Genomic DNA, 72,089 nt, shown 5'->3' on the forward strand with positions numbered 1-72,089 from the left:
TACTGTATCCCTTGGACCTTTACATGGACCATGAAACACAGCAATTGCATCGGGATTGATACAAAAGGCACAGTGCCAACTTAAGTACAAGAAGAGTGAATCTTCTAAGAGTTTGTGATTTGAGCGGCTCCTGGGAGACCAGTATTAGATTCCGAAGCGCCAGCGCAGGTTTGCTGTATCCCTTGGACCTTCACATTGACCATGAAACACAGCAATTGCACCGGGATTGATACTAAAGGCACAGTGCCAACTTAAGTACAAGAAGAGTGAATCTTCTAAGAGTTTGTGATTTGAGCGGCTCCTGGGAGACCAGTAATAGATTCCGATGCACCAGTGGAGAATTACTGTATCCCTTGGACCTTAACGTTGACCACGAAGCACAGAAATCGCACCGGGATTGAATACAAAATGCCCGGTGCTGGCTGAAGTACAAGAAGTGTGAATCTTATATGTGTTTGGGGTTTGAGCGGCTCCTGTTTAACCAGTATTTGATGCCGATGCACCAGTTCAGTTTTACTGTATCCCTTGGACCTCGACATTGACCATAAAACACAGCAATTGCATCGGGAGTGAATACAAAAGGCACAATGCCAACGTAAGTACTAGAAAACTGAATCTTCTAAGAATATGTGCTTTGAGCTGCTCCCGGGAGACCAGTATAAGATTCCGATGCACCAGTGAAGGTTTACTGTATCCCTTGGACCTTCACATTGACCATGAAACACAGAAATTAGATCGGGATTGAATACAAAATGGACAATGCCGACTTAAGTACAAGAAGGATGAATCATCTAAGAGTTTATGGTTTGGGTTGCTACTGGGAGACCAGTATTAGTTTCTGATGCACCAGTGCTCGTTAACTGTATCACTTGGACCTTCGCATTGACCATGAAACAGAGAAATTGCATCGGGATAGGATACAAAAGGCACAATGCCAGCTGAAGTACAGGAATAGTGAATCTTCTTAGAGTTTGTGGTTTCAGCGAACCTGGGAAACCAGTATTAGATTCCGAAGCACCAGTGCAGGATTAATGTATCCCTTGGAACTTCACATTGACCATGAAACTCAGCAATTGCATCTGGATTGAATACAAAATGCACAATGCCAACTTAAGAACAAGAAGAGGGAATCTTCTAAGAGGTTGAGCTTTGAGCGGCTCCTGGGGAACAGTATTAGATTCCGATGCACCTGTGCAGGTTTACTGTATCCCTTGGACCTTCACATTGACCATGAAAAACAGAAATCGCATCGGATTAAATAGAAAAGCACAATGCCGACTTAAGTATAAGAAGAGGGAATCTTCTAAGAGTTTGTGGTTTGATCGGCTCCTGGGAGTCCAGTTTCAGATTCCGATGCATCAGTGCAGGTTTACTGTATCCCTTGGACTCTCACATTATCCATTACGCACAGATATGGCATCGGGATTGAATACAAAAGGCACAATGCCGACTTAAGTAATCGAAGAGTGAATCTTCTAAGAGTTTGTGATTTGAGCGGCTCCTGGGAGACCACTATTAAATTCCGATGTACCAATTCCGGTTTACTGTATCCCTTGGACCTCGCATTGACTACGAAACACAGAAATCGCATCGGGATTGAATACAAAATGCCTAATACTGGCTGACGTACAAGAAGTGTGAATCTTATAAAAAGTTTGGGGTTTGAGCGGCTCCTGATTAATAAGTATTTTATTCCGATGCACCAAATCAGTTTTACTGTATCCCTTGGACTTCGACATTGCCCATGAACCACAGCTATGGCATCGGGAGTGAATACAAAAGGCACAATGCCAACTTAAGTACTAGAAGACTGAACCTTCTAAGAATTTGTGCTTTGAGCGGCTCCTGGGAGACCAGTATAAGATTCCGTTGCACCAGTGAAGGTTTACTGTATCCCTTGGACCTTCACATTGATCATGAAACACAGAAATTGCATCAGGATTGAATACAAAGGGGACAATGCCGACTTAAGAACATGAAGAGTGAATCGTCTAAGTGCTTGTGGTTTGAGCGGCTCCTGGGAGTCAAGTATTATATTCCGATGCACCGGTGCCCATTTATTGTTTCCCTTGGACCTTCTCATTGTCCATGAAAGACAGATATCGCATCGGGATAAAATACAAAAGGCACAAAGCCGACTTAAGTACAAGAAGAGTGAATCTTCTAAGTGTTTGTATTTTGAGCGGCTCCTGGGAGACCAGTATTAGATTCCGCTGCACCAGTGCAGGTTTTACTGAATCCCTTGTACCTTCACATTGACCATGAAACACAGAAATTAGATCGGGATTGAATACAAAATGAACAATGCAGACTTAAGTACAAGAAGGATGAATCATCCTAGAGTTTGTGGTTTGAGCGGCTACTGGGAGACCAGTATTAGTTTCCGATGCACCAGTGCTGGTTAACTGTATCACTTGGACCTTCGCATTGACCTTGAAACAGAGAAATTGCATCGGGATAGGATACAAAAGGCACAATGCCAGCTGAAGTACAGGAAGAGTGAATCTTCTTAGAGTTTGTGGTTTGATCGAACCTGGGAAACCAGTATTAGATTCCGAAGCAACAGTGCAGGATTACTGTATCCCTTGGAACTTCACATTGACCATGAAACACAGCAATTGCATCGGGATTGAATACAAAAGGCACAATGCCAACTTAAGAACAAGAAGAGTGAATCTTCTAAGATTTTGTGCTTTGAGCGGCTCCTGGGGAACATTATTAGATTCCGATGTACCAGTGCAGGTTTACTGTATCCCTTGGACCTTCAAATTGACCATGAAACCCAGAAATTGCATCGGATTGAATAGAAAAGGACAATGCCGACTTAAGTACGAGAAGAGTGAATCTTCCATGTGTTTGTGGTTTGAGCGGCTCCTGATAGACCAGTATTAGATTCCGATGCACCAGTCCATGTTTACTATATCCCTTGGACCTTCCCATTGACCATGAAACACAGCAATTGCATCGGGATTGCATACAAAACGCACATTGGCAACTTAAGGAAAGATAGAGCGAATCCTCCAAGAGTTTGTGCTTTGAGCAGCCGCTGGGAAACCAGTATTAGATTCCGATGCCCAGGTGCAGGTTTACTGCATCCGTTGGACCGTGACATTGACCATGAAACACAGAGTTTGCATCGAGATTGAATACAAAGGGGACAATGCCGACTTAATTACAAGAAGAGTGAATCTTCTAAGAGTTTTTGGTTTGATCTGCTCCTGGAAAACCTGTATTAGTGGAAGGTGTACTGTATCCCTTGGACTTTCACTTTGACCATGAAACACAGAAATCGCACTCGGATTGAATACAAAAGGCACAATGCCGGTTGAAGTACAAGAAGAGTGAATCTTCAAAGAGTTTCTGGTTTTAGCGGCTCCTAGGAAACCAGTATTAGATTCCGATGCACCAGTGCAGGTTTACTGTACCCTTGCACCTTCACATTGACCATGAAACACAGCAATTGCAAAGGGATTGAATACAAAAGGCACAATGCCGACTTAAGTACAAGAAGAGTAGATCTTCTAAGAGTTTGTGGTTTGAGCGGCTGCTGGGAAACCACTATTAGTTTCCGATGAACCAGTGCTGGTATAATGCATCCCCTGGAACTTCACATTGACCATGAGAAACAGAAATTGCATCGGATTGAATACAAAAGGGACAATGCCGACTTAAGTACAAGAAGAGTGAATCCTCTAAGAATTTTTGCTTTAAGCGGCTTCTGGGAGACCAGTATTAGATTCCGATGCAAAAGTGCAGGTTTACTGTATCACTTGGACCTTCACATTGACCATGAAACACAGAAATTAGATCGGGATTGAATACAAAATGGACAATGCCGACTTAAGTACAAGAAGGGTGAATCATCTAAGACTTTGTGGTTTGATCGTCGCCTGGGGGCCAAGTATTAGATTCCGAAGCACCAATGTAGGTTTACTGCATTCCTTGGAACTTCACATTGTCCATGATACACAGATATCGCATCGGGATTGAATACAAAAGGCACAATACCGACTTAAGCACAAGAAGAGTGCATCTTCAGAGTGTTTTTGCATTGAGCGGCTCCTTTTACACCAGTATTCGGATCCGTTGCACCAGTACATGTTTACTGTATCCCTTGGACTTTCCCATTGACCATGAAACACAGCAATTGCATCGGGATTGAGTACAAAACGCACATTGGACTTAAGGACAAATAGAGCGAATCCTCCAAGAGTTTGTGCTTTGAGCAGCCCCTGGGAAACCAGTATTAGATTCCGATGCACCAGTGCAGGTTTTCTGTATCCCCTGGACCTTCACATTGAACATGAAACACAGAAATTGCATCGGGATTGAATACAAAGGGGACAATGCCGACCTAAGTACAAGAAGAGTGAATCTTCTAAAAGTTTGGGGTTTGGTCGGCTCCTGGGGGTCCAGTTTTAGATTCCGATGCACCAGTGCAGGTTTACTGTATCCCTTGGACTCTCACATTGTCCATGACGCACAGATATCGCATCGGGATTGAATACAAAAGGCACAATGCCGACTTAAGTACAAGAAGAGTGAATCTTCTAAGAATTTTTGCTTTGAGCGGCTCCTGGGAGACCAGTATTAGTTTCCGATGCACCAACGCCGGTTTACTGTATCTCTTGGACCTCGCATTGACCACGAAACACAGAAATCGCATCGGCATTGATTAGAATAGGCACAATGCCGGCAGAAGTAAATGAAGAGTGAATCTTCTAAGAGCTTGTGGTTTGGGCGGCTCCTGGGAAACCAGTATTAGATTCCGATGCACCAGTGCAGGTTTACTATATCCCTTGGACCTTCACATTGACCATGAAACACAGCAATTGCATCGGGATTGATACAAAAGGCACAGTGCATAGTTAAGTACAAGAAGAGTGAATCTTCTAAGAGTTTGTGCTTAGAGCGGCTCCTGGGAGGTCAGTATTAGATTCCGATGCACCAGTGCAGGTTTACTGTATCCCTTGGACCTTAACGTTGACCACGAAACACAGAAATCGCTTCGGGATTGAATACAAAATGCACAATGCTAGCTGAAGTACAAGAAGTGTCAATCTTATAAGAATTTGGGGTTTGAGCGGCGCCTGATTAAATAGTATTTGACTCCGATGCACTAGTTCAGTTTTACTCTATCCCATGGACCTTGAAATTGACCATGAAACACAGATATCGCATCGGGATTGAATACAAACGCACAATGCCGACTTACGTACAAGAAGATTGAATCTTGTAAGGGTTTGTGCTTTGAGCGGCTCCTGGGAGACCAGTATAAGATTCAGATGCACCAGTGAAAGTTTACTGTATCCCTTGGACCTTCACATACTCCATGAAACACAGATATCGCATCGGGATTGAATACAAATGGCACAATGCCAACTTAAGTACAAGAAGAGTGAATCTTCTTAGAGTTTGCGCTTAGAGCGGCTCCTGGGAGACCAGTATTTCATTCCGATGCATCAGTGCAGGTTAACTGTATCCCTTGGACCCTAGCATTGACCATGAAACTACAGCAATAGCATCAGGATTGAATACAAGAGGCACAATGCCAATATAAGTACATTAAGAGTGAATCTTCTAAAAGTATGTGTTTGAGCGGCTCCTGGGAGACCAGCATTAGATTCCGATCCACCAGTGGAGGTTTACTGTATCCCACGGACCTTCACATTGACCATGAAACACAGAAATTGCATCGGGACTGAATACAAAAGGGACAATGCAGACTTAAGTACAAGAAGAGTGAATCTCCTAAGAGTTTGTGGTTTGAGCGGCTCCTGGGAGACGAGTATCAGATTCCGATGAACCAGTGAAGGTTTACTGTATCCCATGGAACCTCACATTGACCATCAAAAACAGAAAATACTTCGGATTGAACACAAATGGGGCAATGCCTGCTTTAGTACAAGAAGAGTGAATTTTCTAAGTGTTTGTGATTTGAGTGGCTCCTGGGAGACCATTTTTAGATTCCGATGCACCGGTGAGGGCTTAACTGTATCCCTTTGACCTTCACAATGACCATGAAACACAGATATTTCTTCAGAATTGAATACAAAGGGACAAAGCCGAGTTAAGTACAAGAAGAATGACTCTTCTAAGAGTTTGTGGTTTGATCATCTCCTGGGGGACATGTATTAGATACCGATGCAACAGTGCAGGTTTACTGCATCCATTGGACATTCACATTGTCCATGAAACACAGATATCGCATCGGGATTGAATACAAAAGGCACAATGCTGACTTAAGTACAAGAAGATTGAATCTCCTATGTGTTTGTGATTTGAGGGGCTCCTGGGTGGTCAGTATTAGATTCCGATGCACCAGTGCACGTTTACTGCATCCCTTGGACCTTCACATTTACCATGAAACACAGAAATTGCATCGGGATTGAATACAAAGGGGACAATGCCGACTTAAGTACACGAAGAGTGAATCTTCTAAGAGTTTGTGGTTTGAGCGACTCCTGGGAGTCAAGTATTATATTCCGATGCACCAGTGCCGATTTATTGTATCCCTTGGACCTTCTCATTGTCCATGACACAGAGATATCGCTTCGTGATTGAATACAAAAGGCACAATGCCGACTTAAGTACAAGAAGAGTGAATCTTCTAAGGGTTTGTGTTTTGACCGGCTCCTGGGAGACCAGTATTCGATTCCGATGCACCAGTGCAGGTTTACTGAATCCCTTGTACATTCACATTGACCATGAAACACAGCAATTGCATCAGGATTGAATACAAAAGGCACAATGAAACTTAAGTCAAGAAGAGTGAACCTTCTAAGAGTTTGTCGTTTGAGCGGCTCCTGGGAGACCAGTATTAGATTCCGATGCAAAAGTGCAGGTTTACTGTATCCCTTGGACCTTCACATTGACCATAAAACAAAAAAATTGCATCGGGAGTGAATACAAAATGGACAATGCCGACTTAAGTACAAGAAGGATAAATCATCTAAGAGTTTGTGGTTTGAGCGGCTGCTGGGAGACCAGTACTAGTTTCCGATGCACCACTGCTGGTTAACTGTATCACTTGGACCTTCGAATTGACCATGAAACAGAGTAATTGCATCGGGATAGGATACGAAACACAATGCCAGCTGAAGTACAGAAAGAGTGAATCTTCTTAGAGTTTGTGGTTTGAGTGAACCTGGGAAACCAGTATTAGATTCCGAAGCACCAGTGCAGGATTACTGTGTCCATTGAAACTTCACATTGACCATGAAACCAAGAAATTGCATCGAGATTGAATACAAATGGGACAATGCCGACTTAAGTACAAGAGGAATGAATCTTCTAAGAGTTTGTGGTCTGAGAGGCTCCTGAGATACCAGTATTAGATTCCGATGGACCAGTGCAGGTTTACTGTATCATTTGGTCCTTCACATTGACCATGAAAAAGAGAAATCGCATCGGGGTGAATAAAATGGACAATGCCGACTTAAGTACAAGAAGAGTGAATCTTCCATGTGTTTGTGGTTTGAGCGGCTCCTGGTATACCAGTATTAGGTTCCGATGCACCAGTGCAGGTTTACTGTATCCCTTGGACCATCACATTGACCATGAAACACAGAAATTTCATTGGGACTGAACACAAAGGGGCAGTGCCGACTTACGTACAACAAGAGTGAATCTTCTATGTGTTTGTGGTTTGATCGGCTTCTGGGAGACCACTACTAAATTCCGATGCACCAGTGGAACTATACTGTATCCCTTGGGCTTTCACATTGTCCATGAAGCACAGATATCGAATCGGTATTGAAAACAAAAGGCACAATGCCAACTAAAGAACAAGAAGAGAGAATCTGCTAAGAGTTTCTACTTTGAGCGGCTCCTGGAAGACTAGTATTCAATTTCGATGCACCAGTGCAAGTTTACTGTATCCCTTAGACCTTCACATTGACCATGAAACACAGAAATTAGATCGGGATTGAATACAAATGGGACACTGCCGACCTAAGTACACGAAGAGCGAATCTTCTAAGAGTTTGTTGTTTGAGCGGCTCTTGGGAGACCAATATTAGATTCCGATGCACCAGTGCAGGTTTACTGTGTCACTTGGACCTTTACATTGACCTTGAAACAGAGAAATTGCATCGGGATAGAATACAAAAGACACAACGAAGACTTCAGTACAAGAGGAGTGAATCTTCTGAGAGATTGTGGTTTGAGCGGCTCCTGCGAAACCAGTATTAGATTCCGATGCACCAGTGCAGGTTTACTGTATCCCATGGACCTTCACATTGTCCATGAAACACAGATATCGAATCGGGATGGAATACAAAAGGCACAATGCCATCTAAAGTACAAGAAGAGAGAATCTGCTAAGAGGTTGTGGTTTGATCGGCTCCGGGGAGAATAGTATTAGATTCCGATGAACCAGTGCAGGTTAACTGCATCCCTTGGACCTTCACATTGACCATGAAAAACAGAAACTCCATCGGATTGAATACAAAAGGGACAATGCCGACTAAAGTACAAGAAGAGTGAATCTTCTAAGAGGTTGTGGTTTGATCGGCTCCGGGGAGAATAGTATTAGATTCCGATGAACCAGTGCAGGTTATCTGTATCCCTGGACATCCATATTGTCCATGAGGCTCAGATATCGCATCGGGATTGAATACAAAAGGCACAATGCCAACTTAAGTACAGGAAGAGTGGATCTTCTAAGAGTTTGTGCGTTGAGCGGCTCCTGGGAGACCAGTATTAGTTTCCGATGCACCAGTGCAGGTTAACTGTATCCCTTGGACCTTCACATTGACCACAAAACAAAAAAATTGCATCGGGATTGAATACAAAATGGACAATGCCGACTTAAGTACAAGAAGGATGAATCATCTAAGAGTTTGTGGTTTGAGCGGCTGCTGGGAGACCAGTACTAATTTCCGATGCACCAGTGCTGGTTAACTGTATCACTTGGACCTTCGCATTGACCATGAAACAGAGTAATTGCATCGGGATAGGATATGAATCACAATGCCAGCTGAAGTACAGAAAGAGTGAATCTTCTTAGAGTTTGTGGTTTGAGTGAACCTGGAAAACCAGTATTAGATTCCGAAGCACCAGTGCAGGATTACAGTGTCACTTGAAACTTCACATTGACCATGAAGCACTGCAATGGCATCGGGATTGAATACAAAATGCACAATGCCAACTTAAGAACAAGAAGAGTGAATCTTCTAAGAGTTTGTGCTTTGAGCGGCTCCTGGGGAACAGTATTAGATTCCGATGCACCAGTGCAAATTTACTGTATCCCTTTGACCTTCACATTGACCATAAAACCAAGAAATTGCATTGAGATTGAATACAAATGGGACAATGCCGACTTAAGTACAAGAGGAATGAATCTTCTAAGAGTTTGTGGTCTGAGAGGCTCCTGAGAGACCAGTATTAGATTCTGATGGACCAGTGCAGGTTTACTGTATCCCTTGGACCTTTACATTGACCATGAAAAACAGAAATCGCATCGGATTGAATAGGAAAGGACAATGCCGACTTCAGTACAAGAAGAGTGAATCTTCCATGTGTTCGTGGTTTGAGCGGCTCCTGGTAGACCAGTATTAGATTCCGATGCACCAGTGCAAGTTTACTGTATCCGTTGGACTTTCACATTGTCCATGAAGCACAGATATCGAATCGGGATTGAATACAAAAGGCACAATGCCAACTGAAGTACAAGAAGTAAGAATCTGCTAAGAGTTTCTACTTTGAGCGGCTCCTGGAAGACCAGTATTCAATTCCGATGCACCAGTGCAAGTTTACTGATTCCCTTAGACCTTCACATTGACCATGAATCACAGAATTTTGATCGGGATTGAATACAAAATGGACAATGCCGACTTAAGTACAAGAAGGGTGAATCATCTAAGACTTTGTGGTTTGATCGTCTCCTGGGGGCCAAGTATTAGATTCCGAAGCACCAATGTAGGTTTACTGCATTCCTTGGAACTTCACATTGTCCATGATACACAGATATCGCATCGGGATTGAATACAAAAGGCACAATACCGACTTAAGCACAAGAAGAGTGCATCTTCAGAGTGTTTTTGCATTGAGCGGCTCCTTTTACACCAGTATTAGGATCCGTTGCACCAGTACATGTTTACTGTATCCCTTGTACTTTCCCATTGACCATGAAACACAGCAATTGCATCGGGATTGAGTACAAAACGCACATTGGACTTAAGGACAAATAGAGCGAATCCTCCAAGAGTTTGTGCTTTGAGCAGCCCCTGGGAAACCAGTATTAGATTCCGATGCACCAGTGCAGGTTTTCTGTATCCCCTGGACCTTCACATTGAACATGAAACACAGAAATTGCATCGGGATTGAATACAAAGGGCACAATGCCGACCTAAGTACAAGAAGAGTGAATCTTCTAAAAGTTTGGGGTTTGGTCGGCTCCTGGGGGTCCAGTTTTAGATTCCGATGCATCAGTGCAGGTTTACTGTATCCCTTGGACTCTCACATTGTCCATGACGCACAGATATCGCATCGGGATTGAATACAAAAGGCACAATGCCGACTTAAGTACAAGAAGAGTGAATCTTCTAAGAATTTTTGCTTTGAGCGGCTCCTGGGAGACCAGTATTAGTTTCCGATGCACCAACGCCGGTTTACTGTATCTCTTGGACCTCGCATTGACCACGAAACACAGAAATCGCATCGGCATTGAATAGAATAGGCACAATGCCGGCAGAAGTAAATGAAGAGTGAATCTTCTAAGAGCTTGTGGTTTGGGCGGCTCCTGGGAAACCAGTATTAGATTCCGATGCACCAGTGCAGGTTTACTATATCCCTTGGACCTTCACATTGACCATGAAACACAGCAATTGCATCGGGATTGATTCAAAAGGCACAGTGCATAGTTAAGTACAAGAAGAGTGAATCTTCTAAGAGTTTGTGCTTAGAGCGGCTCCTGGGAGGTCAGTATTAGGTTCCGATGCACCAGTGCAGGTTTACTGTATCCCTTGGACCTTAACGTTGACCACGAAACACAGAAATCGCTTCGGGATTGAATACAAAATGCACAATGCTAGCTGAAGTACAAGAAGTGTCAATCTTATAAGAATTTGGGGTTTGAGCGGCGCCTGATTAAATAGTATTTGACTCCGATGCACTAGTTCAGTTTTACTCTATCCCATGGACCTTGAAATTGACCATGAAACACAGATATCGCATCGGGATTGAATACAAACGCACAATGCCGACTTACGTACAAGAAGATTGAATCTTCTAAGGGTTTGTGCTTTGAGCGGCTCCTGGGAGACCAGTATAAGATTCAGATGCACCAGTGAAAGTTTACTGTATCCCTTGGACCTTCACATACTCCATGAAACACAGATATCGCATCGGGATTGAATACAAATGGCACAATGCCAACTTAAGTACAAGAAGAGTGAATCTTCTTAGAGTTTGTGCTTAGAGCGGCTCCTGGGAGACCAGTATTTCATTCCGATGCATCAGTGCAGGTTAACTGTATCCCTTGGACCCTAGCATTGACCATGAAACTACAGCAATAGCATCAGGATTGAATACAAGAGGCACAATGCCAATATAAGTACATTAAGAGTGAATCTTCTAAAGTATGTGTTTGAGCGGCTCCTGGGAGACCAGCATTAGATTCCGATCCACCAGTGGAGGTTTACTGTATCCCACGGACCTTCACATTGACCATGAAACACAGAAATTGCATCGGGACTGAATACAAAAGGGACAATGCAGACTTAAGTACAAGAAGAGTGAATCTCCTAAGAGTTTCTGGTTTGAGCGGCTACTGGGAGACGAGTATCAGATTCCGATGAACCAGTGAAGGTTTACTGTATCCCATGGAACCTCACATTGACCATCAAAAACAGAAAATACTTCGGATTGAACACAAATGGGGCAATGCCTGCTTTAGTACAAGAAGAGTGAATTTTCTAAGTGTTTGTGATTTGAGTGGCTCCTGGGAGACCATTTTTAGATTCCAATGCACCGGTGAGGGCTTAACTGTATCCCTTTGACCTTCACAATGACCATGAAACACCGATATTTCTTCAGAATTGAATACAAAGGGACAAAGCCGAGTTAAGTACAAGAAGAATGACTCTTCTAAGAGTTTGTGGTTTGATCATCTCCTGGGGGACTTGTATTAGATACCGATGCAACAGTGCAGGTTTACTGCATCCATTGGACATTCACATTGTCCATGAAACACAGATATCGCATCGGGATTGAATACAAAAGGCACAATGCTGACTTAAGTACAAGAAGATTGAATCTCCTATGTGTTTGTGATTTTAGGGTCTCCTGGGTGGTCAGTATTAGATTCCGATGCACCAGTGCACGTTTACTGCATCCCTTGGACCTTCACATTTACCATGAAACACAGAAATTGCATCGGGATTGAATACAAAGGGGACAATGCCGACTTAAGTACACGAAGAGTGAATCTTCTAAGAGTTTGTGGTTTGAGCGACTCCTGGGAGTCAAGTATTATATTCCGATGCACCAGTGCCGATTTATTGTATCCCTTGGACCTTCTCATTGTCCATGACACAGAGATATCGCTTCGTGATTGAATACAAAAGGCACAATGCCGACTTAAGTACAAGAAGAGTGAATCTTCTAAGGGTTTGTGTTTTGACCGGCTCCTGGGAGACCAGTATTCGATTCCGATGCACCAGTGCAGGTTTACTGAATCCCTTGTACATTCACATTGACCATGAAACACAGCAATTGCATCAGGATTGAATACAAAAGGCACAATGAAACTTAAGTCAAGAAGAGTGAACCTTCTAAGAGTTTGTCGTTTGAGCGGCTCCTGGGAGACCAGTATTAGATTCCGATGCAAAAGTGCAGGTTTACTGTATCCCTTGGACCTTCACATTGACCATAAAACAAAAAAATTGCATCGGGAGTGAATACAAAATGGACAATGCCGACTTAAGTACAAGAAGGATAAATCATCTAAGAGTTTGTGGTTTGAGCGGCTGCTGGGAGACCAGTACTAGTTTCCGATGCACCACTGCTGGTTAACTGTATCACTTGGACCTTCGAATTGACCATGAAACAGAGTAATTGCATCGGGATAGGATACGAAACACAATGCCAGCTGAAGTACAGAAAGAGTGAATCTTCTTAGAGTTTGTGGTTTGAGTGAACCTGGGAAACCAGTATTAGATTCCGAAGCACCAGTGCAGGATTACTGTGTCCCTTGAAACTTCACATTGACCATGAAACCAAGAAATTGCATCGAGATTGAATACAAATGGGACAATGCCGACTTAAGTACAAGAGGAATGAATCTTCTAAGAGTTTGTGGTCTGAGAGGCTCCTGAGATACCAGTATTAGATTCCGATGGACCAGTGCAGGTTTACTGTATCATTTGGTCCTTCACATTGACCATGAAAAAGAGAAATCGCATCGGATTGAATAAAATGGACAATGCCGACTTAAGTACAAGAAGAGTGAATCTTCCATGTGTTTGTGGTTTGAGCGGCTCCTGGTATACCAGTATTAGGTTCCGATGCACCAGTGCAGGTTTACTGTATCCCTTGGACCATCACATTGACCATGAAACACAGAAATTTCTTTGGGACTGAACACAAAGGGGCAGTGCCGACTTACGTACAACAAGAGTGAATCTTCTATGTGTTTGTGGTTTGATCGGCTTCTGGGAGACCACTACTAAATTCCGATGCACCAGTGGAACTATACTGTATCCCTTGGGCTTTCACATTGTCCATGAAGCACAGATATCGAATCGGTATTGAAAACAAAAGGCACAATGCCAACTAAAGAACAAGAAGAGAGAATCTGCTAAGAGTTTCTACTTTGAGCGGCTCCTGGAAGACTAGTATTCAATTTCGATGCACCAGTGCAAGTTTACTGTATCCCTTAGACCTTCACATTGACCATGAAACACAGAAATTAGATCGGGATTGAATACAAATGGGACACTGCCGACCTAAGTACACGAAGAGCGAATCTTCTAAGAGTTTGTTGTTTGAGCGGCTCTTGGGAGACCAATATTAGATTCCGATGCACCAGTGCAGGTTTACTGTGTCACTTGGACCTTTACATTGACCTTGAAACAGAGAAATTGCATCGGGATAGAATACAAAAGACACAACGAAGACTTCAGTACAAGAAGAGTGAATCTTCTGAGAGATTGTGGTTTGAGCGGCTCCTGGGAAACCAGTATTAGATTCCGATGCACCAGTGCAGGTTTACTGTATCCCATGGACCTTCACATTGTCCATGAAACACAGATATCGAATCGGGATGGAATACAAAAGGCACAATGCCATCTAAAGTACAAGAAGAGAGAATCTGCTAAGAGGTTGTGGTTTGATCGGCTCCGGGGAGAATAGTATTAGATTCCGATGAACCAGTGCAGCTTAACTGCATCCCTTGGACCTTCACATTGACCATGAAAAACAGAAACTCCATCGGATTGAATACAAAAGGGACAATGCCGACTTAAGTACAAGAAGAGTGAATCTTCTAAGAGGTTGTGGTTTGATCGGCTCCGGGGAGAATAGTATTAGATTCCGATGAACCAGTGCAGGTTATCTGTATCCCTGGACATCCATATTGTCCATGAGGCTCAGATATCGCATCGGGATTGAATACAAAAGGCACAATGCCAACTTAAGTACAGGAAGAGTGGATCTTCTAAGAGTTTGTGCGTTGAGCGGCTCCTGGGAGACCAGTATTAGTCTCCGAAGCACCAGTGCAGGTTAACTGTATCCCTTGGACCTTCACATTGACCACAAAACAAAAAAATTGCATCGGGATTGAATACAAAATGGACAATGCCGACTTAAGTACAAGAAGGATGAATCATCTAAGAGTTTGTGGTTTGAGCGGCTGCTGGGAGACCAGTACTAATTTCCGATGTACCAGTGCTGGTTAACTGTATCACTTGGACCTTCGCATTGACCATGAAACAGAGTAATTGCATCGGGATAGGATATGAATCACAATGCCAGCTGAAGTACAGAAAGAGTGAATCTTCTTAGAGTTTGTGGTTTGAGTGAACCTGGAAAACCAGTATTAGATTCCGAAGCACCAGTGCAGGATTACAGTGTCACTTGAAACTTCACATTGACCATGAAGCACTGCAATGGCATCGGGATTGAATACAAAAGGCACAATGCCAACTTAAGAACAAGAAGAGTGAATCTTCTAAGAGTTTGTGCTTTGAGCGGCTCCTGGGGAACAGTATTAGATTCCGATGCACCAGTGCAAATTTACTGTATCCCTTTGACCTTCACATTGACCATAAAACCAAGAAATTGCATTGAGATTGAATACAAATGGGACAATGCCGACTTAAGTACAAGAGGAATGAATCTTCTAAGAGTTTGTGGTCTGAGAGGCTCCTGAGAGACCAGTATTAGATTCTGATGGACCAGTGCAGGTTTACTGTATCCCTTGGACCTTTACATTGACCATGAAAAACAGAAATCGCATCGGATTGAATAGGAAAGGACAATGCCGACTTCAGTACAAGAAGAGTGAATCTTCCATGTGTTCGTGGTTTGAGCGGCTCCTGGTAGACCAGTATTAGATTCCGATGCACCAGTGCAAGTTTACTGTATCCGTTGGACTTTCACATTGTCCATGAAGCACAGATATCGAATCGGGATTGAATACAAAAGGCACAATGCCAACTGAAGTACAAGAAGTAAGAATCTGCTAAGAGTTTCTACTTTGAGTGGCTCCTGGAAGACCAGTATTCAATTCCGATGCACCAGTGCAAGTTTACTGATTCCCTTAGACCTTCACATTGACCATGAAACACAGAATTTAGATCGGGATTGAATACAAAATGGACAATGCCGACTTAAGTACAAGAAGGGTGAATCATCTAAGACTTTGTGGTTTGATCGTCTCCTGGGGGCCAAGTATTAGATTCCGAAGCACCAATGTAGGTTTACTGCATTCCTTGGAACTTCACATTGTCCATGATACACAGATATCGCATCGGGATTGAATACAAAAGGCACAATACCGACTTAAGCACAAGAAGAGTGCATCTTCAGAGTGTTTTTGCATTGAGCGGCTCCTTTTACACCAGTATTAGGATCCGTTGCACCAGTACATGTTTACTGTATCCCTTGTACTTTCCCATTGACCATGAAACACAGCAATTGCATCGGGATTGAGTACAAAACGCACATTGGACTTAAGGACAAATAGAGCGAATCCTCCAAGAGTTTGTGCTTTGAGCAGCCCCTGGGAAACCAGTATTAGATTCCGATGCACCAGTGCAGGTTTTCTGTATCCCCTGGACCTTCACATTGAACATGAAACACAGAAATTGCATCGGGATTGAATACAAAGGGGACAATGCCGACCTAAGTACAAGAAGAGTGAATCTTCTAAAAGTTTGGGGTTTGGTCGGCTCCTGGGGGTCCAGTTTTAGATTCCGATGCATCAGTGCAGGTTTACTGTATCCCTTGGACTCTCACATTGTCCATGACGCACAGATATCGCATCGGGATTGAATACAAAAGGCACAATGCCGACTTAAGTACAAGAAGAGTGAATCTTCTAAGAATTTTTGCTTTGAGCGGCTCCTGGGAGACCAGTATTAGTTTCCGATGCACCAACGCCGGTTTACTGTATCTCTTGGACCTCGCATTGGCCACGAAACACAGAAATCGCATCGGCATTGAATAGAATAGGCACAATGCCGGCAGAAGTAAATGAAGAGTGAATCTTCTAAGAGCTTGTGGTTTGGGCGGCTCCTGGGAAACCAGTATTAGATTCCGATGCACCAGTGCAGGTTTACTATATCCCTTGGACCTTCACATTGACCATGAAACACAGCAATTGCATCGGGATTGATTCAAAAGGCACAGTGCATAGTTAAGTACAAGAAGAGTGAATCTTCTAAGAGTTTGTGCTTAGAGCGGCTCCTGGGAGGTCAGTATTAGATTCCGATGCACCAGTGCAGGTTTACTGTATCCCTTGGACCTTAACGTTGACCACGAAACACAGAAATCGCTTCGGGATTGAATACAAAATGCACAATGCTAGCTGAAGTACAAGAAGTGTCAATCTTATAAGAATTTGGGGTTTGAGCGGCGCCTGATTAAATAGTATTTGACTCCGATGCACTAGTTCAGTTTTACTCTATCCCATGGACCTTGAAATTGACCATGAAACACAGATATCGCATCGGGATTGAATACAAACGCACAATGCCGACTTACGTACAAGAAGATTGAATCTTCTAAGGGTTTGTGCTTTGAGCGGCTCCTGGGAGACCAGTATAAGATTCAGATGCACCAGTGAAAGTTTACTGTATCCCTTGGACCTTCACATACTCCATGAAACACAGATATCGCATCGGGATTGAATACAAATGGCACAATGCCAACTTAAGTACAAGAAGAGTGAATCTTCTTAGAGTTTGTGCTTAGAGCGGCTCCTGGGAGACCAGTATTTCATTCCGATGCATCAGTGCAGGTTAACTGTATCCCTTGGACCCTAGCATTGACCATGAAACTACAGCAATAGCATCAGGATTGAATACAAGAGGCACAATGCCAATATAAGTACATTAAGAGTGAATCTTCTAAAGTATGTGTTTGAGCGGCTCCTGGGAGACCAGCATTAGATTCCGATCCACCAGTGGAGGTTTACTGTATCCCACGGACCTTCACATTGACCATGAAACACAGAAATTGCATCGGGACTGAATACAAAAGGGACAATGCAGACTTAAGTACAAGAAGAGTGAATCTCCTAAGAGTTTGTGGTTTGAGCGGCTACTGGGAGACGAGTATCAGATTCCGATGAACCAGTGAAGGTTTACTGTATCCCATGGAACCTCACATTGACCATCAAAAACAGAAAATACTTCGGATTGAACACAAATGGGGCAATGCCTGCTTTAGTACAAGAAGAGTGAATTTTCTAAGTGTTTGTGGTTTGAGTGGCTCCTGGGAGACCATTTTTAGATTCCGATGCACCGGTGAGGGCTTAACTGTATCCCTTTGACCTTCACAATGACCATGAAACACCGATATTTCTTCAGAATTGAATACAAAGGGACAAAGCCGAGTTAAGTACAAGAAGAATGACTCTTCTAAGAGTTTGTGGTTTGATCATCTCCTGGGGGACTTGTATTAGATACCGATGCAACAGTGCAGGTTTACTGCATCCATTGGACATTCACATTGTCCATGAAACACAGATATCGCATCGGGATTGAATACAAAAGGCACAATGCTGACTTAAGTACAAGAAGATTGAATCTCCTATGTGTTTGTGATTTTAGGGGCTCCTGGGTGGTCAGTATTAGATTCCGATGCACCAGTGCACGTTTACTGCATCCCTTGGACCTTCACATTTACCATGAAACACAGAAATTGCATCGGGATTGAATACAAAGGGGACAATGCCGACTTAAGTACACGAAGAGTGAATCTTCTAAGAGTTTGTGGTTTGAGCGACTCCTGGGAGTCAAGTATTATATTCCGATGCACCAGTGCCGATTTATTGTATCCCTTGGACCTTCTCATTGTCCATGACACAGAGATATCGCTTCGTGATTGAATACAAAAGGCACAATGCCGACTTAAGTACAAGAAGAGTGAATCTTCTAAGGGTTTGTGTTTTGACCGGCTCCTGGGAGACCAGTATTCGATTCCGATGCACCAGTGCAGGTTTACTGAATCCCTTGTACATTCACATTGACCATGAAACACAGCAATTGCATCAGGATTGAATACAAAAGGCACAATGAAACTTAAGTCAAGAAGAGTGAACCTTCTAAGAGTTTGTCGTTTGAGCGGCTCCTGGGAGACCAGTATTAGATTCCGATGCAAAAGTGCAGGTTTACTGTATCCCTTGGACCTTCACATTGACCATAAAACAAAAAAATTGCATCGGGAGTGAATACAAAATGGACAATGCCGACTTAAGTACAAGAAGGATAAATCATCTAAGAGTTTGTGGTTTGAGCGGCTGCTGGGAGACCAGTACTAGTTTCCGATGCACCACTGCTGGTTAACTGTATCACTTGGACCTTCGAATTGACCATGAAACAGAGTAATTGCATCGGGATAGGATACGAAACACAATGCCAGCTGAAGTACAGAAAGAGTGAATCTTCTTAGAGTTTGTGGTTTGAGTGAACCTGGGAAACCAGTATTAGATTCCGAAGCACCAGTGCAGGATTACTGTGTCCCTTGAAACTTCACATTGACCATGAAACCAAGAAATTGCATCGAGATTGAATACAAATGGGACAATGCCGACTTAAGTACAAGAGGAATGAATCTTCTAAGAGTTTGTGGTCTGAGAGGCTCCTGAGATACCAGTATTAGATTCCGATGGACCAGTGCAGGTTTACTGTATCATTTGGTCCTTCACATTGACCATGAAAAAGAGAAATCGCATCGGATTGAATAAAATGGACAATGCCGACTTAAGTACAAGAAGAGTGAATCTTCCATGTGTTTGTGGTTTGAGCGGCTCCTGGTATACCAGTATTAGGTTCCGATGCACCAGTGCAGGTTTACTGTATCCCTTGGACCATCACATTGACCATGAAACACAGAAATTTCTTTGGGACTGAACACAAAGGGGCAGTGCCGACTTACGTACAACAAGAGTGAATCTTCTATGTGTTTGTGGTTTGATCGGCTTCTGGGAGACCACTACTAAATTCCGATGCACCAGTGGAACTATACTGTATCCCTTGGGCTTTCACATTGTCCATGAAGCACAGATATCGAATCGGTATTGAAAACAAAAGGCACAATGCCAACTAAAGAACAAGAAGAGAGAATCTGCTAAGAGTTTCTACTTTGAGCGGCTCCTGGAAGACTAGTATTCAATTTCGATGCACCAGTGCAAGTTTACTGTATCCCTTAGACCTTCACATTGACCATGAAACACAGAAATTAGATCGGGATTGAATACAAATGGGACACTGCCGACCTAAGTACACGAAGAGCGAATCTTCTAAGAGTTTGTTGTTTGAGCGGCTCTTGGGAGACCAATATTAGATTCCGATGCACCAGTGCAGGTTTACTGTGTCACTTGGACCTTTACATTGACCTTGAAACAGAGAAATTGCATCGGGATAGAATACAAAAGACACAACGAAGACTTCAGTACAAGAAGAGTGAATCTTCTGAGAGATTGTGGTTTGAGCGGCTCCTGGGAAACCAGTATTAGATTCCGATGCACCAGTGCAGGTTTACTGTATCCCATGGACCTTCACATTGTCCATGAAACACAGATATCGAATCGGGATTGAATACAAAAGGCACAATGCCATCTAAAGTACAAGAAGAGAGAATCTGCTAAGAGGTTGTGGTTTGATCGGCTCCGGGGAGAATAGTATTAGATTCCGATGAACCAGTGCAGCTTAACTGCATCCCTTGGACCTTCACATTGACCATGAAAAACAGAAACTCCATCGGATTGAATACAAAAGGGACAATGCCGACTTAAGTACAAGAAGAGTGAATCTTCTAAGAGGTTGTGGTTTGATCGGCTCCGGGGAGAATAGTATTAGATTCCGATGAACCAGTGCAGGTTATCTGTATCCCTGGACATCCATATTGTCCATGAGGCTCAGATATCGCATCGGGATTGAATACAAAAGGCACAATGCCAACTTAAGTACAGGAAGAGTGGATCTTCTAAGAGTTTGTGCGTTGAGCGGCTCCTGGGAGACCAGTATTAGTTTCCGAAGCACCAGTGCAGGTTAACTGTATCCCTTGGACCTTCACATTGACCACAAAACAAAAAAATTGCATCGGGATTGAATACAAAATGGACAATGCCGACTTAAGTACAAGAAGGATGAATCATCTAAGAGTTTGTGGTTTGAGCGGCTGCTGGGAGACCAGTACTAATTTCCGATGCACCAGTGCTGGTTAACTGTATCACTTGGACCTTCGCATTGACCATGAAACAGAGTAATTGCATCGGGATAGGATATGAATCACAATGCCAGCTGAAGTACAGAAAGAGTGAATCTTCTTAGAGTTTGTGGTTTGAGTGAACCTGGAAAACCAGTATTAGATTCCGAAGCACCAGTGCAGGATTACAGTGTCACTTGAAACTTCACATTGACCATGAAGCACTGCAATGGCATCGGGATTGAATACAAAAGGCACAATGCCAACTTAAGAACAAGAAGAGTGAATCTTCTAAGAGTTTGTGCTTTGAGCGGCTCCTGGGGAACAGTATTAGATTCCGATGCACCAGTGCAAATTTACTGTATCCCTTTGACCTTCACATTGACCATAAAACCAAGAAATTGCATTGAGATTGAATACAAATGGGACAATGCCGACTTAAGTACAAGAGGAATGAATCTTCTAAGAGTTTGTGGTCTGAGAGGCTCCTGAGAGACCAGTATTAGATTCTGATGGACCAGTGCAGGTTTACTGTATCCCTTGGACCTTTACATTGACCATGAAAAACAGAAATCGCATCGGATTGAATAGGAAAGGACAATGCCGACTTCAGTACAAGAAGAGTGAATCTTCCATGTGTTCGTGGTTTGAGCGGCTCCTGGTAGACCAGTATTAGATTCCGATGCACCAGTGCAAGTTTACTGTATCCGTTGGACTTTCACATTGTCCATGAAGCACAGATATCGGATCGGGATTGAATACAAAAGGCACAATGCCAACTGAAGTACAAGAAGTAAGAATCTGCTAAGAGTTTCTACTTTGAGCGGCTCCTGGAAGACCAGTATTCATTTCCGATGCACCAGTGCAAGTTTACTGATTCCCTTAGACCTTCACATTGACCATGAAACACAGAATTTAGATCGGGATTGAATACAAAATGGACAATGCCGACTTAAGTACAAGAATGGTGAATCATCTAAGACTTTGTGGTTTGATCGTCTCCTGGGGGCCAAGTATTAGATTCCGAAGCACCAATGTAGGTTTACTGCATTCCTTGGAACTTCACATTGTCCATGATACACAGATATCGCATCGGGATTGAATACAAAAGGCACAATACCGACTTAAGCACAAGAAGAGTGCATCTTCAGAGTGTTTTTGCATTGAGCGGCTCCTTTTACACCAGTATTAGGATCCGTTGCACCAGTACATGTTTACTGTATCCCTTGGACTTTCCCAATGACCATGAAACACAGCAATTGCATCGGGATTGAGTACAAAACGCACATTGGACTTAAGGACAAATAGAGCGAATCCTCCAAGAGTTTGTGCTTTGAGCAGCCCCTGGGAAACCAGTATTAGATTCCGATGCACCAGTGCAGGTTTTCTGTATCCCCTGGACCTTCACATTGAACATGAAACACAGAAATTGCATCGGGATTGAATACAAAGGGGACAATGCCGACCTAAGTACAAGAAGAGTGAATCTTCTAAAAGTTTGGGGTTTGGTCGGCTCCTGGGGGTCCAGTTTTAGATTCCGATGCACCAGTGCAGGTTTACTGTATCCCTTGGACTCTCACATTGTCCATGACGCACAGATATCGCATCGGGATTGAATACAAAAGGCACAATGCCGACTTAAGTACAAGAAGAGTGAATCTTCTAAGAATTTTTGCTTTGAGCGGCTCCTGGGAGACCAGTATTAGTTTCCGATGCACCAACGCCGGTTTACTGTATCTCTTGGACCTCGCATTGACCACGAAACACAGAAATCGCATCGGCATTGAATAGAATAGGCACAATGCCGGCAGAAGTAAATGAAGAGTGAATCTTCTAAGAGCTTGTGGTTTGGGCGGCTCCTGGGAAACCAGTATTAGATTCCGATGCACCAGTGCAGGTTTACTATATCCCTTGGACCTTCACATTGACCATGAAACACCGCAATTGCATTGGGATTGATTCAAAAGGCACAGTGCATAGTTAAGTACAAGAAGAGTGAAACTTCTAAGAGTTTGTGCTTAGAGCGGCTCCTGGGAGGTCAGTATTAGATTCCGATGCACCAGTGCAGGTTTACTGTATCCCTTGGACCTTAACGTTGACCACGAAACACAGAAATCGCTTCGGGATTGAATACAAAATGCACAATGCTAGCTGAAGTACAAGAAGTGTCAATCTTATAAGAATTTGGGGTTTGAGCGGCGCCTGATTAAATAGTATTTGACTCCGATGCACTAGTTCAGTTTTACTCTATCCCATGGACCTTGAAATTGACCATGAAACACAGATATCGCATCGGGATTGAATACAAACGCACAATGCCGACTTACGTACAAGAAGATTGAATCTTCTAAGGGTTTGTGCTTTGAGCGGCTCCTGGGAGACCAGTATAAGATTCAGATGCACCAGTGAAAGTTTACTGTATCCCTTGGACCTTCACATACTCCATGAAACACAGATATCGCATCGGGATTGAATACAAATGGCACAATGCCAACTTAAGTACAAGAAGAGTGAATCTTCTTAGAGTTTGTGCTTAGAGCGGCTCCTGGGAGACCAGTATTTCATTCCGATGCATCAGTGCAGGTTAACTGTATCCCTTGGACCCTAGCATTGACCATGAAACTACAGCAATAGCATCAGGATTGAATACAAGAGGCACAATGCCAATATAAGTACATTAAGAGTGAATCTTCTAAAGTATGTGTTTGAGCGGCTCCTGGGAGACCAGCATTAGATTCCGATCCACCAGTGGAGGTTTACTGTATCCCACGGACCTTCACATTGACCATGAAACACAGAAATTGCATCGGGACTGAATACAAAAGGGACAATGCAGACTTAAGTACAAGAAGAGTGAATCTCCTAAGAGTTTGTGATTTGAGTGGCTCCTGGGAGACCATTTTTAGATTCCGATGCACCGATGAGGGCTTAACTGTATCCCTTTGACCTTCACAATGACCATGAAACACAGATATTTCTTCAGAATTGAATACAAAGGGACAAAGCCGAGTTAAGTACAAGAAGAATGACTCTTCTAAGAGTTTGTGGTTTGATCATCTCCTGGGGGACATGTATTAGATACCGATGCAACAGTGCAGGTTTACTGCATCCATTGGACATTCACATTGTCCATGAAACACAGATATCGCATCGGGATTGAATACAAAAGGCACAATGCTGACTTAAGTACAAGAAGATTGAATCTCCTATGTGTTTGTGATTTGAGGGGCTCCTGGGTGGTCAGTATTAGATTCCGATGCACCAGTGCACGTTTACTGCATCCCTTGGACCTTCACATTTACCATGAAACACAGAAATTGCATCGGGATTGAATACAAAGGGGACAATGCCGACTTAAGTACACGAAGAGTGAATCTTCTAAGAGTTTGTGGTTTGAGCGACTCCTGGGAGTCAAGTATTATATTCCGATGCACCAGTGCCGATTTATTGTATCCCTTGGACCTTCTCATTGTCGATGACACAGAGATATCGCTTCGTGATTGAATACAAAAGGCACAATGCCGACTTAAGTACAAGAAGAGTAAATCTTCTAAGGGTTTGTGTTTTGACCGGCTCCTGGGAGACCAGTATTCGATTCCGATGCACCAGTGCAGGTTTACTGAATCCCTTGTACATTCACATTGACCATGAAACACAGCAATTGCATCAGGATTGAATACAAAAGGCACAATGAAACTTAAGTCAAGAAGAGTGAACCTTCTAAGAGTTTGTCGTTTGAGCGGCTCCTGGGAGACCAGTATTAGATTCCGATGCAAAAGTGCAGGTTTACTGTATCCCTTGGGCCTTCACATTGACCATAAAACAAAAAAATTGCATCGGGAGTGAATACAAAATGGACAATGCCGACTTAAGTACAAGAAGGATAAATCATCTAAGAGTTTGTGGTTTGAGCGGCTGCTGGGAGACCAGTACTAGTTTCCGATGCACCACTGCTGGTTAACTGTATCACTTGGACCTTCGAATTGACCATGAAACAGAGTAATTGCATCGGGATAGGATACGAAACACAATGCCAGCTGAAGTACAGAAAGAGTGAATCTTCTTAGAGTTTGTGGTTTGAGTGAACCTGGGAAACCAGTATTAGATTCCGAAGCACCAGTGCAGGATTACTGTGTCCCTTGAAACTTCACATTGACCATGAAACCAAGAAATTGCATCGAGATTGAATACAAATGGGACAATGCCGACTTAAGTACAAGAGGAATGAATCTTCTAAGAGTTTGTGGTCTGAGAGGCTCCTGAGATACCAGTAGTAGATTCCGATGGACCAGTGCAGGTTTACTGTATCATTTGGTCCTTCACATTGACCATAAAAAAGAGAAATCGCATCGGATTGAATAAAATGGACAATGCCGACTTAAGTACAAGAAGAGTGAATCTTCCATGTGTTTGTGGTTTGAGCGGCTCCTGGTATACCAGTATTAGGTTCCGATGCACCAGTGCAGGTTTACTGTATCCCTTGGACCATCACATTGACCATGAAACACAGAAATTTCTTTGGGACTGAACACAAAGGGGCAGTGCCGACTTACGTACAACAAGAGTGAATCTTCTATGTGTTTGTGGTTTGATCGGCTTCTGGGAGACCACTACTAAATTCCGATGCACCAGTGGAACTATACTGTATCCCTTGGGCTTTCACATTGTCCATGAAGCACAGATATCGAATCGGTATTGAAAACAAAAGGCACAATGCCAACTAAAGAACAAGAAGAGAGAATCTGCTAAGAGTTTCTACTTTGAGCGGCTCCTGGAAGACTAGTATTCAATTTCGATGCACCAGTGCAAGTTTTACTGTATCCCTTAGACCTTCACATTGACCATGAAACACAGAAATTAGATCGGGATTGAATACAAATGGGACACTGCCGACCTAAGTACACGAAGAGCGAATCTTCTAAGAGTTTGTTGTTTGAGCGGCTCTTGGGAGACCAATATTAGATTCCGATGCACCAGTGCAGGTTTACTGTGTCACTTGGACCTTTACATTGACCTTGAAACAGAGAAATTGCATCGGGATAGAATACAAAAGACACAACGAAGACTTCAGTACAAGAAGAGTGAATCTTCTGAGAGATTGTGGTTTGAGCGGCTCCTGGGAAACCAGTATTAGATTCCGATGCACCAGTGCAGGTTTACTGTATCCCATGGACCTTCACATTGTCCATGAAACACAGATATCGAATCGGGATTGAATACAAAAGGCACAATGCCATCTAAAGTACAAGAAGAGAGAATCTGCTAAGAGGTTGTGGTTTGATCGGCTCCGGGGAGAATAGTACTAGATTCCGATGAACCAGTGCTGGTTAACTGCATCCCTTGGACCTTCACATTGACCATGAAAAACAGAAACTCCATCGGATTGAATACAAAAGGGACAATGCCGACTTAAGTACAAGAAGAGTGAATCTTCTAAGAGGTTGTGGTTTGATCGGCTCCGGGGAGAATAGTATTAGATTCCGATGAACCAGTGCAGGTTATCTGTATCCCTGGACATCCATATTGTCCATGAGGCTCAGATATCGCATCGGGATTGAATACAAAAGGCACAATGCCAACTTAAGAACAAGAAGAGTGAATCTTCTAAGAGTTTGTGCTTTGAGCGGCTCCTGGGGAACAGTATTAGATTCCGATGCACCAGTGCAAATTTACTGTATCCCTTTGACCTTCACATTGACCATAAAACCAAGAAATTGCATTGAGATTGAATACAAATGGGACAATGCCGACTTAAGTACAAGAGGAATGAATCTTCTAAGAGTTTGTGGTCTGAGAGGCTCCTGAGAGACCAGTATTAGATTCTGATGGACCAGTGCAGGTTTACTGTATCCCTTGGACCTTTACATTGACCATGAAAAACAGAAATCGCATCGGATTGAATAGGAAAGGACAATGCCGACTTCAGTACAAGAAGAGTGAACCTTCCATGTGTTCGTGGTTTGAGCGGCTCCTGGTAGACCAGTATTAGATTCCGATGCACCAGTGCAAGTTTACTGTATCCGTTGGACTTTCACATTGTCCATGAAGCACAGATATCGAATCGGGATTGAATACAAAAGGCACAATGCCAACTGAAGTACAAGAAGTAAGAATCTGCTAAGAGTTTCTACTTTGAGCGGCTCCTGGAAGACCAGTATTCAATTCCGATGCACTAGTGCAAGTTTACTGATTCCCTTAGACCTTCACATTGACCATGAAACACCGAATTTAGATCGGGATTGAATACAAATGGGACACTGCCGACCTAAGTACAAGAAGACTGAATCTTATCAGAGTTTGTGGTTTGAGCGGCTCTTGGGAGACCAGTATTATATTCCGATGCGCCAGTGCAGGTTTACTGTGTCACTTGGACCTTTACATTGACCATGAAACAGAGAAATTGCAACGGGATTGAATACAAAAGGCACAACGAAGACTTCAGTACAAGAAGAGTGAATCTTCTAAGAGATTGTGGTTTGAGCGGCTCCTGGGAAACCAGTTTTAGATTCCGATGCACCAGTGCAGGTTTACTGTATCCCTTGAAACTTCACATTGTCCATGAAACACAGATATCGAATCGGGATTGAATACAAAGGCACAATGCCATCTAGCGTACAAGAAGAGAGAATCTGCTAAGAGTTTCTACTTTGAGCGGCTTCTGGGAGTCCAGTATTAAATTCCAATGCACCAGTGCAAGTTTACTGTAACCCTTGGACTTCCACATTGACCATGAAATACAGAAATGAGATCGGGATTGAATACAAAAGGGACAATGCCGACCTAAGTACAAGAAGATGAATCTTCTATGAGATTATGGTTTGCGCGGCTCCTGGGAGACCAGTATTAAATTCCGACGAACTAGTGCAGGTTAACAGCATCCCTTGGAGCTTCACATTGACCATGAAAAACAGAAATTGCATCGGATTGAATACAAAAGTAACAATGCCGACTTAAGTACAAGAAGAGTGAATCTTCTAAGAGATTGTGGTCTGATCGGCTCCGGGGAGACCAGTATTAGATTCTGCTGAACCTGAACAGATTTGCTGTATCCCTTGGACCACTACATTGCCAATGAGGCCCAGATATCTCATCGGGATTGAATACAAAATGCACAATGCCGACTTAAGTACAAGAAGAGGGAATCTTCTAAGAGTTTGAGCTTAGAGCGGCTCCTGGGAGACAAGTATTCGATTTCGATGCACCAGAGAAGGTTACCTGTATCCCTTGGACCTTCACACTGTGCATGAAACAGAGATATCGCATCGGGATTGAATAGAATAGGCACAATGCCGACTTAAGTACAAGAAGAGTGAAACTTCTAAGGGTTTGTGCTTTGAACGGCTCCTGGGAGACCAGTATTAGATTGCGATGCACCAGTTTCGGTTTACGGTATCCCTTGGACCTTCGCATTGACCATGAAACACAGAAATCACATCGGAATTGAATACAAAGGGCACAATGTCAACTTAAGTACAAGAAGAGGGGATTATCTAAAAGTTTGTGCGTTGTGGGACTCCTGGGAGACCAGTATTAGTTTCCGATGCACCAGTGCAGGTTTACTGTATCCCCTGGACCTTCACATTGAACATGAAACACAGAAATTGCATCGGGATTGAATACAAAGGGGACAATTCCGACCTATGTACAAGAAGAGTGAATCTTCTAAGAATTTGTTGTTTGATCAGCTCCTGGGAGTCCAGTTTTAGATTCCGATGCACCAGTGCAGGTTTACTGTATCCCTTGGACTCTCACATTGTCCATGACGCACAGATATCGCATCGGGATTGTTTACAAAAGGCAAAATGCCGACTTAAGTACAAGAAGAGTGAATCTTTTAAGAATTTTTGCGATGGGCTGCTCCTGGGAGACCAGTATTAAATTCCGATGCACCAATGCCGGTTTACTGTATCCGTTGGACCTCGCATTGACCACGAAACACAGAAATCGCATCGGGATTGATTTGAAAAGGGACAATGCCGGCAGAAGTAAATGAAGAGTGAATACTCTAAGAGCCTGTGAATTGGGCGGCTCCTGGGAAACCAGTATTAGATTCCGATGCACCAGCGCAGATATACTGTATCCCTTGGACCTTCACATTGACCATGAAACACAGTAATTGCATCGGGATTGATACAAAAGGCACAGTGCCAACTTAAGTACAGGAAGAGTGAATCTTCTAAGAGTTTGTGATTTGAGCGGCTCCTGGGAGACCAGTATTAGTTTCCGAAGCACCAGCGCAGGTTTGCTGTATCCCTTGGACCTTCACATTGACCATGAAACACAGCAATTGCACCGGGATTGATACTAAAGGCACAGTGCCAACTTAAGTACAAGAAGAGTGAATCTTCTAAGAGTTGGTGAGTTGAGCGGCTCCTGGGAGACCAGTAATAGATTCCGATGCACCAGTGGAGAATTACTGTATCCCTTGGAACTTAACGTTGACCACGAAGCACAGAAATCGCATCGGGATTGATTACAAAATGCCCAGTGCTGGCTGAAGTACAAGAAGTGTGAATCTTATAAGTGTTTGGGGTTTGAGCGGTTCCTGATTAACCAGTATTTGATGCCGATGCACCAGTTCAGTTTTACTGTATCACTTCGACCTCGACATTGACCATGAAACACAGCAATTGCATCGGGAGTGAATACAAAAGGCACAATGCCAACTTAAGTACTAGAAAACTGAATCTTCTAAGAATATGTGCTTTGAGCTGCTTCCGGGAGACCAGTATAAGATTCCGATGCACCAGTGAAGGTTTACTGTATCCCTTGGACCTTCACATTGACCATGAAACACAGAAATTAGATCGGGATTGAATACAAAATGGACAATGCCGACTTAAGTACAATAAGGATGAATCACCTAAGAGTTTGTGGTTTGGGTTGCTACTGGGAGACCAGTATTAGTTTCCGATGCACCAGTGCTGGTTAACTGTATCACTTGGACCTTCGCATTGACCATGAAACAGAGAAATTGCATCGGGATAGGATACAAAAGGCACAATGCCAGCTGAAGTACAGGAATAGTGAATCTTCTTAGAGTTTGTGGTTTCAGCGAACCTGGGAAACCAGCATTAGATTCCGAAGCACCAGTGCAGGATTAATGTATCCCTTGGAACTTCACATTGACCATGAAACTCAGCAATTGCATCGGGATTGAATACAAAATGCACAATGCCAACTTAAGAACAAGAAGAGTGAATCTTCTAAGAGGTTGAGCTTTGAGCGGCTCCTGGGGAACAGTATTAGATTCCGATGCACCTGTGCAGGTTTACTGTATCCCTTGGACCTTCACATTGACCATGAAAAACAGTAATCGCATCGGATTAAATAGAAAAGCACAATGCCGACTTAAGTATAAGAAGAGGGAATCTTCTAAGAGTTTGTGGTTTGATCGGCTCCTGGGAGTCCAGTTTCAGATTCCGATGCATCAGTGCAGGTTTACTGTATCCCTTGGACTCTCACATTATCCATTACGCACAGATATCGCATCGGGATTGAATACAAAAGGCACAATGCCGACTTAAGTAATCGAAGAGTGAATCTTCTAAGAGTTTGTGATTTGAGCGGCTCCTGGGAGACCACTATTAAATTCCGATGTACCAATGCCGGTTTACTGTATCCCTTGGACCTCGCATTGACCACGAAACACAGAAATCGCATCGGGATTGAATACAAAATGCCTAATGCTGGCTGAAGTACAAGAATTGTGAATCTTATAAAAAGTTTGGGGTTTGAGCGGCTCCTGATTAATAAGTATTTTATTCCGATGCACCAAATCAGTTTTACTGTATCCCTTGGACTTCGACATTGACCATGAACCACAGCTATTGCATCGGGAGTGAATACAAAAGGCACAATGCCAACTTAAGTACTAGAAGACTGAACCTTCTAAGAATTTGTGCTCTGAGCGGCTCCTGGGAGACCAGTATAAGATTCCGTTGCACCAGTGAAGGTTTACTGTATCCCTTGGACCTTCACATTGATCATGAAACACAGAAATTGCATCAGGATTGAATACAAAGGGGACAATGCCGACTTAAGAACATGAAGAGTGAATCGTCTAAGTGCTTGTGGTTTGAGCGGCTCCTGGGAGTCAAGTATTATATTCCGATGCACCGGTGCCCATTTATTGTTTCCCTTGGACCTTCTCATTGTCCATGAAAGACAGATATCGCATCGGGATTGAATACAAAAGGCACAATGCCGACTTAAGTACAAGAAGAGTGAATCTTCTAAGTGTTTGTATTTTGAGCGGCTCCTGGGAGACCAGTATTAGATTGCGATGCACCAGTTTCGGTTTACGGTATCCCTTGGACCTTCGCATTGACCATGAAACACAGAAATCACATCGGGATTGAATACAAAAGGCACAATGCCAACTTAAGTACAAAAAGAGTGAATCTTCTAAGAGTTTGTGGTTTGAGCGGCTCCTGGGAGACCAGTATTAGATTCCGATGCAAAAGTGCAGGTTTACTGTATCCCTTGGACCTTCACATTGCCCATGAAACACAGAAATTAGATCGGGATTGAATACAAAATGGACAATGCAGACTTAAGTACAAGAAGGATGAATCATCCTAGAGTTTGTGGTTCGAGCGGCTACTGGGAGACCAGTATTAGTTTCCGATGCACCAGTGCTGGTTAACTGTATCACTTGGACCTTCGCATTGACCATGAAACAGAGAAATTGCATCGGGATAGGATACAAAAGGCACAATGCCAGCTGAAGAACAGGAATAGTGAATCTTCTTAGAGTTTGTGGTTTCAGCGAACCTGGGAAACCAGTATTAGATTCCGAAGCACCAGTGCAGGATTAATGTATCCCTTGGAACTTCACATTGACCATGAAACTCAGCAATTGCATCGGGATTGAATACAAAATGCACAATGCCAACTTAAGAACAAGAAGAGTGAATCTTCTAAGAGGTTGAGCTTTGAGCGGCTCCTGGGGAACAGTACTAGATTCCGATGCACCTGTGCAGGTTTACTGTATCCCTTGGACCTTCAAATTGACCATGAAACCCAGAAATTGCATCGGGATTGAATACAAAAGGGACAAGGCTTACTTAAGTACAAGAGGAATGAATCTTCTAAGAGTTTGTGGTCTGAGAGTATCCTGAGAGACCAGTATTAGATTCCGATGGACCAGTGCAGGTTTACTGTATCTCTTGGACCTTTACATTGACCATGAAAAACAGAAATCGCATCGGATTGAATAGAAAAGGACAATGCCGACTTAAGTACAAGAAGAGTGAATCTTCCATGTGTTTGTGGTTTGAGCGGCTCCTGATAGACCAGTATTAGATTCCGATGCACCAGTACATGTTTACTATATCCCTTGGACCTTCCCATTGACCATGAAACACAGAAATTGCATCGGGATTGAATACAAAACGCACATTGGCTACTTAAGGAAAAATAGAGCGAATCCTCCAAGAGTTTGTGCTTTGAGCAGCCCCTGGGAAACCAGTATTAGATTCCGATGCCCAGGTGCAGGTTTACTGCATCCGTTGGACCGTCACATTGACCATGAAACACAGAGTTTGCATCGAGATTGAATACAAAGGGGACAATGCCGACTTAATTACAAGAAGAGTGAATCTTCTAAGAGTTTGTGGTTTGATCTGCTCCTGGAAAACCTGTATTAGTGGAAGGTGTACTGTATCCCTTGGACTTTCACTTTGACCATGAAACACAGAAATCGCACTCGGATTGAATACAAAAGGCACAATGCCGGTTGAAGTACAAGAAGAGTGAATCTTCAAAGAGTTTCTGGTTTCAGCGGCTCCTAGGAAACCAGTATTAGATTCCGATGCACCAGTGCAGGTTTACTGTACCCTTGCACCTTCACATTGACCATGAAACACAGCAATTGCAAAGGGATTGAATACAAAAGGCACAATGCCGACTTAAGTACAAGAAGAGTAGATCTTCTAAGAGTTTGTGGTTTGAGCGGCTGCTGGGATACCACTATTAGTTTCCGATGAACCAGTGCTGGTATAATGCATCCCCTGGACCTTCACATTGACCATGAGAAACAGAAATTGCATCGGATTGAATACAAAAGGGACAATGCCGACTTAAGTACAAGAAGAGTGAATCCTCTAAGAATTTTGGCTTTAAGCGGATTCTGGGAGACCAGTATTAGATTCCGATGCAAAAGTGTAGGTTTACTGTATCACTTGGACCTTCACATTGACCATGAAACACAGAAATTAGATCGGGATTGAATACAAAATGGACAATGCTGACTTAAGTACAAGAAGGGTGAATCATCGAAGACTTTGTGGTTTGATCGTCTCCTGGGGCCAAGTATTAGATTCCGATGCACCAATGTAGGTTTACTGCATTCCTTGGAACTTCACATTGTCCATGATACACAGATATCGCATCGGGATTGAATACAAGAGGCACAATACCGACTTAAGCACAAGAAGAGTGCATCTTCAGAGTGTTTTTGCATTGAGCGGCTCCTTTTACACCAGTATTAGAATCCGTTGCACCAGTACATGTTTACTGTATCCCTTGGACCTTCCCATTGACCATGAAACACAGCAATTGCATCGGGATTGAGTACAAAACGCACATTGGACTTAAGGACAAATAGAGCGAATCCTCCAAGAGTTTGTGCTTTGAGCAGCCCCTGGGAAACCAGTATTAAATTCCGATGCACCAGTGCAGGTTTTCTGTATCCCCTGGACCTTCACATTGAACATGAAACACAGAAATTGCATCGGGATTCAATACAAAGGGGACAATGCCGACCTAAGTACAAGAAGAGTGAATCTTCTAAAAGTTTGGGGTTTGGTCGGCTCCTGGGGGTCCAGTTTTAGATTCCGATGCACCAGTGCAGGTTTACTGTATCCCTTGGACTCTCACATTGTCCATGACGCACAGATATCGCATCGGGATTGAATACAAAAGGCACAATGCTGACTTAAGTACAAGAAGAGTGAATCTTCTAAGAATTTTTGCTTTGAGCGGCTCCTGGGAGACCAGTATTAATTTCCGATGCACCAACGCCGGTTTACTGTATCCCTTGGACCTCGCATTGACCACGAAACACAGAAATCGCATCAGCATTGAATAGAATAGGCACAATGCCGGCAGAAGTAAATGAAGAGTGAATCTTCTAAGAGCTTGTGGTTTGGGCGGCTCCTGGGAAACCAGTATTAGATTCCAATGCACCAGTGCAGGTTTACTATATCCCTTGGACCTTCACATTGACCATGAAACACAGCAATTGCATCGGGATTGATACAAAAGGCGCAGTGCATAGTTAAGTACAAGAAGAGTGAATCTTCTAAGAGTTTGTGCTTAGAGCGGCTCCTGGGAGGTCAGTATTAGATTCCGATGCACCAGTGCAGGTTTACTGTATCCCTTGGACCTTAACGTTGACCACGAAACACAGAAATCGCTTCGGGATTGAATACAAAATGCACAATGCTAGCTGCAGTACAAGAAGTGTCAATCTTATAAGAATTTGGGGTTTGAGCGGCGCCTGATTAAATAGTATTTACTCCGATGCACTAGTTCAGTTTTACTCTATCCCATGGACCTTGAAATTGACCATGAAACACAGATATCGCATCGGGATTGAATACAAACGCACAATGCCGACTTACGTACAAGAAGATTGAATCTTCTAAGGGTTTGTGCTTTGAGCGGCTCCTGGGAGACCAGTATTTCATTCCGATGCACCAGTGCAGGTTAACTGTATCCCGTGGAACCTCACATTGACCATCAAAAACAGAAAACACTTCGGATTGAACACAAAAGGGGCAATGCCTGCTTTAGTACAAGAAGAGTGAATTGTCTAAGAGTTTGTGATTTGAGTGGCTCCTGGGAGACCATTTTTAGATTCCGATGCACCGGTGAGGGGTTAACTGTATCCCTTTGACCTTCACAATGACCATGAAACACAGATATTTCTTCAGAATTGAATACAAAGGGACAAAGCCGAATTAAGTACAAGAAGAATGACTCTTCTAAGAGTTTGTGGTTTGATCATCTCCTGGGGGACATGTATTAGATACCGATGCAACAGTGCAGGTTTACTGCATCCGTTGGACATTCACATTGTCCATGAAACACAGATATCGCATCGGGATTGAATACAAAAGGCACAATGCTGACTTAAGTACAAGAAGATTGAATCTCCTATGTGTTTGTGATTTGAGGGGCTCCTGGGTGGTCAGTATTAGATTCCGATGCACCAGTGCACGTTTACTGCATCCCTTGGACCTTCACATTTACCATGAAACACAGAAATTGCATCGGGATTGAATACAAAGGGGACAATGCCGACTTAAGTACACGAAGAGTGAATCTTCTAAGAGTTTGTGGTTTGAGCGGCTCCTGGGAGTCAAGTATTATATTCCGATGCACCAGTGCCGATTTATTGTATCCCTTGGACCTTCTCATTGTCCATGACACACAGATATCGCTTCGTGATTGAATACAAAAGGCACAATGCCGACTTAAGTACAAGAAGAGTGAATCTTCTAAGGGTTTGTGTTTGACCGGCTCCTGGGAGACCAGTAATCGATTCCGATGCACCAGTGCAGGTTTACTGAATCCCTTGCACCTTCACATTGACCATGAAACACAGCAATGGCATCAGGATTGAATACAAAAGGCACAATGAAACTTAAGTCTAGAAGAGTGAATCTTCTTAGAGTTTGTGGTTTGAGTGAACCTGGGAAACCAGTATTAGATTCCGAAGCACCAGTGCAGGATTACTGTGTCCCTTGAAATTTCACACTGACCATGAAACACTGCAATGGCATCGGGATTGAATACAAAAGGCACAATGCAAACTTAAGAACAAGAAGAGTGAATCTTCTAAGAGTTTGTGCTTGAGCGGCTCCTGGTGAACAGTATTAGATTCCGATGCACCAGTGCAAATTTACTGTATCCCTTGGAACTTCACATTAACCATAAAACCAAGAAATTGCATTGAGATTGAATACAAATGGGACAATGCCGACTTAAGTACAAGACGAATGAATCTTCTAAGAGTTTGTGGTCTGAGAGGCTCCTGAGATACCAGTATTAGATTCCGATGGACCAGTGCAGGTTTACTGTATCATTTGGTCCTTCACATTGACCATGAAAAAGAGAAATCGCATCGGATTGAATAAAATGGACAATGCCGACTTAAGTACAAGAAGAGTGAATCTTCCATGTGTTTGTGGTTTGAGCGGCTCCTAGTATACCAGTATTAGGTTCCGATGCACCAGAGCAGGTTTACTGTATCCCTTGGACCATCACATTGACCATGAAACACAGAAATTTCATTGGGACTGAACACAAAGGGGCAGTGCCGACTTACGTACAACAAGAGTGAATCTTCTATGTGTTTGTGGTTTGATCGGCTTCTGGGAGACCACTACTAAATTCCGATGCACCAGTGCTACTATACTGTATCCCTTGGGCTTTCACATTGTCCATGAATCACAGATATCGAATCGGTATTGAAAACAAAAGGCACAATGCCAACTAAAGTACAAGAAGAGAGAATCTGCTAAGAGTTTCTACTTTGAGCGGCTCCTGGAAGACTAGTATTCAATTTCGATGCACCAGTGCAAGTTTACTGTATCCCTTAGACCTTCACATTGACCATGAAACACAGAAATTAGATCGGGATTGAATACAATTGGGACACTGCCGACCTAAGAACACGAAGAGCGAATCTTCTAAGAGTTTGTTGTTTGAGCGGCTCTTGGGAGACCAATATTAGATTCCGATGCAACAGTGCAGGTTTACCGTGTCACTTGGACCTTTACAATGACCTTGAAACAGAGAAATTGCATCGGGATAGAATACAAAAGACACAACGAAGACTTCAGTACAAGAAGAGTGAATCTTCTGAGAGATTGTGGTTTGAGCGGCTCCTCGGAAACCAGTATTAGATTCCGATGCACCAGTGCAGGTTTTCTGTATCCCATGGACCTTCACATTGTCCATGTAACACAGATATCGAATCGGGATTGAATACAAAAGAAACAATGCCATCTAAAGTACAAGAAGAGAGAATCTGCTAAGAGTTTCTACTTTGAGCGGCTCCTGGGAGACCAGTATTAAATTTCGATGCACCAGTGCAAGTTTACTGTATCCCTTGGACCTCCATATTGACCATGAAACACAGAAATTAGATCGGGATTGAATACAAAAGGGACAATGCCGACCTAAGTACAAGAAGAGTGAATCTTCTAAGAGTTTATGGTTTGAGCGGCTCCTGGGAGACCAGTATTAGATTCCGATGCACCAGTGCAGGTTTACTGTGTCACATGGACCTTCACATTGACCATGAAACACAGTAATTGCATCGCGATTGAATACAAAAGTGACAATGCCGACTTAAGTGCAAGAAGAGTAATCTTCTAAGTCTTTGTGCTTTTCGCGGCTCCTGGGAGACCAGTATTAGATTCCGACGAACCAGTGCAGGTTAACTGCATCCCTTGGACCTTCACATTGACCATGAAAAACAGGAACTCCATCGGATTGAATACAAAAGGGACAATGCCGACTTAAGTACAAGAAGAGTGAATCTTCTAAGAGGTTGTGGTTTGATCGGCTCCGCGGAGAATAGTATTAGATTCCGATGAACCAGTGCAGGTTATATGTATCCCTGGACATCCATATTGTCCATGAGGCCCAGATATCGCATCGGGATTGAATACAAAAGGCACAATGCCAACTTAAGTACAGGAAGAGTGGATCTTCTAAGAGTTTGTGCGTTGAGCGGCTCCTGGGAGACCAGTATTAGTTTCCGATGCACCAGTGCAGGTTAACTGTATCCCTTGGACCCTAGCATTGACCATGAAACTACAGCAATAGCATCAGTATTGAATACAAAAGGCACAATGCCAATATAAGTACTTTAAGAGTGAATCTTCTAAGAGTTTGTGTTTGAGCGGCTCCTGGGAGACCAGTATTCGATTCCGATGCACCATTGCAGGTTTACTGAATCCCTTGTAGCTTCACATTGACCATTAAACACAACAATTGCATCGGGATTGAATACGAAATGCACAATGAAAACTTAAGTCAAGAAGAGTGAACCTTCTAAGAGTTTGTCGTTTGAGCGGCTCCTGGGAGACCAGTATTAGATTCCGATGCAAAAGTGCAGGTTTACTGTATCCCTTGGACCTTCACATTGACCACAAAACAAAAAAATTGCATCGGGATTGAATACAAAATGGAAAATGCCGACATAAGTACAAGAAGATGAATCTTCTATGAGATTATGGTTTGCGCGGCTCCTGGGAGACCAGTATTAAATTCCGACGAACTAGTGCAGGTTAACAGCATCCCTTGGAGCTTCACATTGACCATGAAAAACAGAAATAGCATCGGATTGAATACAAAAGTAACAATGCCGACTTAAGTTCAAGAAGAGTGAATCTTCTAAGAGATTGTGGTCTGATCGGCTCCGGGGAGACCAGTATAAGATTCTGCTGAACCTGAACAGGTTTGCTGTATCCCTTGGGCCTCTACATTGCCGATGAGGCCCAGATATCTCATCGGGATTGAATAAAAAAAGCACAATGCCGACTTAAGTACAAGAAGAGGGAATCTTCTAAGAGTTTGAGCTTTGAGCGGCTCCTGGGAGACAAGTATTCGATTTCGATGCACCAGAGAAGGTTACCTGTATCCCTTGGACCTTCACACTGTGCATGAAACAGAGATATCGCATCGGGATTGAATAGAATAGGCACAATCCCGACTTAAGTACAAGAAGAGTGAAACTTCTAAGGGTTTGTGCTTTGAACGGCTCCTGGGAGACCAGTATTAGATTGCGATGCACCAGTTTCGGTTTATGGTATCCCTTGGACCTTCGCATTGACCATGAAACACAGAAATCACATCGGGATTGAATACAAAAGGCACAATGCCAACTTAAGTACAAAAAGAGTGAATCTTCTAAGAGTTTGTGGTTTGAGCGGCTCCTGGGAGACCAGTATTAGATTCCGATGCAAATGTGCAGGTTTACTGTATCCCTTGGACCTTCACATTGCCCATGAAACACAGAAATTAGATCGGGATTGAATACAAAATGGACAATGCAGACTTAAGTACAAGAAGGATGAATCATCCTAGAGTTTGTGGTTTGAGCGGCTACTGGGAGACCAGTATTAGTTTCCGATGCACCAGAGCTGGTTAACTGTATCACTTGGACCTTCGCATTGACCATGAAACAGAGAAATTGCATCGGGATAGGATACAAAAGGCACAATGCCAGCTGAAGAACAGGAATAGTGAATCTTCTTAGAGTTTGTGGTTTCAGCGAACCTGGGAAACCAGTATTAGATTCCGAAGCACCAGTGCAGGATTAATGTATCCCTTGGAACTTCACATTGACCATGAAACTCAGCAATTGCATCGGGATTGAATACAAAATGCACAATGCCAACTTAAGAACAAGAAGAGTGAATCTTCTAAGAAGTTGAGCTTTGAGCGGCTCCTGGGGAACAGTATTAGATTCCGATGCACCTGTGCAGGTATACTGTATCCCTTGGACCTTCAAATTGACCATGAAACCCAGAAATTGCATCGGGATTGAATACAAAAGGGACAAGGCTTACTTAAGTACAAGAGGAATGAATCTTCTAAGAGTTTGTGGTCTGAGAGTATCCTGAGAGACCAGTATTAGATTCCGATGGACCAGTGCAGGTTTACTGTATCTCTTGGACCTTTACATTGACCATGAAAAACAGAAATCGCATGGGATTGAATAGAAAAGGACAATGCCGACTTAAGTACAAGAAGAGTGAATCTTCCATGTGTTTGTGGTTTGAGCGGCTCCTGATAGACCAGTATTAGATTCCGATGCACCAGTACATGTTTACTATATCCCTTGGACCTTCCCATTGACCATGAAACACAGCAATTGCATCGGGATTGAATACAAAACGCACATTGGCTCCCTAAGGAAAAATAGAGCGAATCCTCCAAGAGTTTGTGCTTTGAGCAGCACCTGAGAAACCAGTATTAGATTCCGATGCCCAGGTGCAGGTTTACTGCATCCGTTGGATCGTCACATTGACCATGAAACACAGAGTTTGCAACGAGATTGAATACAAAGGGGACAATGCCGACTTAATTACAAGAAGAGTGAATCTTCTAAGAGTTTCTGGTTTTAGCGGCTCCTAGGAAACCAGTATTAGATTCCGATGCACCAGTGCAGGTTTACTGTACCCTTGCACCTTCACATTGACCATGAAACACAGCAATTGCAAAGGGATTGAATACAAAAGGCACAATGCCGACTTAAGTACAAGAAGAGTAGATCTTCTAAGAGTTTGTGGTTTGAGCGGCTGCTGGGATACCACTATTAGTTTCCAATGAACCAGTGCTGGTATAATGCATCCCCTGGACCTTCACATTGACCATGAGAAACAGAAATTGCATCGGATTGAATACAAAAGGGACAATGCCGACTTAAGTACAAGAAGAGTGAATCCTCTAAGAATTTTTGCTTTAAGCGGCTTCTGGGAGACCAGTATTCAATTCCGATGCACCAGTGCAAGTTTACTGATTCCCTTAGACCTTCACATTGACCATGAAACACAGAATTTAGATCGGGATTGAATACAAAATGGACAATGCCGACTTAAGTACAAGAAGGGTGAATCATCTAAGACTTTGTGGTTTGATCGTCTCCTGGGGGCCAAGTATTAGATTCCGAAGCACCAATGTAGGTTTACTGCATTCCTTGGAACTTCACATTGTCCATGATACACAGATATCGCATCGGGATTGAATACAAAAGGCACAATACCGACTTAAGCACAAGAAGAGTGCATCTTCAGAGTGTTTTTGCATTGAGCGGCTCCTTTTACACCAGTATTAGGATCCGTTGCACGAGTACATGTTTACTGTATCCCTTGGACTTTCCCATTGACCATGAAACACAGCAATTGCATCGGTATTGAGTACAAAACGCACATTGGACTTAAGGACAAATAGAGCGAATCCTCCAAGAGTTTGTGCTTTGAGCAGCCCCTGGGAAACCAGTATTAGATTCCGATGCACCAGTGCAGGTTTTCTGTATCCCCTGGGCCTTCACATTGAACATGAAACACAGAAATTGCATCAGGATTGAATACAAAGGGGACAATGCCGACCTAAGTACAAGAAGAGTGAATCTTCTAAAAGTTTGGGGTTTGGTCGGCTCCTGGGGGTCCAGTTTTAGATTCCGATGCACCAGTGCAGGTTTACTGTATCCCTTGGACTCTCACATTGTCCATGACGCACAGATATCGCATCGGGATTGAATACAAAAGGCACAATGCCGACTTAAGTACAAGAAGAGTGAATCTTCTAAGAATTTTTGCTTTGAGCGGCTCCTGGGAGACCAGTATTAGTTTCCGATGCACCAACGCCGGTTTGCTGTATCTCTTGGACCTCGCATTGACCACGAAACACAGAAATCGCATCGGCATTGAATAGAATAGGCACAATGCCGGCAGAAGTAAATGAAGAGTGAATCTTCTAAGAGCTTGTGGTTTGGGCGGCTCCTGGGAAACCAGTATTAGATTCCGATGCACCAGTGCAGGTTTACTATATCCCTTGGACCTTCACATTGACCATGAAACACAGCAATTGCATCGAGATTGATTCAAAAGGCACAGTGCATAGTTAAGTACAAGAAGAGTGAATCTTCTAAGAGTTTGTGCTAAGAGCGGCTCCTGGGAGGTCAGTATTTGATTCCGATGCACCAGTTCAGGTTTACTGTATCCCTTGGACCTTAACGTTGACCACGAAACACAGAAATCGCTTCGGGATTGAATACAAAATGCACAATGCTAGCTGAAGTACAAGAAGTGTCAATCTTATAAGAATTTGGGGTTTGAGCGGCGCCTGATTAAATAGTATTTGACTCCGATGCACTAGTTCAGTTTTACTCTATCCCATGGACCTTGAAATTGACCATGAAACTCAGATATCGCATCGGTATTGAATACAAACGCACAATGCCGACTTACGTACAAGAAGATTGAATCTTCTAAGGGTTTGTGCTTTGAGCGGCTCCTGGGAGACCAGTATTTCATTCCAATGCACCAGTGCAGGTTAACTGTATCCCGTGGAACCTCACATTGACCATCAAAAACAGAAAATACTTCGGACTGAACACAAAAGGGGCAATGCCTGCTTTAGTACAAGAAGAGTGAATTTTCTAAGTGTTTGTGATTTGAGTGGCTCCTGGGAGACCATTTTTAGATTCCGATGCACCGGTGAGGGGTTAACTGTATCCCTTTGACCTTCACAATGACCATGAAACACAGATATTTCTTCAGAATTGAATACAAAGGGACAAAGCCGAGTTAAGTACAAGAAGAATGACTCTTCTAAGAGTTTGTCGTTTGATCATCTCCTGGGGGACATGTATTAGATACCGATGCAACAGTGCAGGTTTACTGTATCCCTTGGACCATCACATTGACCATGAAACACAGAAATTTCATTGGGACTGAACACAAAGGGGCAGTGCCGACTTACGTACAACAAGAGTGAATCTTCTATGTGTTTGTGGTTTGATCGGCTTCTGGGAGACCACTACTAAATTCCGATGCACCAGTGCTACTATACTGTATCCCTTGGGCTTTCACATTGTCCATGAAGCACAGATATCAAATCGGTATTGAAAACAAAAGGCACAATGCCAACTAAAGTACAAGAAGAGAGAACCTGCTAAGAGTTTCTACTTTGAGCGGCTCCTGGAAGACTAGTTATCAATTTCGATGCACCAGTGCAAGTTTACTGTATCCCTTAGACCTTCACATTGACCATGAAACACAGAAATTAGATCGGGATTGAATACAAATGGGACACTGCCGACCTAAGTACACGAAGAGCGAATCTTCTAAGAGTTTGTTGTTTGAGCGGCTCTTGGGAGACCAATATTAGATTCCGATGCAACAGTGCAGGTTTACCGTGTCACTTGGGCCTTTACATTGACCTTGAAACAGAGAAATTGCATCGGGATAGAATACAAAAGACACAACGAAGACTTCAGTACAAGAAGAGTGAATCATCTGAGAGATTGTGGTTTGAGCGGCTCCTGGGAAACCAGTATTAGATTCCGATGCACCAGTGCAGGTTTTCTGTATCCCATGGACATTCACATTGTCCATGTAACACAGATATCGAATCGGGATTGAATACAAAAGAAACAATGCCATCTAAAGTACAAGAAGAGAGAATCTGCTATGAGTTTCTACTTTGAGCGGCTCCTGGGAGACCAGTATTAAATTCCGATGCACCAGTGCAAGTTTACTGTATCCTTTGGACCTCCACATTGACCATGAAACACAGAAATTAGATCGGGATTGAATACAAAAGCGACAATGCCGACCTAAGTACAAGAAGAGTGAATCTTCTAAGAGTTTATGGTTTGAGCGGCTCCTGGGAGACCAGTATTAGATTCCGATGCACCAGTGCAGGTTTACTGTGTCACATGGACCTTCGCATTGACCATGAAACACAGTAATTGCATCGCGATTGAATACAAAAGTGACAATGCCGACTTAAGTACAAGAAGAGTAATCTTCTAAGTCTTTGTGGTTTTCGCGGCTCCTGGGAGACCAGTATTAGATTCCGACGAACCAGTGCAGGTTAACTGCATCCCTTGGACCTTCACATTGACCATGAAAAACAGAAACTCCATTGGATTGAATACAAAAGGGACAATGCCGACTTAAGTACAAGAAGAGTGAATCTTCTAAGAGGTTGTGGTTTGATCGGCTCCGGGGAGAATAGTATTAGATTCCGATGAACCAGTGGAGGTTCTCTGTATCCCTGGACATCCATATTGTCCATGAGGCCCAGATATCGCATCGGGATTGAATACAAAAGGCACAATGCCAACTTAAGTACAGGAAGAGTGGATCTTCTAAGAGTTTGTGCGTTGAGCGGCTCCTGGGAGACCAGTATTAGTTTCCGATGCACCAGTGCAGGTTAACTGTATCCCTTGGACCCTAGCATTGACCATGAAACTACAGCAATAGAATCAGTATTGAATACAAAAGGCACAATGCCAATATAAGTACTTTAAGAGTGAATCTTCTAAGAGTTTGTGTTTGAGCGGCTCCTGGGAGACCAGTATTCGATTCCGATGCACCATTGCAGGTTTACTGAATCCCTTGTAGCTTCACATTGACCATGAAACACAACAATTGCATCGGGATTGAATACGAAATGTACAATGAAAACTTAAGTCAAGAAGAGTGAACCTTCTAAGAGTTTGTCGTTTGAGCGGCTCCTGGGAGACCAGTATTAGATTCCGATGCAAAAGTGCAGGTTTACTGTATCCCTTGGACCTTCACATTGACCACAAAACAAAAAAATTGCATCGGGATTGAATACAAAATGGACAATGCCGACTTAAGTACAAGAAGGATGAATCATCGAAGAGTTTGTGGTTTGAGCGGCTGCTGGGAGACCAGTACTAATTTCCGATGCACCAGTGCTGGTTAACTGTATCACTTGGACCATCGCATTGACCATGAAACAGAGTAATTGCATCGGGATAGGATATGAAACACAATGCCACCTGAAGTACAGAAAGAGTGAATCTTCTTAGAGTTTGTGGTTTGAGTGAACCTGGAAAACCAGTATTAGATTCCGAAGCACCAGTGCAGGATTACTGTGTCCCTTGAAACTTCACATTGACCATGAAGCACTGCAATGTCATCGGGATTGAATACAAAAGGCACAATGCCAACTTAAGAACAAGAAGAGTGAATCTTCTAAGAGTTTGTGCTTTGAGCGGCTTCTGGGAGTCCAGTATTAAATTCCGATGCACCAGTGCAAGTTTACTGTAACCCTTGGACTTCCACATTGACCATGAAATACAGAAATGAGATCGCGATTGAATACAAAAGGGACAATGCCGACATAAGTACAAGAAGATGAATCTTCTAGGAGATTATGGTTTGCGCGGCTCCTGGGAGACCAGTATAAGATTCTGCTGAACCTGAACAGGTTTGCTGTATCCCTTGGGCCTCTACATTGCCGATGAGGCCCAGATATCTCATCGGGATTGAATAAAAAAAGCACAATGCCGACTTAAGTACAAGAAGAGGGAATCTTCTAAGAGTTTGAGCTTTGAGCGGCTCCTGGGAGACAAGTATTCGAATCGATGCACGAGAGAAGGTTACCTGTATCCCTTGGACCTTCACACTGTGCATGAAACAGAGATATCGCATCGGGATTGAATAGAATAGGCACAATCCCGACTTAAGTACAAGAAGAGTGAAACTTCTAAGGGTTTGTGCTTTGAACGGCTCCTGGGAGACCAGTATTAGATTGCGATGCACCAGTTTCGGTTTACGGTATCCCTTGGACCTTCGCATTGACCATGAAACACAGAAATCACATCGGGATTGAATACAAAAGGCACAATGTCAACTTAAGTACAAGAAGAGGGGATTATCTCAGAGTTTGTGCCTTGTGCGGCTTCTGGGAGACCAGTATTAGTTTCCGATGCACCAGTGCAGGTTTACTGTATCCCTTGGACCTTAGCATTGACCATCAAACACAGACATTGCATCGGGACTGAATACAAAAGGGACAATGCCGACTTAAGTACAAGAATAGTGAATCTTCTAAGCGTTTGTTGTTTGAACTGTTCCTGGGAAACCAGTATGAGATTCCGATGCACCAGTGCAAGTTTACTCTATCCCTTAGACCTTCACATTGACCATGAAACACAGCAATCGCATCGGGATTGAATACAAAAGGCACAATGCTGGCCGAAGTACAAGCAGAGTAAATATTCTAAGAGTTTCTGGTTTGAGCGGCTCCTGGGAGACCAGTATTACATTCCGATGCAAAAGTGCAGGTTTACTGTATCCCTTGGACCTTCACATTGACCATAAAACAAAGAAATTACATCGGGATTGAATACAAAATGGACAATGCCGACTTAAGTACAAGAAGGATGAATCATCTAATAGTTTGTGGTTAGAGTGGCTCCTGGGAGACCAGTATTAGATTCCGATGCACCAGTGGAGGTTTACTGTATCCCTTGGACCTTCACATTGACCATGACACACAGAAATTGCATCGGGCCTGAATACAAAAGGGATAATGCCGACTTAAGTACATGAAGAATGAATCTTCTAAGAGTTTGTGGTTTAAACGACTCCTGGGAGACCAGTATCAGATTCCGATGAACCAGTGCAGGTTTACTGTATCCCGTGGAACCTCACATTGACCATCAAAAACAGAAAATACTTCGGATTCAACACAAAAGGGGCAATGCCAGCTTCAGTACAAGAAGAGTGAATCTTCTAATTGTTTGTGATTTGAGTGGCTCCTGGGAGACCAGTTTTAGATTCCAATGCACCAGTGAAGGGTTAACTGTATCCCATTGACCTTCACAATGATCATGAAACACAGAAACTGCATCAGGATTGAATACAAAGGGGACAATGCTGACTTAAGTAAAAGAAGAATGAATCTTCTTAGGGTTTGTGGTTTGATCGTCTCCTGTGGGACATGTATTAGATTCTGATGCACCTGTGCAGGTTTACTGCATCCGTTGGACTTTCACATTGTCCATGAAAGACAGATATCGCATCTTGATTGAATTGAAAAGGCACAATGCCGCATTTAGTACAAGAAGTGTAAATCTTCTATGTGTATGTGATTTGAGCGGCTCCTGGGTAACCAGTATTAGATTTCGATGCACCGGTGCAGCTTTACAGAATCCCTTGGACCGTCACATTGACCATGAAACACAGAATTTGCATCGAGATTGAATACAAAGGGGACAAACCTGACTTAAGTACAAGAAGAGTGAATCTTCTATGTGTTTGTGGTTTGAGCGGCTCCTTGGAGACCAGTATTAGATTCCGATGCTCCAGTGAAGGTTTGCTGTATCCCATGGACCTTCACATTGACCATGAATAACAGAAATTGCATCGGGATTGAATACAAAATGGACAATGCAGACTTAAGTACAAGAAGAGTGAATCTTCTAAGAGTTTGTGGTTTGATCTGCTCCTGGAAAACCAGTATTAGTTTTCTAAGCACCAGTGAAGGTTTACTGTATCCCTTGGACCGTCACTTTGAACATGAAACACAGAAATCGCACTAGGATCGAAAAAAAAATTCAGAATGCCGGTTGAAGTACAAGAAGAGTGAATCTTCTGAGAGTTTCTGATTTGAACGGCTCCTAGGAAACCAGTATTAGATTCCGATGCAGCAGTGCAGGTTTGCTGTACCCTTGCACCTTCACATTGACCATGAAACACAGCAAATGCATCGGGATTGAATTACAAAAGGCACAATGCCAACTTAATGGCAAGAAGAGTGAATTTTCCAAGACTTTGTGCTTTGAGCGGCTCCTGGGAAACCAGTATTACATTCCGTTGCACCACTGCAGGTTTACTATATCCCGTGGACCTTCACACTGACCATGAAACACAGCAATTGCATCGGGATTGAATACAAAAGGTATAATGCCGACTTAAGTAGAAGAAGAGTAGATCTTCTAAGAGTTTGTGGTTTGTGCGGCTGCTGGGATACCACTATTGGATTCCGATGAACCAGTGCTGGTTCAATGCATCCCTTGGACCTTCACATTGTCCATGAAAAACAGAAATTGCATCGGATTGAATACAAAAGGGACAATGCCGACTTAAGTACAAGAAGAGTGAATCTTCTAAGTGTTTGTGGTTTGAGCGGCTCCTGGGAGACCAGTATCAAATTCCGATGCACCAGTGAAGGGTTAACTGTATCCCTTGGACCTTCACATTGCCCATGATACACAGATATTGCATCGCGATTGAATACATAGAGAACAATGCCGACTTAAGTACAAGAAATGTGAATCTTCTAAGAGTTTGATGTTTAATCGTCTCCTGGGGGACAAGTATCAGATTCCGATGCACCAGTGCAGGTTTACTGCATCCCTTGGACCTTCACCTTGTCCATGAAACACAGATATCACATCGGGATTGAATACAAAAGGCACAATGCTGACTTAAGTTCAGGAAGAGTGAATCTTCTAAGAGTTTCTGGTTTTAGCGGCTCCTGGAAAACCTGTATTAGATTCAGATGGACCAGTGCATGTTTCCTGTACCCTTGGACCTCCACATTGACCATGAAACACAGTAATGGCATCGGGATTGAATACAAAAGGCACATTGGCAACTTAAGGACAATTAGAGCGAATCCTCCAAGAGTTTGTGCTTTGAGCAGCCCCTGGGAAACCAGTATTAGATTCCGATGCACCAATGCCGGTTTACTGTATCCCTTGGACCTTCACATTGATCATGAAACACAGCAATTGCATCGGGATTCAATACAAAAGGCACAATGCCGACTTAAGTAAATGAATAGTGGATCTACTAAGAGTTTGTGCTTTGAGCGGCTCCTGGGAGACCAGTATTAGATTCCGATGAACCAGTGCAGGTTTACTGTATCCCTTGGACATTTACATTGAGCATGAAAAACAGAAATTGCATTGGATTGAATACAAAAGGGACAATGCCGACTTAAGTACAAGAAGAGTGAATCTTCTTAGAGTTTGTGATTTGAGCGGCTCCTGCGAGAACAGTATCAGATTCCGAAGCACCAGTGCAGGTTTACTGTATCCCTTGGACCCTTACATTGACCATGAAAACAGAAATGGCATCGGACTGAATACAAAAGGGACAATGCCGACCTAAGTACAAGAAGAGTGAATCTTCTAAGTGATTGTGGTTTGAGCGGCTTCTGCGAGTCCAGTATTCGATTCCGATGCACCAGTGCTGGTTTACTGTATCCCTTGGACTTCCACATTGACCATGAAACACAGAAATTGCATCGGGATTGAATAGTAAAGGCACAATGCCGGCTGAAGTACAAGAAGAGTGAATCTTGTAAGAGTTTGTGGTTTGAGCGTCTCCTGGGAAACCAGTATTAGATTCCGATGCACCAGTGCCGGTTTACTGTATCCCTTGCACCTTTACATTGACCATGAAAAACAGAAATCGCATCGGATTGAATAGAAAAGGACAATGCCGGCTTAAGTACAAGCAGAGTGAATCTTCCATGTGTTTGTGGTTTGAGGGGCTCCTGGTAGACCAGTAATGAATTTCCGATGCACCACTGCAGGTTTACTGTATCCCTTGGACCTTCACATTGTCCATGAAACACAGATATCGAATCGGGATTGAATACAAAAGGCACAATGCCATCTAAAGTACAAGAAGAGAGAATCTGCTAAGAGTTTCTACTTTGAGCGGCTCCTGGGTGTCCAGTATTAAATTCCGATGCACCAGTGCAATTTTACTGTATCCCTTGGACCTCCACATTGACCATGAAACACAGAAATGAGATCGGGACTGAATACAAAAGGGACAATGCCGACTTAGGTACAAGAAGAGTGAATCTTCTAAGCGTTTGTTGTTTGAACTGTTCCTGGGAAACCAGTATGAGATTCCGATGCACCAGTGCAAGTTTACTGTATTCCTTGGACCTTCACATTGACCATGACACACAGCAATCGCATCGGGATTGAATTACAAAAGGCAAAGTGCCAACTTAATGACAAGAAGAGTGAATCTTCTTAGCGTTTGTTTTTTGAACTGTTCCTGGGAAACCAGTATGAGATTCCGATGCACCAGTGCAAGTTTACTGTATCCCTTGGGCCTTCACATTGACCATGAAACACAGCAATCGCATCGGGATTGAATACAAAAGGTACAATGCTGGCTGAAGTACAAGCAGAGTAAATCTTCTAAGAGTTTCTGGTTTGAGCGGCTCCTGGGAATACAGTATTAGATTCCGATGTACCAGTGCAGGTTTACTGTATCCCTTGGACCTTTACATTGACCATGAAACACAGCAATAACATCGGGATTGAATACAAAAGGGACAATGCCAATTTAAGTACAAGAAGAGTGAATCGTCTAAGAGTTTGTGGTCCGAGCGGCTCCTGGGAGACCAGTATTAGATTCCGATGCACCAGTGGAGGTTTACTGTATCCCTTGGACCTTCACATTGACCATGACACACAGATATTGCTTCAGGATTGAATACAAAATGGCAATGCCGACTTAAGTACAAGAAGAGTGAATCTTCTAAGAGATTGTGGTTTGAACTGTTCCTGGGAAACCAGAATTAGATTCCGTTGCACCAGTGCAGGTTTACTGCATCCGTTGGACCTTCACATTGTCCATGAAACACAGATATCGAATCTGGATTGAATACAAAATGCACAATGCCAACTTAAGTACAAGAAGAGTGAATCTCCTATGTGTTTGTGATTTGAGGTTCTCTGGAGTGACCAGTATTAGATTCTGATGCACCGGTGCAGGTTTAGAGTATCCCTTGGACCTTCACATTGACCATGAAACACAGAATTTGCATCGGGATTGAATACAAGGTTGACAAACCCGACTTAAGTACAAGAAGAGTGAATCTTCTAAGAGTTTGTGGTTTGATCTGCTCCTGGAAGACCAGTATTAGTTTCCGATGCACCAGTGAAGGTTTACTGCATCCCTTGGACCTTAACAGTGGCCATGAATTACAGAAATTGCATCGGGATTGAATACAAAAGGCACAATGCCGACTTAAGTACAAGAAGAGTGAATCTTCTAAGAGTTTGTGGTATGAGCGGCTCCTGGGAGACCAGTATTAGATTCCGATGAACCAGTGCAGGTATACTGTATCCCTTGGACGTTCAAATTGACCATGAAACACAGTAATTACATCGGGACTGAATACAAAAGCGACAATGCCGACTTAATTAAAAGATGAGTAATCTTCTAAGTGTCTGTGATTTTCGCGGCTCCTGGCAGAACAGTACTAGATTCCGACCAACCAGTGCAGGTTAACTGCATCCCTTGGACCATCACATTGACCATTAAAAACACAAACTGCGTCGGATTGAATACAAAAGGGACAATGCCGACTTAAGTACGAGAAGAGTGAATCTTCTAAGAGGTTGTGGTTTGATCGGCTCCAGGGAGAACAGTATTAGATTCCGATGAACCAGTGCAGGTTTGCTGTATCCCTTGGACCTCCACATTATCCATGAGGCCAAGATATCGCATCGGGATTGAATAGATATGGCACAATGCCCACTTAAGTACAAGAAGAGTGGATCTTTTAAGAGTTTGTGCGTTGAGCGGCACCTGGGAAACCAGTATTATTTTCCTATGCACCAGTGCAGGTTAACTGTATCCCTTGGACCCTAGCATTGACCATGAACCACAGACATTGCATCGGGACTGAATACAAAAGGGACAATGCAGACTTAAGTACAAGAAGAGTGAATCTTCAAAGAGAATGTGATTTGAACTTCTCCTGGGAAACCTGTATTAGATTCCGATGCACCAGTGCAGGTTTACTGTACACTTGGACCTTCACATTGACCATGAAACACAGAAATTGCATCGGGACTGAATACAAAAGGGACAATGCCGACTTAAGTACAAGAAAATTGAATCTTGTATGAGTTTGTGGCTCCTGGAAGACCAGTATTAGTTTCCGATGCACCAGTGAAGGCTTACTGTATCCCTTGACCTTCACATTGACCATGAAACACAGAAATTGCATCGCGATTGAATACAAAGGGAACAATGCCGACTTAAGTACAAGAAAAGTGAATCTTCTAAGAGTTTGTGGTGTGAGCGGCTCCTGGGAGACCAGAATTAGATTCCGATGAACCAGTGCAGGTTTCTGTATCCCTTGGACCTTCACATTGACCATGAAACACAGAAATTGCATCGCGATTGAATACAAAGGGAACAATGCCGACTTAAGTACAAGAAAAGTGAATCTTCTAAGAGTTTGTCGTTTAATCGTCTCCTGAGGGACAAGTATCAGATTCCGATGCACCAGTGCAGGTTTGCCGCATCCCTTGGACCTTCACCTTGTCCATGAAACACAGAAATCACATCGGGATTGAATACAAAAGGCACAATGCCGATTTAAGTTCAGGAAGAGTGAATCTTCTAAGAGTTTGTGGTTTTAGCGGCTCCTGGAAATCCAGTATTAGATTCAGATGCACCAGTGCATGTTTACTGTACCCTTGGACCTTCACATTGACCATGAAACACAGCAATGGCATCGGGATTGAATACAAAAGGCACATTGGCAACTTAAGGACAATTAGACCGAATCCTCCAAGAGTTTGTGTTTTGAGCAGCCCCTGGGAAACCAGTATTAGATTCCGATGCACCAGTGCAGGTTTACTGTATCCCTTGGACCTTCACATTGACCATGAAACACAGCAATTGCATCGGGATTCAATACAAATTGCACAATGCCGACTTAAGTAAAAGAAGAGTGGATCTTCTAAGAGTTTGTGCTTTCAGCGGCTCCTGGGAGACCAGTATTAGATTCCGATGAACCAGTACAGGTTTACTGTATCCCTTGGACCTTCACATTGAGCATGAAAAACAGAAATTGCATCGGATTGAATACAAAAGGGACAATGCCGACTTATGTACAAGAAGAGTGAATCTTCTAAGTGTTTGCGGTTTGAACGGCTCCTGGGAGAGCAGTATTGGATTCCGATGCACCAGTGAAGCGTTATTTGTATCGTTTGGACCTTCACATTGAAAATAAAACACAGAAATTGCATCGGGAATGAATACAAACGGGACAATGCCGACTTAGGTACAAGAAGAGTGAATCTTCTTAGAGTTTGTGATCTGAGAGACTCCTGCGAGAACAGTAATAGATTCCGATGCACCAGTGCAGGTTTACTGTATCCCTTGGACCCTTACGTTGACCCTGAAAACAGAAAGGGCATCGGACTGAGTACAAAGTGGACAAGGTCGACCTAAGTACAAGAAGAGTGAATCTTCTAAGTGATTGTGGTTTGAGCGGCTTCTGGGAGTCCAGTATTAGATTTCGATGCACCAGTGCTGGTTTACTGTATCCCTTGGACTTTCACATTGACCATGAAACACAGAAATTGCATCGGGATTGAATAGTTAAGGCACAATGCCAGCTGATGTACAAGAAGAGTGAATGTTGTAAGAGTTTGTGGTTTGAGCGGCTCCTGGGAAACCAGTACTAGATTCCGATGCACCAGTGCCGGTTAACTCTATCCTTTGGACCTTTACATTGACCATGAAACACAGCAATTGTATCGGGATTGAATATAAAAGGCACAATGCCAACTGAAGTACAGGAAGAGTGGATCTTCTAAGAGTTTGTGCTTTGAGCGGCTCCTGGGAGACCAATATTAGATTTCGATGCACCAAAGAAGGTTTACTGTATCCCTTGGACAATCACAAGACCTTGAAACACAGCAATAGAATCGGGATTGAATACAAAAGTCTCAATGCCAACTTAAGTACAAGAAGAGTGGATCCTCTAAGAATTTGTGGTTTGAGCAGCTCCTGGGAGACCAGTATTAGATTCCGATGCACCAGTGCAGGTTTACTGTATACCTCGGACCTTTACATTGACCATGAAACACAGAAATCGCACTGTAATTGAATACAAAAGGCAGAATGCCGGTTGAAGTACAAGAAGAGTGAATCTTGTAAGAGTTTCTGGTTTGAGCGGCTCCTCGGAAACCAGTATTAGATTCGGATGCACCAGTGCAGGATGACTGTACCCTTGAAAGTTCAGATTGACCATGAAGCACTGCAAATGCTTCGGGATTGAATTACAAAAGGCACAATGCCAACTTAATGACAAGAAGAGTGAACCTTTTAAGAGATTGTGTTTTGAGCAGCTCCTGGGAGACCAGTATTAGTATCCGTTGCACCACTGCAGGTTTACTGTATCCCTTGGACCTTCACTTTGACCATGAAACACAGCAATTGCATCGGGATTGAATACAAAAGGCACAATGCCGACTAAAGTACATGAAGAGTAGATCTAAGGGTTTGTGGTTTGAGCGGCTCCTGGGATACCACTATTAGATACCGATGAACCAGTGCTGGTTTACTGCATCCCTTGGACCTTCACATTGACCATGAAAAACAGAAATTTCATTGGATTGAATACAAAGGGGACTATGCCGACTTAAGTACCACAAGAGTGAATATTCTAAGTGTTTGTGGTTTGAGCGGCTCCTGGGTGACCAGTATTAGATTCCGATGCACCGGTGAAAGGTTAGCTGTATCCCTTTGACCTTCACAATGAAAATGAAACACAGAAGTTGCTTCAGGATTGAATACAAAGGGGACAATGCCGACTTACGTACAAGAAGAATGAATCTTCTTAAAGTTTGTCTTTTAATCGTCTCCTGAGGGACAAGTATTAGATTCCGATTCACCAGTGCAGGTTTACTGTATCCCTTGAACCCTTACATTGACCCTGAAAACAGAACTGGCATCGGACTGAATACAAAATGGATAAGGCCGACCTAAGTACAAGAAGAGTGAATCTTCTAAGTGATTGTGGTTTGAGCGGCTTCTGGGAGTCCAGTATTAGATTACGATGCACCAGTGCTGGTTTACTGTATCCCTTGGACCTTCACATTGACCATGAAACACAGCAATTGCATCGGGATTCAATACAAAAGGCGCAATGCCGACTTAAGTAAAAGAAGAGTGGATCTTCTAAGAGTTTGTGCTTTAAGCGGCTCCTGGGAGACCAGTATTAGATTCCTATGCACCAGTGCGGCTTTATTGTGTCACTGGGACCTTTACATTGCCCATGAAACAGAGAACTTGCATTGGGATTGAATACAAAAGGCACATTGCCGACTTAAGTACAAGAAGAGTGAATCTTCTAAGAGTTTACATCTACATCTACATCAATACTCCGAGAGCCACCTTACAGTGTGTGGCGGAGGGTACTTATTGTACCACTATCTGATCCCCCCTTCCCTGTTCCATTCACGAATTGTGCGTGGGAAGAACGACTTATTGTAAGTCTCAGTATTTGCTCTAATTTCTCGGATCTTTCGTTGTGATCATTACGCGAGATATATGTGGGCGGTAGTAATATGTTGCCCATCTCTTCCCGGAATGTGCTCTCTCGTAATTTGTGGTTTGAGCGGCTCCTGGGAAACCAGTATTAGATTGCGATGCACCAGTGCCGGTTTACTGTATCCATTGGACCTTTACATTGACCATGAAACACAGCAGTGGTATCGGGATTGAATATAGAAGGCACAATATCAACTGAAGTACAAGAAGAGTGGAACTCCTAAGAGTTTGTGCTTTGAGCGGCTCCTGGGAGACCAGTATTAGATTTAGATGCACCAAAGAAGGTTTACTGTATCCCTTGGACAATCACATTGACCTTGAAACACAGCAATTGAATCGGGATTGAATACAAAAGTCTCAATGCCAACTAAAGTACAAGAAGAGTGGATCCTCTAAGAATTTGTGGTTTGAGCGGCTCCTGGGAGACCAGTATTAGATTCCGATGAACCAGTGCTGGTTTACTGTATCCTTTGGACCTTCACATTGACCATGAAAACAGAAACTGCATCGGATTGAATACAAAAGCGACAATGCCGACTTAAGTACAAGATGAGTGAATCTTCTAAGTCTTTGTGGTTTGAGCGGCACCTGGCAGACCAGTATTAGTCTCCGATGCACCAGTGCAGGTTTACTGTATCCCTTGGTTCTCAACAATATCCATGAATAACAGAAATTGCATCGGGATTGAATACAAAGGGCACAATGGCGACTTAAGTACAAGAAGAGTGAATCTTCTAAGAGTTTGTGGTATGAGCGGCTCCTGGGAAACAGTATTAGATTCCGATGAACAGTGCAGGTTTACTGTATCCCTTGGACGTTCACATTGACCATGAAACACAGTAATTACATCGGGACTGAACACAAAAGGGACAATGCCGACTTAAGTACAAGAAGAGTGAATCTTCTAAGTGTTTGTGGTTTGAGCGGCTCCTGGGTGACCAGTATTAGATTCCGATGCACCGGTGAATGGTTAACTGTATCCCTTTGACGTCACAATGAACATGAAACACAGAAATTGCTTCAGGATTGAATACAAAGGGGACAATGCCGACTTAAGTACAAGAAGAATGAATCTTCTAAAAGTTTGTCGGTTAATCGTCTCCTGGGGGACAAGTATTAGATTCCGATGCACCAGTGCTGGTTTGCTGCATCCCTTGGACCTTCACATGGTCCATGAAACACAAAAATCACATCGGGATTGAATACAAAAGGCACAATGTCGACTTAAGTACAGGAAGATTGAGTCTTCTAAAAGTTTGTGCTTTGAGCGGCACCTGGGAGACCAGTATTAGATTCCGATGCACCAGTGCAGGTTTACTGTATCCCTTGGACCTTCCCATTGACCATGAAGCACAGAAATCACATCGGGATTGAACACCAAAGGCACAATGCCGGCTGAAGTACAAGAAGAGTGAATTTTCTAAGGGATTGTAGTTTTAGCGGCTCCTGGGAAACCAGTATAAGATTCGGATGCACCAGTGCAGGTTTACTGTACCCTTGGACCTTCAAATTGACCATGAAACACAGCAATTGCATCGGGATTGAATACAAAAGGCACATTAGCAACATAAGGACAATTAGAGCGAATCCTCCAAGAGTTTGTGCTTTGAGCAGCCCCTGGCAAACCAGTATTAGATTCCGATGCACCAGTGCAGGTTTACTGTATCCCTTGGACCTTCACATTGACCATGAAACACAGCAATTGCATCGGGATTCAATACAAAAGGCACAATGCCGACTTAAGTAAAAGAAGTGTGGATCGACTAAGAGTTTGTGCTTTGAGCGGCTCCTGGGAGCCCAGTATTAGATTCCGATGAAGCAGTGCAGGTTTACTGTATGCCTTGGACCTTCACATTGAGCATGAAAAACAGAAATTGTATCGGATTGAATACAAAAGGGACAATGCCGACGTAAGTTCCAGAAGAGTGAATCTTCTAAGTATTTGCGGTTTGAGCGGCTCCTGGAAGAGCAGTATTGGATTCCGTTGCACCAGTGAAGCGTTATTTGTATCGTTTGGACCTTCACATTGAAAATAAATCACAGAAATACCATCGGGATTGAATACAAAGGGGACAATGCCGACTTAAGTACAAGAAGAGTGAATCTTCTAAGAGTTTGTGATATGAGAGGCTCCTCCGAGACCAGTATTAGATTCCGATGCACCAGTGCAGGTTTACTGTATCCCTTGGACCCTTACCTTGATCCTGAAAACAGAAATAGCATCGGACTGAATACATAAGGGACAAGGCCGACCTAAGTACAAGAAGAGTGAATCTTCTAAGAGTTTGTGGTTTGCGCGGCTCCTGGGAGACCAGTATTAGATTCCGATACACCAGTGCAGGTTCACTGTGTCACTTGGACCTTTACATTGCCCAGGAAACAGAGAAATTACATTGGGAATGAATACAAAAGGCACATTGCCGACTTAAGTACAAGAAGAGTGAATCCTCTAAGATTTTGTAGTTTGAGCGGCTCCTGGGATACCAGTATTAGATTCCGATGCACCAGTGCCGGTTTACTTTATCCGTTGGACATTTACATTGACCATGAAACACAGCAATTGTATCGGGATTGATTATAAAAGGCACAATGCCAACTGAAGTACAAGAAGAGTGGATCTTCTAAGAGTTTGTGCTTTGAGCGGCTCCTGGGAGACCAGTATTAGATTTCGATGCACCAAAGTAGGTTTACTGTATCCCTTGGACAATCACATTGACCTTGAAACACAGCAATTGAATCGGGATTGAATACAAAAGTCTCAATGCCAACTTAAGTAAAAGAAGAGTGGATCCTCTAAGAATTTTTGGTTTGGGCGGCTCCTGGGAGACCAGTATTAGATTCCGATGAACCAGTGCAGGTTTACTGTATCCCTTGGACGTTCACATTGACCATGAAACACAGTAATTACATCGGGACTGAATACAAAAGGACAATGCCGACTTAAGTACAAGAAGAGTGAATCTTCTAAGAGATTGTGGTTTGAACGGTTTCTGGGAAACCAGTATCAGATTTCGATGAACCAGTGCATGTTCACTGTATCCCGTGGAACCTCACATTGACCATTAAAAACAGAAATTACTTCGGATTGAACACAAAAGGGGCAAGCCAGCTTTAGTACAAGAAGAGTGAATCTTCTAAGTGTTTGTGATTTGAGTGGCTCCTGGGAGACCAGTTTTAGATTCCGATGAAATGGTGAAGGTTTAACTGTATACCTTTGACCTTCACAATGACCGTGAAACACAGAAATTGCTTCAGGATTGAATACAAAGGGGACAATGCCGACTTAAGTACAAGAAGAATGAATCTTCTAAGAGTTTGTGGTTTGATCGTCTCCTGGGGGACAAGTATTAGAATCCGTTGCACCAGTGCAGGTTTACTGCATCCGTTGGACCTTCACATTGTCCATGAAACACAGATATCGAATCGGGATTGAATACAAAAGGCACAATGCCGACTTAAGTACAAGAAGAGTGAATCTCCTATGTGTTTGTGATTTGAGGGGCTCCTGGGTGACCAGTATTAGATTCCGATGCACTGGTGCAGGTTTACTGTATCCCTTGGTCCTTCACATTGAACACGAAACACAGAATTTGCATCGAGATTGAATACAAGGTTGACAAACCCGACTTAAGTACAAGAAGAGTGAATCTTCTACGTTTTTGTATTTTGAGTTGTTCCTGGGTGACCAGTATTAGATTCCGATGCACTGATGCAGGTTTACTGTATCCCTTGGACCTTAACATTGACTATGAAACACAGAATTTGCATCGAGATTGAATACAAAGGGGACGATGCCGACTTAAGTACAAGATGAGTGAATCTTCTAAGAATTTGTGGTTTGATCTGCTCCTGGAAGACCAGTATTAGTTTCCGATGCACCAGTGAAGGTTTACTGTATCCCTTGGACCTTCACTTTGACCATGAAACACAGAAATCGCACTGGGATTGAATACAAAATGCAGAATGCCGGTTGATGTACAAGAAGAGTGAATCTATTAAGAGATTCTGGTTTGAGCGGCTCCTAGGAAACCAGTATTACATTAGGATGCACCAGTGCAGGTTTACTGTACCCTTGCAAGTTCACATTGACCATGAAACACTGCAAATGCATCGGGATTGAATTACAAAAGGCACAATGCCAACTTAATGACAAGAATAATGAATCTTTTAAGAGTTTGTGTTTTGAGCGGCTCCGGGGAGACCAGTATTAGAATCCGTTGCACCACTGCAGGTTTATTGTATCCCTTGGACCTTCACATTAAACATGAAACACAGCAATTGCATCGGGATTGAATACAAAAGGCACAATGCCGACTAAAGTACAAGAAGAGTAGATCTTCTAAGAGTTTGTGATTTGAGCGGTTCCTGGGATATCACTATTAGATTCCGATGAACCAGTGCTGGTTTACTGCATCCCTTGGACCTTCGAATTGACCATGAAACACAGAAATCGCATCGGGATTGAAAACCAAAGGCACAATGCCGGCTAAAGTACAAGAAGAGTGAATCTTCTAAGAGTTTGTGGTTTGAGTGGCTCCTGGGAGACCAGTATTGGATTCCGATGCACCAGTGAAGGGTTAACTGTATCCCTTGGACCTTCACATTGACCATGAAACACAGAAATTGCATCGGGATTGAATACGAATGGGACAATGCCGACGTAAGTACAAGTAGAGTGAATCCTCTAAGAGTTTGTGGTGTGTGCGGCTCCTGGAAGACCAGTATTAGATTCCGATGAACCAGTGCAAGTTTACTGTATCCCTTGGCCTTTCACATTGACCATAAAACACAGATATCGCATCGGGATTGAATACAAAAGGCACAATACCGACTTCAGTACAAGAAGAGTGAATCTTACAAGAGTATGTGGTTTGATCTGCTCCTGGCAGACCAGAATTAGTTTCCGATGCACCAGTGCAAGTTTACTGTATCTCCTGGACCTTCCTATTGACCATGAAACACAGCAATTGCATCTGGATTGAATACAAAATGCACAATGCCAACTTAAGTACAAGAAGAATGAATCTTCTAAGAGTTTGTGATTTTAGCGGCTCCTGAGATGACCATTTTTAGATTCCGATGCACCAGTGAAGGGTTAACTGTATTCCATGGACCTTCACATTGACCATGAAACACAGATATTCCTTCGGGATTGAATACAAAGGGGAGAATGCCGACCTAAGTACGAGAAGAATGAATCTTCTAAGAGTTTGTGGTTTGAGCGGCTCTTGGGAGACCATTATTAGATTCTGATGAACCAGTGCAGGTTTACTACACCCCTTGGACCTTCACATTGACCATGAAAAACAAAAATCGCATCAGATTGAATACAAAAGGGACAATGCCGACTTAAGTACAAGAAGAGTGAATCTTCTAAGAGTTTCTGGAATGAGCGGTTTCTAGGAAACCAGTATTAGAATCGGATGCACCAGTGCAGGTTTACTGTACACTTGCAACTTCACATTGACTATGAAACACAGCAAATGCATCGGGATTGAATTACAAAAGGCACAATGCAAACTTAATGACAAGGGGAGTGAATCTTTTAAGAGTTTGTGCTTTGAGCGGCTCCTGGGAAACCAGTATTAGATTCTGTTGCCCCACTGCAGGTTTACTGTATCCCTTGGACCTTCACATTGACCATGAAACACAGCAATTGCTTCGGGATTGAATACAAAAGGCACAATGCCGACTAAAGTACAAGAAGAGTAGATCTTCTAAGAGATTGTATTATGAGCGGCTCCTGGGATACCACTATTAGATTGCGATGAACCAGTGCTGGTTTAGTGCATCCCTTGGACCTTCACATTGACCATGAAAAACAGAAATTTCATCGGATTGAATACAAAGGGACTATGCCGACTTCAGTACAAGAAGAATGAATCTTCTAAAATTTTGTCGTTTAATAGTCTCCTGGGGGACAAGTATTAGATTCCGATGCACCAGTGCAGGTTTACTGCATCCCTTTGCCCTTCACATTGTCCATGAAACACAGAAATCACATTGGGATTGAATACAAAAGTCACAATGCCGACTTAAGTACAAGAAGAGTGAATCTTCCAAGAATTTGTGGTTTGATCTGCTCCTGGGAGACCAGAATTACTTTCCGATGCACTAGTGCAGGTTTACTGTATCCCTTGGACCTTCACTTTGACCATGAAACACAGAAAGTGGATTTGGACGGAATACAAAAGGGACATTGCCGACTTAACTACAAGAAGAGTGAATCTTCTAAGAGTTTGTGGTTTGGGCGGCTCCTGGGAAACCAGTATTAGATTCTGATGCACCAGTGAAGCGTTATTTGTATCCTTTGGACGTTCACATTGAAAATAAAACACAGAAATTGCATCTGGATTGAAAACAAAGGGGACAATGCCGACTTAAGTACGAGAAGAGTGAATCTTCTAAGAATTTGTGTTTTTTAGCGGCTCCTGCGAGACCAGTATTAGATTCCGATGCAAAAGTGCAGGTTTACTGTATCCCTTGGACCTTAACACTGACCGTGAAAACAGAAATGGCATGAGACTGAATACAAAAGGGACAAGGCCGACCTAACTACAAGAAGAGTGAATCTTCTAAGTGATTGTGTTTTGAGCGGCTTCTGGGAGACCAGTTTCAGAATCCGATGCACTGGTGCAGGTTTACAGTATCACTTGGACCTTCACATTGACCATGAAACACAGAATTTGCATCGAGATTGAATACAAAGGGGACAAACCAGACTTAAGTACAAGAAGAGTAAATCTTCTAAGTGTTTGTTTTTTGACTGGCTCCTGGGTGACCAGTATAAGATTCCGATGCACCAGTGAAGTATTACTGTATCCCTTGGACCTTCACTTTGACCATGAAACACAGAAATCGCACTGGGATTGAATGCAGAAGCAGAAAGCCGGTTGAAGTACAAGAAGAGTGAATCTTCTAATAGTTTCTGGTTTGACCGGCTCCTAGGAACCAGTATTAAATTCCGATGCACCAGTGCAGGTTTACGGTACCCTTGCACCTTCACATTGACCATGAAACACAGCAAATGCATCGGGATTGAATTACATAAGGCACAATGACTACTTAATGACAACAAGAGTGAATCTTCCAAGAGTATGTGGTTTGATCTGCTCCTGGGAGACCAGTATTGAATTCCGATGCACCATTTAAGGGTTAACTGTATCCCTTGGACCTTCACATTGACCATGTAACACAGAAATTGCATAGGGATTGAATACGAAGGGGACAATACCGACTTAAGTACAAGAAGAGTGAATCTTCTAAGAGTTTGTGGTGTGAGCGGCTATTGGGAGACCAGTATTAGATACCAATGAGCCAGTGCAGGTTTACTGTATCCCTTGGACCTTCACATTGACCATGAGAAACAAAAATCGCATCGGATTGAATACAAAAGGGACAATGCCGACTTAAGTACAAGAAGAGTGAATCTTCTAAGAGTTTGTGGTTTGAGCGGCTCCTAGGGGACCAGCATTATGTTCCGATGTACCAGTGCAGGTTTGCTGTAATTCTTGGACCTTCACATTGACCATGAAACCCAGAAATTGCATCGAGATTGAATACAAAAGGGACAATGACGACTTAAGTACAAGGAGAGTGAATCTTCTAAGAGTTTGTGGTTTGAGCTGCTCCTGCGAGACCAGTATCAGATTCCGATGCACCAGTGCAGGTTTACTGTATCCCTTGGACCTTTACATTGACTGTGAAAACAGAAATAGCATCGGACTGAATACAAAAGGGACAAGGCCGACCTATGTACAAGAAGAGTGAATCTTCTAAGTGATTGTGTTTTGAGCGTCTTCTGGGAGACCAGTATCAGATTCCGATGCACCGGTGCAGGTTTACAGTATCCCTTGGACCTTCACATTGACCACGAAACACAGAATTTGCATCGAGATTGAATACAATGGGGACAAACCCGACTTAAGTACAAGAAGAGTGAATCTTCTATGTGTTTGTGGTTTGAGTGGCCCCTGGGTGACCGGTATTAGATTCCGATGCACCAGTGAAGGTTTACTGTAACCCTTGGACCTTCACTTTGACCATGAAACACAGAAATCGCACTTTGATTGAATACAAAAGCAGAATGCCGGTTGAGGTACAAGAAGAGTGAATCTTCTAAGAGGTTCTGGTTTGAGCGGCTCCTGGGAGACCAGTATTAGATTCCAATGAACCAGTGCAGGTTTACTGTATTACTTGGACCTTCACATTGACCATGAAACACAGAAATTGCATCGCGATTGAATAAAAAGGCACAATACCGACATAAGTACAAGAAGAGTAAATCTTACAAGATTTTGTGGTTTGATCTGCACCTGGGAGACCAGAATTAGTTTCCGATGCACCAGTGCAGGTTTACTGTATCCCTTGGACCTTCCTATTGACCATGAAACACAGCAATTGCATCTGTATTGAATATAAAATGCACAATGCCAACTTAAGTACAAGAAGAATGAATCTTCTAAGAGTTTGTGGTTTGAGCGGCTCTTGTATTTAACGTAAATTAATTATACGTTTGTGCATTCGTAGACGGATAGCTAATGTTAGTTAACATTGAAATTTAAACAGTTTGGTTCTTTCAAAATATCTTAAATGTGTAATGAAGTAGGTTTGATCAGTGATAAATGTCGGCTTGGCAATAATTAAAACATTTTCTGCTAATAGAGGTAATCTTGTGTTCTATGGCTAGTGCCGGGATAAAATTCAGTAAAAATATTTAACAAAAAACCCACTGCATCTGGAAAGTGTATGCCAAGGCCGAATGATTTAAAGGACTCAATTCTCAACCTAATATTCTTAACCAGTTCATATGAGTTCACGTAAATATTATTTTTTCTTTAAATGTACGTAATTAATAAGAAAGTAAAAATTTTTATTACCACACGAAAATAAGAGAGTGGTTCTACAACAAAGTTCGCAAGAAAGAAAATTAACTTAAAAGCAAAAGATAAAATTTATTATTCTTCTTTAACGAAATTTCAAATCAATCCCATTCATTTCGACGATTTCGTTAAATTGGCGCCCAACGTGGGGCTCGAATATGCAGTGGCCACTAAATACCCGTGAGATAACTAGGGAATTAATATAGTCGAACTTTGTTGGAGAACATTTAATAATTTTTCTATGTATTGTATGTATTGCATAACCAATATTGTGTGGTAATACCTGTGAATGATTTTTTGCATGAGAACACTATGTACCCAGAGGCAAGCTGAAGAAGAGAGCTCAATATTTCGAAAAATTAATTACCTACCACAATATCAGGGGGCAGCTGCACCCAAGATAGATCACCAAAAGGTAAAGCTACAGTGTAGTTGTCCTGTGGGTAGTAAAGTAGCCTCAGTGCAGTGTTCTCGGATCATTAGTGGTGTGCTTGTTGTTAGTACTTTGTTTTAAAATAACAGGACATTTAGGTAGTTAGTCATTGTAGTATATAGTAAGTGTGTATTAGTTAATGTCCATTTCTTGTGTGATTGTGTCATTGAAACCTGAGTGTTAGGATATTTAGTTCAGATTTTATTTCTTTTGTTTACTATGGTTAGAAAGCGTAGTCAGAAAGATATCAACATGGATAATGAGCAACAGTCAGTAAGTAGTGATACCGAGTTGGAAAGTGGGACACAAAGTAATGTTAGTGACGTACTTCAGGAAGTACAATGTGAGAATCTGGGGGCAGAAGGACAAGAAATGTTGCCACTGCCACCCAGTGATTCAGTTGATAGCGGGAATACTGTGCCATCCGCAAGCACTGGACACGGACCAGACAGTGGTGTGATGTCAGAAGTGCAATCATTAAGAGTTATGTTCGAGCGCATGCTCAATTTCCAAGCTGAATTTTTACATATGCAAGCCGAGCGTGACCAGAGATTGGTAGCTGAATTTGCATGCAAACAAGCAGAACGCGATAAAGAACGTGATGCTAAACAAGCAGAGCGTGATAAAGAACGTGATGCTAAACAAGCAGAGCGTGACCGACGCCTGCATGAGAGGGACTTGCAGTTGATGCAAACTTTAGAAGTTATGCAAAGTGAGCTTGTTAGTTTGAAACAAAAATATGAAACCATACCCAAAACAGTGCATGAAATAAGCGAAAGAGTAGACAGTATTCAAGTGGCTAACGCCAATATCGTAGAGGAAATTAGTGTCCTGACTAACAGAGTCGAGCAATTGGAAATTGACACAACTCAAGTAATTGAGAACAAAGTGATCGAACAAGTGCACAAAGTAGAAAATGAAGTCATAAAAGAAATAGATCAGAAAGTGCACGCCGCAATTGAGGCCAGAGATGTGGGCTCAAGTGCGGATGTGCAGGATCTAAAAAAGATAGTGCACAAAGACATTCCGCTGTGGCAGCGGAGTGTGGACCGTCGTCTTGCCGAAATGGAGCTTAGCTTGCGGCATGAAGTCATAAAAGAAATAGATCAGAAAGTGCACGCCGCAATTGAGGCCAGAGATGTGGGCTCAAGTGCGGATGTGCAGGATCTAAAAAAGATAGTGCACAAAGACATTCCGCTGTGGCAGCGGAGTGTGGACCGTCGTCTTGCCGAAATGGAGCTTAGCTTGCGGCATGACGAGGCACAGGCGTATGTCACGCCAGCCAGGCCCAACAATGATAGGCATATAAATACTGCAGTAAAAAATTGCGACTGCGAGACAGAACAGGCAACCAATGTAAGCGAAACAAATAAATGTCATTCCAAAGTAATGATTGAAGAAAGCTTGATTAGGAACCGACAGTTTCAGATCTTTACAACGGAGAAGAAATCTGTTCACACTGTAGTGTTTATCAAGGGATTTAGAAACATTTTGCCTAGCGTTTGGAGTCATACCCAGAAAATACAGTTCGTTATGTCCTACATACAAGGAGATGCTGCATTATGGGCAACCGAAGCAGCTGATAGTTGCGATACATATGAGCAATTTGAAAAAGCATTCTTGGCCAAATATTGGTCAACATGTATCCAGGAGAGATTACGGAAGGAGGTATATAATCCAGAGCCGTATTCTCCACGGCTAGGCAATTTGCGAAAATATTTCGAGAAGTACATTAATAAGACCCGTTACTGGGACGAACAGATTTCATCCCGGGATTTGATCAGACTTTTGAAATCACACTTGCCGATACATGTAACGGAAAATCTTATACACGTGCCTGAAAATGATATGGAACATTTCTTGTCTGTTCTGGACTCAATTGACCTGATTCAGGAGGACGTTAAGGCAGCCTCTGAACAGGCTAGAAGTAACGGAAATGGTTATAGAAATGGTAGAATTAACACGCCTCCACCAAGTAACGGAAACGGCGGAGGTAATAATAGGAGACGAGATTATGCACAAAACGGAAATAGAGGTAGAGACCGGAACGGCAATAGTCCGCCGGTGAATAATGACCGGAAAAGGAGGTTCGATGACCGGTATGAGACAGGCCCACCAAGCAATAATAGATGGAAAAATGCCAGGGGGCCGAGCAACACTAATACTTATAATGATGCAGACCGAACTTGGCCGCAGAACCAGAGGCCCAGTCCGGACCGGCAAAACAGTGATAGATATGACAATAACCGACCGCCACCACAAAATGCGCCAATTGCGCAACCGTGGCGGCCGACGCAACACAACGTGCACATAGTGGAGGTCAGTGACACAGAGCAGCCACGCCCATCCACTAGCAATAATTCAACAAACTAGATGCAGCCGAGATACGCTCTCCATCGTCGGCTGAGGTTTGGAGTGAGAGCAGCCCGACACAGAACAAAACACCGAACAACATCTGTATCCTTAGGTATAATGACGGGGTACAGATGGGAGATGAATTAATAACTGAACCATCCACGTGCATAAAGGAGTACAAAGACAAAGTACAAGCGATAATAGAGATCAAAATTAACAATATTGATGTGCAAGCGGTCGTAGATACAGGTGCTACTGTCAGTGTTATGAGTATGGACTTATTCAAAGTACTGGGAAAGGAAAGGCGTATGCTGACTTTTCCCGTGAATAATTGTAAAGTCACTGGAGCCATAAGTGCACAGCGACAAATAATTAAACTCCAAGTGCGGGTAGAGATGTATTTAGGGGATGAAGCCATAGCGTGCTCATTCCTGGTAGTAAAGGGTTTAAAGGTAGCCTGCATTTTGGGGGTAGATTTTTTAAGAGAAAGGGACGCAATAATCGACCTTTCTCGGAGAAAATTAAGCTAGATGAATGCTGGTAGGAGAATAGAATTGTCCATGCTCAGATCTGAAGAGGTACCTGTACCTAATTGTAATGATATTAACATAAATTGTAGGAATCAGTCGATACTACATTTATACAATCATTGTCTAGGACAGAATCTCTATTATCCTGACGTACAAGGTGATCAATTAAAAGCAAATGTGGACGCACTTGTGAACAAAGTATCACAGTCCGAGAATTTGAACGCTATGCAACAGCAGGAGTTGGTACAGTTATTATTTAATTGTGCCGATGTATTTTCAGAACGACCAGGAACTGTTAAGGGATATCAGTACAATATCGAGGTGAAGCCTCACAAAACTTACTGTCGAGCCTCATACTCCATTCCTTGGCCCAAGAAGAAAAAAGTTTTTTTTTACGAACATTTGGAGAGTTAAATAAATTTTTCAGGTTATACATTGCATATAAACACACAAGATGGCCAGATTTGATACCTAAGTTTGTAGAAGTTCACAACGCAACCCCGCATGCTTCTACGGGGTATCCACCAAACGAGATTATAATGAATAATAATAGAGTTTTGAATGAGTGGCTGGCACCTTTGCCTAAGGTCCCAGTCATTCCTGAGCCTAAGGAAGAGAAGATAAGAAAAGCAGGGTGCAACCTTACCAGGTGCGCTCAGGAAAGGAAAGAAAAATATAATCGACATGTGACGAATAACCAAAAGTTTAGTGTTGGGGACTTGGTACTCTTACGCAATCATCCTAAGTCCTCGGCATCCTTGAAACAGAATAGCAAGTGGCAATTGGTGTACAATGGACCTTTTAGAGTAGTAAGTGTGCCACATGAGTGTAGCTATCTCTTAGCAGATCCCCACTCAGGAAGAGTACGGGGACTGTATCCGCGTAAGGATGTAAAAGCATTCCTACAGTAAAAGACTAATAGTCCTATGTGGACACCATTCTTTTGTAAATAATGAACATTAATGATGTGTGATCTTTAGAGATAATGTACTAGTGTAGAAGTGTTTAGTTATAAGAATATGATTGACTTTCTCATGTGTATGGATATTTGTGTTATGTACTCTTTTAATTTGTGTTATCTAGAACATGCTCTAAATGTTTGCACAGATAATCTGATTAGTGCAATTATTTGTAGTGTTAAGCTGTGACAGAGTTCAATCAAAAAGAACATTTTAGTAATGATTAGTTAGTGTACTACATATTTTCTATGTGCCCAAATTTGAAATATTTCTTGGCACAATCTTTTCTATTATGTGTATGTATGTATATAAGTGTAGTTGTCAGATTGACAGATTCGAACCCAGAATAATATCAATAATATGAGGCCCTGAGAACTTTATTATCTCACCAACGTTATTAGAGAAAATAATGCACCCAGTAGTGACCCGGGGGCACCACGGGAGGCAAACTTGTTGCAAATTTATGTAATGCAAAGTTACGCACAAAGAAGCTTCAATTGAAGCATGTGCAGATTCAAACAGTAAAAAAGAGCTAGCCAGATACAGTCCAAGTCAATTTTTGCCTACAGAGACTGCACTGTAGTTACGTAGGACGTTGATAGTAAAGTGTGACATGAGTTCAAAGGAGTTATTGAACAATATACCTGAATCCGGCTGGAATGCACAAATAAAATCTACTCGAACACGAATATAGATGACTTTTGGGCAAACTAATACCAAATTTTAATATTTTGTTACCATGTACGCAAATATCACACCTTGGTAAAGAGTTACGAATGTGCTATTAAAAAAAAAAAAAATTGCACAGCCGACATTGTAAATAAAAATAAAGGAACTTAAACAAAAGTGCAGTATTGTGCGGCAGAGACAGAAAGTGACTGTTAAACCTGCAGCAATACGTCACGGAGTAGTTGAGTATAAGTAATAAAAAACTGTATCATCGCCGTGTGTGCAAGTGAACAAGGAACTAGCACGACACGAACAGTGAACCGATAACGGACGGTGGATCAAGCTAGTGTCAAACTTTAACTCTTTGTGTGTCAAGGGACGCTAGGAAAGCGCATTGACTACAGAGATACATTTTGTCCAAAGGTGAAAACTTGCGTGTGACTAATGACAAGTCATGACATGGTGAAAAATATTGTATGCCCATAAAACGTGTTACTGTGACAACGAAACATTGTGCAAACCAGACTAGTGAAGGCCTACTGAGTAATAACTGCCACTAACTGTGTGCGTTCTTTCCCACAGCAGGAAAAATGCCTATAAGGATAGTACACTGTTTCTGAACTTGTTGCATGTTTCCTGGAGCACTGCAAGAAGACGTCGCACGGGCGAGCGGATATCCAACGCGCATCCGGCTACATCAGCTATGCAGCGGCCGCAGCAGCCCGTAGCAGACCAGACAGACAGCCACGCCCCTCCGCGCCGTAGCTGTCAACGCCGGGGGCGGTGACCTACACGGAGTCAGCGCGCCGCGCCGAGCGCCGCTCAACAATCACTCCGCACCGCTCACCAAATACAGCATTATTGATTTTTTCTTTATGTTCACATAAACTGAATAACATGTCAATGACTTCATTTCGATAAACATTGAACATTTACTACGTAGGACAAGTGACCTTGTAGTGTATCACAAGAATAATAGTATCACACACAAAAAACTTCAGTCGAACTGTATGTGACTGTGATATTGTGTAATTGTGTAACCGTTTGTGACGAACTGCATTTAATTCAAATGAATAACTGCTAAAGAGACAATATTGACCATGAACAAACTGGGATGGCTGGACTCCGGCACAGTTTTGCCCAGGTTTCCTGTTAGCCTACGCCCAAATGGGGGAGCCATGAACTTATATAACCCTGGGACTAAATAAAAGAGCCATTCCGTAAAATATACAAGTGTAAAGAACGTTACTGGCACCATTGTGTCAAAGTGTAAAAACTCTTTGCCAAATGCTGCCAGGGGGCAATGTAACGTTCCCTGGCAAACTCACGTTATTAAAGAACAAGAGTTTATTTGTACCATATACGCCGCTCTGGGCAAGTTGTATATATCGTAATTATTGAACAAAAATATCACTGAATGTGGTGTAAAAGACATTTGTTATTCTCCTTATATTTTTTGTTGTAATATTTCTCTGTATTTAGGATAGGAATTTTTCTGTATTCATTATGTGATTGTAAAATGTGTCAGTATTTGCGATAGCAGAGATATGTTGCCAGAAGAGAATAATATCGTCAATTTGCAAAGAAATGTTAATAGTCAGCAATACTATTTAAGCACAATGCATTATGTATTCTTTGGTCTTCTCTGTTCAGAAGTCATTTCGGTAGGACACTGTGAAAGAGTTTTTTACGAATGGGTAGACTTCTTTTGTCTCTGTCTGGACTTAGCCGCCATTAGACGATGCGTTACGAATTAATGTGAGTTGTATTGTTGTTTGATCTAAATATATTAGAGTTTATCAAAAGTGTGAATTATTTATGTAAATTAGCTTGCCCACGTCATCTATAAAATTTCTTTAAGAATTTTTCAGCATTTTTTTAGCGGTGTTGCTGGGCTGTGCCGCGACCAACAATAGCAAACCCGTAAATCGGGAACAGATGCATAAAAATCAATGGTGAATTAAGAAATTGTTCTTCTTTTTCAGTGATCCTGTGGCTGATAAAATTTGAATTAATTATACGTTTGTGCATTCGTAGACGGATAGCTAATGTTAGTTAACATTGAAATTTAAACAGTTTGGTTCATTCAAAATATCTTAAATGTGTAATGAAGTAGGTTTGATCAGTGATAAATGTCGGCTTGGCAATAATTAAAACATTTTCTACTAATAGAGGTAATCTTGTGATCTATGGCTAGTGCCGGGATAAAATTCAGTAAAAATATTTAACAAAAAACCCACTGCATTAGGAAAGTGTATGCCAAGGCCGAATGATTTAAAGGACTCAATTCTCAACCTAATATTCTTAACCAGTTCGTATGAGTTCACGTAAATATTATTTTTTCTTTAAATGTGCGTAATAAATAAGAAAGTAAAAATTTTTATTACCACACGAAAATAAGAGAGTGGTTCTACAACAAAGTTCGCAAGAAAGAAAATTAACTTAAAAGCAAAAGATAAAATTTATTATTCTTCTTTAACGAAATTTCAAATCAATCCCATTCATTTCGACGATTTCGTTAAAGAATCTAATAGTGGTGTCCCAGGAGCCGCTCAAACCACAAACTCTTAGAAGATCTACTCTTCTTGTCATTAAGTTGGCATTGTGCCTTTTGTAATTCAACCCCGATGCATTTGCTGTGGTTCATAGTCAATGTGAAGGTGCAAGGGTACAGTAAACCTGCACTGGTGCATCGGAATCTAATACTGGTTTCCTAGGAGCCGCTCAAACAAGAAACTCTTAGAAGATTCACTCTTCTTGTACTTGAACCGGCATTTTGCTTTTGTATTCAATCCCAGTGCGATTTCTGTGTTTCATGGTCAAAGTGAAGGTCCAAGGGATACAGTAAACCTTCACTGGTGCATCGGAATCTAATACTGGTCACCCAGGAACAACTGAAACCACAAACACATAAAAGATTTACTCTTCTTGTACTTAAGTCGCGTTTGTCCCCTTTGTATTCAATCTCGATGCAAATTCTGTGTTTCGTGGTCAATGTGAAGGTCCAAGGAATACTGTAAACCTGCACCGGTTCATCGGAATCTGATACTGGTCTCGCAGGAGCCGCTCAAACCACAAACTTTTAGAAGATTCACTCTTCTTGTACTTAAATCGGCATTGTCCCTTTTGTATTCAATCCCGATGCAATATCTGGGTTTCATGGTCAATGTGAAGGTCCAAGAAATACAGTAAACCTACACTGGTGCATCGGAACATAATACTGGTCCCCTAGGAGCCGCTCAAACCACAAACTCTTTTGAAGATTCACTCTTCTTGTACTTAGGTCGGCCTTGTCCCTTTTGTATTCAGTCCGATGCCATTTCTGTTTTCACAGTCAATGTGAAGGTCCAAGGGATACAGTAAACCTGCACTGGTGCATCGCAATCTAATACTGGTCTCGCAGGAGCCGCTCAAACCACAAACTCTTAGAAGATTCGCTCTTCTTGTACTTAAGTCGGCATTGTCCCTTTTGTATTCAA

The sequence above is a fragment of the Schistocerca serialis genome, chromosome 9 (assembly GCF_023864345.2).
Source record: "Schistocerca serialis cubense isolate TAMUIC-IGC-003099 chromosome 9, iqSchSeri2.2, whole genome shotgun sequence".
NCBI lineage: Eukaryota > Metazoa > Arthropoda > Insecta > Orthoptera > Acrididae > Schistocerca > Schistocerca serialis.